The 51,074-nt window shown below is 37.1% G+C and overlaps 1 protein-coding gene across 2 annotated transcripts; it reads left to right on the top strand.

The window, feature by feature from the left end:
* Positions 1-10,582: 10,582 nt before the first annotated feature.
* LOC107582070 (ephrin-A4-like) lies at positions 10,583-48,057 on the top strand. 2 transcript variants are annotated; one of them, XM_016267794.1, is made up of 2 exons: positions 10,583-11,166; positions 47,275-48,057. In XM_016267794.1, exons 1-2 carry the CDS (start codon positions 11,048-11,050, stop codon positions 47,576-47,578), a joined length of 423 nt encoding a protein of 140 aa, XP_016123280.1. In that variant the 5' UTR covers positions 10,583-11,047; the 3' UTR covers positions 47,579-48,057. The 2 variants fall into 2 exon arrangements, 1 of the variants encoding a protein (XP_016123280.1); XR_001608899.1 differs by lacking the exon at positions 47,275-48,057 and adding an exon at positions 11,235-11,403 and having other exon boundaries at positions 11,086-11,166.
* Positions 48,058-51,074: the final 3,017 nt, after the last annotated feature.

Raw genomic sequence — 51,074 nt, 5'->3', positions numbered from 1 at the left:
TACTTCTCTCCACTCTCTCTCTCTCTCTCTCTCTCTCTCTCTCTCTCTCTCTCTCTCTCTCTCTACCAGGATCTTTAGGTTGATTTATTGCTTCTTGTTGGAAAGGCTGGCGTTTAAATAACTCAAGTCCTCCACACCAGAACGAGAGAAAAAACTAAAAAAAAAAAAACTTCTGTAAGCACAAAATAAACACATGGAAAAAAAAAGCTCGGTTTCCACTTTTTCCTATTTTTCTGTGTTCCTCTTTATATACAGCATATAGTCTTTTTTCATGTTTTTTCTTGTGAGGGTCATTCTATGAAACACAAGCCTTTTCCAGTTTGACAAAACAAAAACCACGCAGGAGAAAGAAACAATTAACATTACCATAGACAAGAACAGACCAAGAACAACTGAAACAGAGGGCTTAAATGCACTAGACTAGACTAATCAGTAACCATAGTAACAAAACGAAAGAAACAAAGACCCAAACACAGGAATCAAGGAAACTAGAACTAAACAAAAACAGACATGTGACAGCAGTCAACACTGATATTTTCTAATTTGAAATTCCATGTATTGTGCTCAAGTTGTTTCTTAGGTAATTTAATGCTGACTCATGTTATCACCAGTATAATGACGATAACAGGCCCTTTATTAAAAAATAAATAAAACACTGTAAACTAAAATAAAATCATAATATATATAAATAATTGTGTGTCCGTGTGTGTATATTAAAATCAGATATATAAATATTTATATAATTTGAAAGAATAAAGACAAACTGATAGCTTTTATTTGTGTTTTGTTTTTAACTCATAATGACAGAGAAAGAAAGCGGAGCACATAAAACAAAAAGTTACTAGACGTTTTGTTAATGTTTGAAAATGTCAATATTGTCATATTGTAAAAGTTGGCATCAAATCATAATTGTTAAATTCATTATATGCACATATGTATGAGGGACACAAATGGCAAATGTTTTGTAGACTGACCTGTATATTTCAGACATTCTGATGCTTTTTAAGTTGAAATCACAGCCAAATACCAAACGTGTGGTTTAACAGCAGTGTACCTGCAAACCTGTGGGTGCATGTGACCTTGCATGTTTGTGTTTAATTATTCCCCTAAATCCTCAGTCGCTATCAAAAAGCATGAAATCCTATGAAAGGAGAACCATCCTAATAAAGGGCTAATGGATAAGAAGAGGAAATAATGAAAGGCCAGAGTGGGAGAAAAGCGAGAGTGATTTCCAACACTAAAGGAAGACTTTATATAGAGGCCGATTATTCACACTGATCATTATAGAGAGAGATATCACTTTCACTCATTTACTGAAAAGAGCGAGAGAGTGGGGGAGAGGAGAAGAGGGTAATCATTAGAATGATATCACTTTCCCTCTGTCTCTAATGAGCGACAGAGCGAAAGAGAGAGAGATTGAGAAAGCAGACAGACAAATAGAAAGAAAAAACAGTGAATGGATGGACGAACAAATGGGCAGACAGAGTACGTACTAAAACTACTGCTGATCTGTTCGAGTTGATGGATGTATATATTACCTACATCATGACATGTAAACAAATAGGCTGAGTTGTATTATTATGCATCAGTCCATTATAGCAATCAACCGCCTTTAGGATAGCATAATAATATTCTCTCTGCCCACACACCTCTGAGTGTCAACCAAAATGCAAATGTCTTTTACATACACACACACACAGGTTTGTTTTTATGGTTTATGGGGACTCTCCATAGGCGTAATGGTTTTTATACTGTACAAACCATATTTTCTATTGCCCTACACCAACCCTATCCCTAAACCTACCCCTCACAGGAAACTTTCTGCATTTTTAGATTTTCAAAAAACTCATTCTGAATTATTTATAAGCCTTTTGAATTACGGGGACACTGAAAATGTCCTCATAAATCACCTTCTCATTGTAATACCTATGTCATACCCATGTTATTATACAAATTTGTGTCCTCATAAACCACATAAACATGCACACACACACACACACACACACACAAATACAGACACAATCAAACACTGTGATTACACATATAAGCCCGAATCAATCCGGCTGCCTTGCATATTTACATATGCGTGAGCAATTAACAAAGCTTGAGGAGACAAACTTAATTACAATACATAAATTGGGATTAACAGAAACACAGTATTAGAGTTTTAATTAAACATATTTATTTATTTCACAAACACAGGCACAAGTAGAGGAGACTGGGGCAAAGGGAGCGAAACGAAGGAGGAAGAAATCTGCACCATCATCTCGAGCATATCCCGTCCTCCGGCTCTGCATGTGCCCTTGGGGAACAATTAACTTTTACTTCCCATCAGCACGAGCCGCCCATGCTCCCTAAACCCACTTTAATACATCCAGCCACACCTACAAAAGATGTCTATCGCACTTTAACCATCCAAAATTATGCCTTCTTTAAACAAGTGCCTCCGTCAAATCTCACAAGACTGAAAATTCTAGTCGTTATGCAGTCTAATATATGTCCACCCTTAAAACTCTGGCCCTGATAAAGCCCTAAAGCCCCCGTGGGCCACTAGTTTTCAGGGAAGACAGAGCAAGATGAAAGAAGAGTCTAAATTAATTGCCTGAACACTACACTGGACTATGTGCTGACAATGCTTCCCAGCACTGCGTGAACAGGATAGGGGTGAGAAAGACATTGAGTACTTACTCTGTAGGAATCAGAGACTCCTGGGTAATAAACATTATGCAAGGTCTTCATATATACACACAATCGGGATGCTAACACACTTTACAAAGGGTTGGGGTTCTTAACTGGTGGGTGGCGAATGCACAAATCTGTTCTGGGAATTGAAGACAGCAAGAAAAATTATGCTAAATGCAGTACTAAAAAAAATAAAGTATATAATAGTCTAGGATTGACTTCTAGCCTAGTAAAACACACACTCATAGTTTTGTTGTTGACGTCAAAGGCAGTGTGTCCAACCAAATCATGATTATTTGGTAACATGGCCTGGTTTGTTTACATGTGTTTGGGCGGGTTCTCACACAACACGTTTTTGCGTTCCACTGCGACATTGTTTCTATGTAAACGCGCACTAGACTGACGTCTTTTCCCGCTTCTGTGTGGACCAGACCTCAGGCTGGCAAATTAAATGTCTACTATATATCTTGTGACGTGCCATTTTAATAATAATTTTCATACTCTGTGATAAACAACTGGGCAATGATTGAATGTCCAATGTAAAATCTGCCTTCTGTAGCAAAACCAGTTAAACCTATTGCTTTAGATGCTGTGCTGCACTCGTGTGAATCTCAAACATTCTCTCTCAGGTTGTGTACTGTATTCTCAAGCTGCCATGATGGTGTACTTTTATTGTCTAAGCGCTGTCATATTTGAACAGCTTTGGCAGAAGTCAATCCCTGCCTGAAAAGTAAATGCCCAAAGAGGGAACGAGAGAGAGACGAGATCGAATAGGAGCAGATCACCAAAGCAGCAAAGAGGAGCGATGAGAAGGAATTTAGCAAGGGAAAAAAAGGCAAGAAATATCCTCTGAATACGCTGGGTACCACTAGGAGGTTGCCAATAACAAGTGTGTGGGAAAGACAAGTGTGTGTAACCAGGAAACTCAAACAGAGAAGAGAGAAAGGAAGAGTTGAGCAAGGACAAAATAAGATGTGCAGGTAACATGATATCTGGGATTGATTCCCATGGAAAACACATACTGATAATATGGACACCTGGAATGCACTGCAACTTTACATCAAGATTTTTCTTTCTTTCTTTTTCTTTTATATATTTATTTATTTATTTGTTTGTTTGTTTATTAGATTGTAGGTGAAAATGTGTACAATTTATTTTCTATAGACTTAGGGATAGTTCACCCAAAAACGAAAATTCTGTCATCATTTACTCACCCTCAAGTTGTTCCAAGCCTGTATGAGTTTCTTTCTTCTGTTGAACATAAAATTTATTTTACTTCACTTGATGGTCCCCATTTACTTCCATAGTTTTATTATTATTATTATTATTATTATTATTATTTTCCATACTATGGAAGTCAATGGCTACCAGCAACTGTTTGGTTATCTACATTATTCAAAATATCTTATTTTGTGTTCAACAGAAGATAGAAGTTGTTTAGAACAACTTGAGGTTGAGAAAACAATGACAATTTTCACTTTTCGGTGAGAAACAAATGTTGCAATTATTAAATTTTTTAAAACCCCTTTAACAATTATAAGTCTTGTCCCTATGTAAATTATACATTTACATTTAAATAAACAGAATATGTTTTGATTTAGTAATTGAAAAACATTGTCATGTAAAATAAATAAAGATTCTGAACTATTTCTAGGTCACTAACCAAATAAGTGACATCAAATTATGTAAATGCTTTTTTTTATCCCAAGAATATTTGTAATAAATATATTTTGCTTTATTTTTCCCCACCATTTTTAAACCACCTATTATTATTATTTTTTTTCAGTTTCTTTAAATAATGTGACAAAAATAATTAATAAATAAATAAATGGCACATAGTCTCTCCATAAATGAGTTCATAAAAGTGCATGTATAACAATTATATAGCAATATTCAGGTTCAAGTAGTTGTAGATTAAATATAACATATCACACAGCAGGAAGGCACTGTCACAGCTTGAAGTTTCATGTAAACTAGATGCATAAATATAATGCAGATATCACAATTGGTCTGTACCAATTCTGAAATTGCACATAATCAGAATAACATATGAACAGAAATATGTTTGTTTTTTCCATTTATTTCACCTTTATCAAAAAATGCATTCATCATTTATGTCATACACAGACAGCTGTTCAACATTACTCGCAATCATGTTTCCATATAATTGACATTCTTGTGTGCAAGTGTGTGTGATGTGTGTAGTTGGGGATAGAGACAGCAGGCAAGAGACTGAGGAAGAAATAAGAGGACAGGTGGATGAAGGCATCAGTCAGTACATTTGGAGACACACTGAGTTTCAAACAGGATAGAGGGAGCAGCAGAAAATTGGAGGGAAAAATGGAGCGATTGAGGGCAGAGGGGGGAGGAAAGAAAAAGGCAAAAAACATTTTGTAAACAGGTCTCTATAGTAACCAGTGCATAATTTGCTTGGTGGGAGCGAAAGAGGAAAAGAGAAGCATTTACCGACTCGGCTTGAGCCCACAACTGTAATTACCCCTCAGAGAGAGAAAGAGAGAGAGAGCTTGAGAAAGAGAAACTGTGTGAAAAACATAAAGGCTACAGCTCAACCTGAATGCCTGCGAGTGACGTGTTTGCGTGTTTTGTGTTGGCAGGGCAGGTTTTTGGCTAGTTTTTCTCTCTCCCTTTCATTTACATGAATAAAAGCTCACGCGCTCTCACCTACACACATAAACACAGCAAAAAGACAAAACAAACCTGAATGGATGCATTCAGTCACATTGTCTTTAGCTGTGAAATGCCAACAATATGCACCATGTTAGGCCAAATATAAAGCCGAGCATAAATCCATCAATCCCAGGCCTCATTTGCTATCGCACTTTTTTCATTGAATTTGAAATGCAACAGGGGCAGTTTAGAGTGTGAAAAGCGATTAGGAGCCAGTCTCTCTCTCTCTCTCTCTCTCTCTCACTCCCTTCGAGTTTGCATGTGGGCAGCCTAATTAATTGAGCAGTGCCTCTGTGAGTCCGTGTGTGTGTTACACACTGGTTGAGAGGAAAGTTAATTATAGAGGGGAGAGTGGTGTGTACAGTCTGGTTGATTACAGTATGGCGGATGGGAAAATGTGTGTTTGTGTATGTGTGTGAGACTGTCTGTCTGCGCTTGTACAGATAACTGGATTAACTCTCCCCTGACAGCTGGAGTACAACAGGGACGGAGAGAGAGAAACAACAGAGAAATGAGGGAGGCGAGGAGGACATAAGTAACACTGATAGGGTTGAGGGATTTATGGGGAGAGAGAAAGACCAACTGCTGTCTACTAACCTCATGCTTTACTTAGACTATATAAAAATAGTTGTTTATTAGACTTCAAAAAGGAAGAGAAAAGTTTGCACGGCTTTTAAGTCAATTCTGCTTAATTCAAGCAAATGTTAGATGATTTCAAAAGTGTCAACTTAAAAAGAGTTCTTTGCAAACTGGTCCTTTTAATTTACACTACTGTTCGATTGTTTGTGGTTAGTTATATCTTTTTTTCTTTTATTCAGAAAGAATGCATTAAATTAATCAACAGGGCAAGTAAAGACTTGCATTGTTATAAAAATCTATTTCAAATAAATGTTAAACTTTTTGTTCATGAAAGAATCCTGAAAATGTTACAGTAAGCAGCACAACTGCTTTCAACTAATGATAATGATGAAATATGTTTCTTGAGCACCAAATGAGCATATTAGAATGATTTCTGACAGATCATGTGACACTGAAAACAGGCAAATCATCAGCTTTGTCATTAGAAGGATTAATTACACTTTACAATACATTAAAATAAATAACAAATATTACAGTTTTGAATGTATTTTGATCAAATAAATGCAGCCTTGGTGAGCATAAGAGACTTCTTTCAAAAACATGAAACAAATTACACTCCATCCAAACTTTTGAACTGTAGTGTACATAGTTTTGAATTGTCCAAAATGATGTACTTAATTCTGCATTGTCTTTAAGAAAATTGCATGTTACGGAGAGCCGAGTGCTTAAGTTGAAAACTTTTTACCCTTTACAGACCCAGGTTGTTTTCTGTAACATATCTAATAACTATCATTTTGAACATCACTCAAAAATGTAAGTTCTGTCATTTACTCACTCTCATGTGACAGAGTTTTTGGATGACAGAGTTTTTTTCATGTTTGGATGAACTGTTCCTTTTAGCTACTATGACTGCATCATTTAATGCTTAACAGATCATTGAGAATGTTAGAAATGAGTTAGAAATGTACTGTAATGAACATTGATTGAACTAACAGGTCTGTATGTTAACGTTTTTTGCACATAGCATTGGTGCTACAGAAGTTGAAAGTTTTGTACTGTAGCACAGGCCACACAATTGTAGCACAAATATTAAAAGCATGTTACATCTCTAAAAACAACTACAAGTAGTGTAGTTCATCACTTAAACAGGCATGTGACTGGCAAAGGACATTAATGTTGCATGCAGGACACACAAAATCCAACCGCCTTAATGTTTTCAGACAAACATTCTCTTTATTTGCCCAAAGTGGCAGGAACATAACACCTCTTGCTTAATTTTGTTTATATAGCCCAATATCACAATCCACAATCCATTTACACTTCAACAACATTGCACTCCAAATTAGCAGGACAGATCTGTGGGTCTGTGAGGAGACATTACTTTAAATAACTCTTTTACCAATGGAATTGGGTGTATGGACTCAATACAGCCGAGACATGATTTTTGAATCATACAATAGAGTACATCTACCAAGTAAATTAGTGGTGCACCACTGATTAACCTCACACTCAAACAAGCACACAACAAACTCTCGCTTCACACAAACAAGTGACCTTGCCTCGAACACATGCAAAACTGTATTGCACGTGAGCTACAGTGATACATTTATTCCTTGCACAGACTGTAGCATGTGCAACATGCATGTCGCACTGTACAGCACTGAGTATTTCTTGAACATAGTTTTTTTATTATTATTAAAATTTAAGGCACTGCATAAAAAAAGTTCTCAAAAATGTTATTGCTTGGCTACAGTAAGACTACACAATTTAATGAAGCCACTTTAGAGAACCAAGAAATCTGCAATGTATCTTTAAATAAATACATTTACATGTATGCAAATGTATGTAAATGCAGATATTTTTAGCTACACAAGCTTCACAAGATTTTGTGCGTTTATTGTGAAATGTTTAAGACTGCAATTCATAGTGCAAAAATTGTGTGTTGTATTCTCAACATTGCCTTCATGGGCGCTACAGCAGGTTTTAGCATCATCAGTGTCTACGGTCAGTTTTCTCTTTGAGTTTGCTACAGCTAACGGGTCTCATTCACATATCATAAAAACAGTTCATTATTTTATATTTGTACGCACAAGAGAACTTCTCACGAAAAATATTCACAACACGTGTGTATGCACGTGATTTTGTTCCTAATGAACATTAATTCTAATGTTAATGATTTTAGTGTATTCTAAAAGAGTGGCCTCATGCCCAAGGTTAATAATTTGCACAAAACACACCCAAACCATCTCCATATAAGGGCTTTTCGCACAACTTCTCCTTTACAGCCTTTGTCACAGCAGCGAACATGACGCAAAAAAATTAATAAAAATGATTTAGTGTTTTTCAGTGCAGGCCTATCTGAATGCAACTCACTTTCTTTTCAGAATAGTAGACAAACATAAATATCTGCAATCATAAATATAATCTTTTTTAACCAGGAATCATTTTACAGTGTATACCTTTGACTGTCTGTCAACCTGTGCTCTTGTTCAGCTTACTAAAACTACATAAAACAGGAGCAGGGTGAGGTTGGGACGCAAGTTTTGGGACAACACCTGATTGCAGGAGCAGGAAACACACTTCAGAGCGGCTCCTGGAGGAGCACAAGGTGACTGTTCCCCGTTTAGCCCCGATTCTTAATTACCGCAGCACTGTTGAGACTCCCAAAGCCCAGACCCGGCCCATATGGACCACTGGCACCCAGAACTTCATTTATATAAATCAGAGCTCTGCTGCGCTGCACATATGACCTCCACAAGGGCTCTCAGCTGCGCTCCACTGCCACAAAAACCTGGATATATCCAGTTAATTCCGAGACAGGACAAAACTGCGGTCAGGAAATGACACAGAGTCAGATACGAAAGCCCAGGCGTGAATACCTCTCTCCTGTGGATGTGCTGCCCATTATCATGCTGCTTTATTAATTAGATAATAACCAAAGAGGCCAATTCAAGCCTCGGTGGGTGAGACCTTTTGTGTAATTATCCCACGTTCGTGAGAGCGAGGGAACGAGGAACTTCTGCTTCATTGTACGGGGACTGCAAATCCTCCAGAGGGACAAATCACACAGGGGAAGACTCCACCACACAATCATGTGATATTAATGAGAAGAGGACAGGGGAATTAATAGGTTGTGCCATAGCGAGGGGAAGACTTGGAAGAATTAGCAACCGAATATACCCACCGCCGTGCTTCCCAACGCCATTGGCGAACACTCTCCACCTGCTGCTAAGAGTGATGGGCCTGCTGCACTGCTGGTCTTACCTGCCTCACATTACTCACATCTTGAACCGGTAATTTAGCACGCACAGATAATAACAAGGGACCACCGACTGCTGCTGCACACAGTGGCCACAGTGATTACTGCCTGAACACACACACTCTCCCGGGATATCTGTTGTCAGCAAGGTGAATTAATTCTGCATCTCCCTTACCTATCAACACATTCACACGTACACATACAAACACAAAACATGTAGACTCCCACAGAGACGAGCAGGACCTGAGCCAAAGTCTCCAGAAGCTGTCGAGCACTTAAAACAACTTCAAGGATACTTCTTCATGCACTACTAAAGTATGGAATAATGTCACTTCATCCTGGCTTCTTGGAATTCTGAAAGAGTGAGCAAAAGGAATCGATAAAAAAAATAAACACGTACAAAGTATGTGAAAACAACACATTGAGAAGGACAAAAGTAATTTAGGACTAATGCTGATACACGCGTAATACATTCCCAATGGTGAAGGAAAACAGCTCTTTTCATGAATAACCAGTTTCTGAGGAGGTGTTTTTGGTTTCGGGTGTGTATTAACTGTGGAGATTTCTCTGCCAAACAAATGTCCTTTATGTTCAGTGGGTTTTAAATGGATCCGATTAAATGTTGTTACAGAGCTAGTTATTCTGGTTAACCAAACAGCCAATCATTTGGTGACAATAGCTTAACAAAAACATCATCATAAAAGAACATTATATAATTATGTATTATTAAAGTAATATAATATGTACACATACATATATACATAGCCTAAACATACACTACCGATCATAAGTTTGGAGTCAGTAATGTTTTTAAAAAGTGTCTCATGCTCACCAAGGCTGCATGTATTTAATCAAAAATACAGTAAAAACATTAATATTGTGAAATATTATTACAATTTAACTATATAACAGTTTTTTAACAATTAATTTAATGCTGAAAACAGTGATGCTACTAAATATTGTTTTGTGGATTTTGTGGAATATTTTTTGAGGATGCTTTTATGAATAGAAAGTTCAAAAGAACAGTATTTATTTGAAATATAAACATTTTGTCACATTATAAATGTCTTTACGGTCTTTTTTTTTTTTTTTTTAGCAATTGAATGTGTCCTTGGGGAATAAAACTTAATTTCTTGAAAATTTCTTGTTCTAAAAAAAAAATAATAATAATAATAAATCCTTATTACTTGAAAGAATTTTGTCCCACACTCAGTGAAAGTGGAGCTGTCAGGGCTCTGCTCAGCACACCTTCAAAAACTATGGAATGTTGGTCCCACCCCCCGTATCATTGATTGGTTTAAAGTTTTATGGACACGCCCCCGTGTCCTCCGCCCTGCCCAGAAACGCACTCCGGTCACTCCTAATCACTGTCAACTATCAACGGCCGTGATTGAGAGCGTCCTGCGAATACAAACAATTGTTATCCTTTCATGAAAAGTCTGGAGTTGTTGTCAAACTTGGACCTTGTAAACCAGCACTGGATTTACATTTGAAGAAAAGGAAGTTATATTTATGTCAGCGTAAAGTGGAAAACTTAGCAGATCTTCGCAAGGAAATACTAAACGTCACAAGGAATCGCAAGAATATCTCTATGAACTTGTCTCAAACGTCAACATGTGCTTTGTATCTTTATAAACTTAAGCATGCAACCTCCTGTTGCATTTAGTAAGCAGAACATGCGTCTTTTGCTTAGTGAAAGCATTCAATGTTACTAAAATCCGGGATTTGTGTTTCCCCTCGCCTAGTAAAGTTCTGCAGCTGGTTTTGACTCGGAACTGAGTCTCATCTCAGTTTAAACTCGTTTCATCAGCGACCCACAAGAGCTGGTCGACATCAGTCATGAATGTGCCAAGGTGTTCTGGAGTTTGCGCTATGATGAGACTTCTGGCGCTGTTTATACACGTTATGTCAACGACAGCAAAGAGACACGTTGTATATTGGAACTCTACAAATACACGGTAAGATCACAATTACTTTTAATTCATACTCATCGTGTTGACTGTTTCCAATTAACCTTATTACGCAGGACTGCGGCTGCGTTCCCTGTGCGTAATTCAGTGCGCGGCGCTCTTCGGGAGCTTAGGCCAGTGAATGTGAAGTGACTAAGCCCAAAAACGCTCCCAGATTTGTGTTGCTTCATGTCTGCAGCCTGAAACACACCTGCACCTATTAAAGGGTTTAAGTGTGGTGTCCTCCCATGCCTCACTGTTTCCACCAGTCAAACTTTGATCTATTTATCCATAAAGGTACGCTCAGTCATTTTTGATAAAGTTTTATGCCTAAAGAAAAAAATGACTAGTGTTTTTATAAGTATTATGTAAATGATGTGTACTCACATGAGATGAAGATTAAGAAAAACAGCTGTTTTATGCCATTTTGAAATAATTACTATATTTATAACTAATAATAACAACAGTACGTTTAATTTATATAGATTTTCATGGACGCTTTTCTATTCCATGAGGCCATAGGAGAGGAATGTCATATTTGTTAATGACAGGGAACTGTGATGCAGCTGATGTTGTAGGTCAGATGTAGCAAGTCTAGTTTGTATTAATACTTCATGCATACTTAACATACTTTTAGTTTTAATATTGACCTTAAGGTTAGGGTTGTTGTTATTGTTAACTAAAATTAATAAAAATTGTTTTCATCAATTGAAATAAAGCTCAAATAAAATACAAATATTAGATTAAAAAAAGATAAGCTTAAAAAATGTAAATGTTGCATTGACAACTACCTGAAATAAAACTGAAAAAAGGTGAAAAATTAAAATAAGTTTATTGAAATTACTAAAGCGAAAATGAATATAAAAGCTAAATAAAAATGACAAAAGCACATAATATTTCTAAAATTTAAACTAAAATGAAAACTGAAAATATAAAAATATAAGCTAGTTCAAAATATTAATAAATTCTAAAATAGTATATAAATAATACTTAACACTGCTGATTTCAGAGGCTGCTAATTGGATCCAGAATCTAAGAATGTCCATTATATGGACGTTTGCAGAATGAGACTGAGGAAAACAAACAAAGAGGATCAAAACAAAAGATAAACAAACAGCTTCGGTGTGAAGCGGCTGCAGTTAGTAATTATCTTGTGTATCTGTGTTCCAAATTCATTAATTGGGATCAGGGGTCAGAGCTTTTGTATCTGTTAAATAAATGGGGGAATCAACTGTATGCTGTAAAATCCAATGGCCTTCCGCTCCTTACAGTCTGGTGAACAATTCCTCTAGGTTTGATCAATTAGTGCTGAATGTAGCACTACTTAAATGAATCAATGTTAATGATGTGTGCATATCAGCTCTCTTCCTGTAGTGCCACAGATCTGTCCTCTGTCTTGCTCTGTAATGGTTTAATTGGTGTCATTTGTCAAACTGGTGGCACGCTCACCTGCCACTCCAGGTGTTATCTCAGTCTGGATTGGCTGTTCAGTTTAGGACAGCCTGGAGGGCCAGCTGTGCTCCGCCCCTCTCGGAATGTCTCGGACATGGGAAGCCAGCAACAGGCCTCATGTAGTGACACGCAAATCATTAAAATGCTTGAAACTAGTTCTTTTGTCACAGCTCATTAATTTCTCATCAGAGAAACATGGCTTTTTAAGGTTTTACAGATTTGTTATTTGGCTTTCAGTTTATTATTCATATGACAGAGATGAGAGATTAATTTTCTCTTATCTTGTGGGCTCACTGACTTTTTGCATGCTAACACATACACAAATCAACACTTGAATTCAGCATAGTCATGTTTAGTCTTGTTATGCAGTGATGTGGTTTATTAACATATTTAGACAAAGGCATCTGCAGACTAAACTTCAACTCCTTTGCTTCACGCTTCTCCAGTGCTGCAAACAATGAACACATTGCACAGACATTGATTTGCTGTTTACACCAAATAGTGCAATATAACCAGATTAATGAGGCTCGGTTTTTGGAGACATGAGTGCTGCAAGGTAGTCATGTTTAGCTTGCAGTGTTTCATCACATCAATACTTTGGACAGAGTTGGAGAAAGACTTTTAGGTTTATGTCTAGCTGTGTGTGTGTGTGTGTGTGGTGTGTATATTTATTTTTCCTTCTCCTTAATCTCCACTCCAGCCTTTCAGTTGTAACTGAGCTGTGAACTGCTGTGAGAAACGTGTTGCTTTTCGTTTATCAGCTGACGTTTTAGATGGCCTGCCAGGTAGATTAAGCTTATAACGTGTGCTTCGCTCTTATCTGTCACGCTCTCTCAGCTCACCCCTTTATTTCCTCATGTTTTCTTACCAACTTAACCAAAAAGTTTGAAACAGTCTGGATTGGCTGTTCAGTTTAGGACAGCCTGGAGGGCCAGCTGTGCTCCGCCCCTCTCGGAATGTCTCGGACATGGGAAGCCAGCAACAGGCCTCATGTAGTGACACGCAAATCATTAAAATGCTTGAAACTAGTTCTTTTGTCACAGCTCATTAATTTCTCATCAGAGAAACATGGCTTTTTAAGGTTTTACAGATTTGTTATTTGGCTTTCAGTTTATTATTCATATGACAGAGATGAGAGATTAATTTTCTCTTATCTTGTGGGCTCACTGACTTTTTGCATGCTAACACATACACAAATCAACACTTGAATTCAGCATAGTCATGTTTAGTCTTGTTATGCAGTGATGTGGTTTATTAACATATTTAGACAAAGGCATCTGCAGACTAAACTTCAACTCCTTTGCTTCACGCTTCTCCAGTGCTGCAAACAATGAACACATTGCACAGACATTGATTTGCTGTTTACACCAAATAGTGCAATATAACCAGATTAATGAGGCTCGGTTTTTGGAGACATGAGTGCTGCAAGGTAGTCATGTTTAGCTTGCAGTGTTTCATCACATCAATACTTTGGACAGAGTTGGAGAAAGACTTTTAGGTTTATGTCTAGCTGTGTGTGTGTGTGTGTGTGGTGTGTATATTTATTTTTCCTTCTCCTTAATCTCCACTCCAGCCTTTCAGTTGTAACTGAGCTGTGAACTGCTGTGAGAAACGTGTTGCTTTTCGTTTATCAGCTGACGTTTTAGATGGCCTGCCAGGTAGATTAAGCTTATAACGTGTGCTTCGCTCTTATCTGTCACGCTCTCTCAGCTCACCCCTTTATTTCCTCATGTTTTCTTACCAACTTAACCAAAAAGTTTGAAACCTGATGCAATGGATGAGTGTGAACATACAGTGGAGCTTTCTGACTTAACGCACACACACAAACAGTCAGAGCTTCTTTCTTTTTTCTTCACATAAAAATGAAACTTCACACACTTTTATCGTTCCAAACCTGTATGACTTTTCTTTTGTGGAACACAAAAAGAGATTCTGAAGACAATGTTAAAAATTACTAAAACTGAATGGAAATATAAAAAAAGAACAAATAAGAATAACAAAAGTAAAAAGTAAATACTATAATAATATATACATAATACTGAACTTCTTACACTCTACTAGGCCATTAATGGTTTTGACCGAATTGAGTCAGTGAGTTGAGCTCAAGGACCATGAACAAATCATTCACACTGGGTTTGTGAACTGGATCAGATAATTCATTGAAAAGATCCAGCTTAAAAAGAATTACTTGTTCATAAATTGGACATTATTGTGCCAAGGAGAACTAAGACTGATGAGATTTTCACAAAATAAATAATTTTTAATCAATGTTTGCCGTATGGATTATGGCTTCAGAAGATTTAAAATATAGAGCCTGGACCACTTTTATGATGCTTTTTCTGCCTTTTTGAAGCTTGAAACCTTCATTTTACACCCATTCTAACTGCATGGAAAAGCGTGACCAGTGCATTCTCCAGAATATCTCCAGGACAGAAAGTCATACAGGTTTGGAACGACATGAGGGTGAGTATATGACGACAAGAGCTTCATTTTTGGTGAACTAGGCCTAGTCTTTATAGGCACAAGCTCGAAAGGCAACGGTTTTAAGTACGTCAGTGATATTAAACCTCTACATTTTCCAAATTCAACATTTTATATCTGTCTGTGTTCATCTCTCATGTGTGTGTGTGAGTCACTTACTCGGCAAGTTTGAACACATTTCTAATACTCTTGAAATTCCAAGTGCCTCTTTCTCAACAACTCCCTTTTACCTTTCACGGCTACGTGTTTCCGAACAGGATGCAAAAAAGTCTTTTTTTTTAATTGCTCAATTTTAAATAAACCAGCAATTAATACCCAAGGAACTTTGAATAATTTCTCTCGCATTTGTGCGTAATAGTGGATTGTGTGTTCACATGAGTGTTAATTCATGCATGCAAGCACATCAACCCCCCATACACACACTCCAAATACAATGTAGTATGTTTTCTCGTAGTTTCAACAGCGAGAGGCGGGATCAGACATCTCAGGCAGCACAGGGGCGGACGCACCCAAGCGCATGCAAATTTAAATTAAGGCTTGAAGATCAACTATAATTTTGCTCAATCAGGGCTGCCGTGATTGGACCCCTAAGCACGTCTCGTGCTTGGTGAGGACTTCCACAATTTTCGGATAATCTCCCTACTACTTCTATAAATCATTAGCTACGAGAACCCGTGAACTGTAATCAACAAACCTACTCAGAAATAATCACACTCAGGCTCGCATTCAAAAGGAAGTAAGAAAGTGAACTCCCTGCTGCTTTCGCTCTCTCGCTGGTTATTATGTGGTTGACTATAGCTTAATGCATCATAGTGGATTGTATAATTATCCATATGAATGGATCTATATTTACTTCATGCTTGTTTTTGTCTGTCCTGCCCAGCGTCTGCCCGTAACATTCAGCAATCTGCTGCACATTGTCATGAACGGCCATTTCCCGATAATGTAGATGACCTAAGAAATAGTTAGGTCGCATAAATCAAAACAAAATGTTTCGAAAACAGGAAATATTCCTCAACTTTGGACTCGACAACCTCAACTATGTCCTTATCACATTTTTCCTGCTGTGTAACTATGAAATATGTTCAGAGAAACTTACCCTAGTAAAGCTAGATATAGTCTCTGCTTTTAATTCCCATATAACATTTTCCTTGGCTTACATATGTGATTGAAAACTTACTTTTGAAATTGCTCAATTTGTAACTGTGCATCTTTCTGGATATGTTCCTCTTTCCTCAGTGGTTTCCTATCAGTCTGTAAAGGCCACCTGGCCCAGTGGGCATGTAGAGATTTTGGAGGTTCATAGAGGGACTTTACAGTCAGACTATGGCTTGTTCCCGATTCGCTGAGGTCCAATCGGCTTCTTTGAAAAAGTCCCAGTCAATATAAGTTTATGGACTAAGCATGAAACGGATATAATCTTATAAAACGGGTCTTGAGCGGTGGAATTTGGCCAGACCTGGTAGGGATAACCTTTCAATCTACCTTGAAGAAAATCATATTCTGTCGCCTGTTTAATATTATAATTTAGTGATTATATGAGTTTCAGATTTCTCTGTGTGATTGCACAGGGCCGGCTTCCCAGCCGTCCCACTGCATATGGCGAAGAGAGAGTTTCCATATTTTCTCCCTTCCCTGGATATTTGGCTAATACCCACCATACAGATGTTATCAGCAAGTACACTCCATTATCTCACACCTCCACATTGGCCAATAGCGCTTCTCTCAGCATGACCACATCAATATCACTCACCAGTTCGCTGTCCTTTGCATGGCTGGTTTTGTGCACACATGCATGTGCATACATGCGCCGTTGCGTTATTAGAGGCCGGGTATGTTGCCAGTCTGTATGCCAGCCGGTGGCCTGAATGTGTCTTTTGGAAGATAAAATGAAGTTTCAAGTGTAAATTCATTTTCTTGGTGTCTAAAGAAGTTGACTGTTATTTATTAAAGAAGTTTTGGGGCAACAAGCAACTTACAAGCAAATTGTGTACCAGTGCCAAGACAAAACAAGCCATTGTCTCCAAAAATTAAACCTTTTGGAGCTACTGTAATGAACTTTTGTAGTTGCCAAATTAGAGAACTGCTTGATATAGCATTGTTGATGATTGTTCAGAAACTTTGAGGGCTGTTTACTTAAGCCTCTAGCAATAGTCACTGTTCAGAGATATTGTAATATAAAGACTAGACTAGTTAAGTTAACTAGAGTGTTTTTAGAGTTGCATTTAGTGTTCTTTTCCCAAATTCGTTCTGGCAATTTACCGGTATGAGAAGTTGTAGCATTACCAGTAAATTACCGGTAATGTGCTCTGTGTGAATGCAGAACAAGATTACCGGTATGGGCACGTACGTGACCAGAATGCACTGACGTAAAACATCTACCTTCTTGGGCCTTATCATAACATTCTGATGCAGATGACGCATTTACTCTGCGCTGTTTACGGAAGTCAAAGAAATGTCTAAAGTGAAAGGGGCTAATGTCACTCCAGTGATCCTTATTGTATTTGGCTCATAAAAATAAATAAATATATATTTTCTTTGTAAAAACATGATTGACTAGATTGTTCCAACATGTTGATCTGACAGTTTTATACCCGAAAACGTTTTGCTTCCACTTTACAGTTGGACCTTACTGTGTTAAAACATATATATATATATATATATATATATATAATATTTCTTGCAGTTCAGTTAAATTCAGTGATGGCTCTGAGTGAGTCTGATTCAAATTGCTTACTGTTTGAGAATTTTTTTTGATTCAACAACATACTGGGTCATAAGAGTCATTTCACAAATCACTGGAGCTCACAAGATGATATGAGTCATTAAGTTTCTAAATTGTCATTTTTGTTGCATTTGTGACCATTCACCACCTGGAGTCCTGAAAAAAGCAATTTCCTTGCTTTTATAGGCCTAAAGATAAAATATATTTTATTATGTACAGTAAGCAGCTGATTTACCTCACTAATGCTATTGAAGCATAAAAACACAGCATGTGGTAACTGGACTGCATGTATATTTTTACAAGGACAGGTTTTTGTACTCATATTGTTGGGGAGTTTTTCACACCGGTTAGTGTTTGATGAGGAATGCAGGGGTGGGTATGGCCGTGGTTGAGGATTCATAACTGAAAACAGTGTTTTCTTCTTTTTCACTGAACTTAACCTCAGGGTGCCCTCTTGAAAATACCTCCAACTCAGTACCTGCGCCAACACTTCAACGGGCAAACTGAATTACTTCGTGATATGGGGGTTTCACTGTGTTTGTGCAATCGTATTAGCCTGGCTGGGAGATATTGCGTTTCTAGCATTGCCTGTTGTGAGGAATCAAATGCGGACCGGAAATCTTATTGTTTTGGCTTTCAATATTACACATGCAAAATTGTTTAAAGGAAAAGCTGCTTTTTCAGGAAACACACACACATAAATTCAAACATGCGAACACATGCATAGCTCTCTTTCCTTTGTGGGATGTATAGGATGTTCTGTCTCTTTGAGACTTTGATCTTGTGTGGTGTCCTCCTTTTGCTGCTAATGGACATGTATTATCTGAGAGACAGGGAGAGAAGTGCCTTGGCCTGATCTACTGTTTAAGCTAGACCCTATATAGATCTGTGCCTGCTTGTGATGTCTGCGAAACTCAGACACCATTTCTCTTTTTCCTCTTCTCCCATCCCATGAGCATCAGTTACTCTTTCCCATTTTCTAATGTGTTGTTCTAGTTGTGTCTGCACAAGCATATTTAAATTATACACAACTATTCAAAAGTTTGAGGTCAGTAATATAATTTTAAAGAAATTAATACTTTTATTCTGTAAGAATGCATTAAATGATCATTAGTGACAGTAAAGATTTTTACATTGTTACAGTGATTTCTATTTCAAATAGGCTAAATGCTGTTCTTGAAAAATATATATGTATGTATCACAGTTTCCACAAAAATATCAATTTTTTTAGCATTGAATCAATCTTTTTAATGGTTCATGAGCACCAAATCAACATGAAAATTATTTAACTGAAGACACTGAATTCTGGAGTAATGGCTGCTAAAAATTCAGTCTATATTCTATAGTCTTCTTTGTATTTTATAGTCTATATTATTTGTACTCTATATTCTTGTGAAATTATGTACATTTATGTTAGGTTTGTTCTGCTCTAATACAAGTGAATGAATATAACAAACCTTTTAAAAGGAGAATTTATTGCAATTTTCCTTCCGTTGATTAATTTCCATTTGTATAATAAATCAAATTTAGGAATTATTGTCTGAAAGAAGAATTGTTTATTTGTTATTTTCATTGTGAAAACTAAAAGGCCAATAATCATTCCCAAGTTCACCAATTTCTGTGACGTAGCCTATTAATATAGAAAAAGTTAATCATATACCAACCAATAGTCCAGCATTTAGAGTTATCTTTTTACTTAGTTACTCATTACCAAAAAGCAAATCATACCACTATTTCATTAGCTGTTGTTGTTCTGTCACAGTATGTGTTCTAGCACAGTGTAGGCTGTAGAGGACTGTATATTGCCGGTATTAATTTGTGAATAAACCAAGTGGACCTCTAGCTGTCATGTTAATTTAGGTGTTGTTTGGCTTCGCATGCATATAAACTATGAAGAGGTGTTTGTGTGTCTGTGAACACATTACCATTTGTGGTTGACTGAAAGGGTAGGAGTGTGTGTGTATAATGGGAGTGTGTTGATTTGTGGTTCAGACTCTTATCTTCCTTTCAAACCATTTCTTAATTCTTATCAACAGTGTTGATTGTCTCCATGCTTTATCTTGCAACTTGAAAAGTAGCCATTTGCTTATCTGGTTCCTGCATCACCCCTTTAAAGTCAATATGAAATCAAGTGTGTTGATTTGTGGTTCAGACTCTTATCTTCCTTTCAAACCACTTCTTAATTCTTATCAACAGTGTTGATTGTCTCCATGCTTTATCTTGCAACTTGAAAAGTAGCCATTTGCTTATCTGGTTCCTGCATCACCCCTTTAAAGTCAATATGAAATCAAAATAAATTGACCCTACTTTCTTAATCAATGCATGTTCTTGGCCTTGTGAATGATTCATCGGTGCATGTTGTCTTCATAATCACAATCATAAAAACGTATTCTTCTCTGAAATTAGGCTAATTTGCTTCTTGATGATGTAACTAAGGCCTTTTGGGCAATTGTATAATATTAGCCAACAGCGTTTTGGGTGTTCTTTTTAGCAACCTATAATTTAGGTGTGTGCTTCCTAAAAGCATACTTTGCCAGCTAGGGTTCAAGTTCTGTTGTTACCAACATAGTTCAATGATTTGATGTTTCCCGAATCCATAGTTCCAACGAACACTTGCAAACAGCATCGCAAAGTTGTGTTGTTGGAGCTACAGCTCTCAACTTTGTGGTTAGAAAAGGATAGTTACTTATTAATATGACTAATTGACTTCCTGCACTTGAGCAAAATAAGCAAGCTTAACAATATAGTACAATCTATGTCTTTCATTCCATTCATTCAAAATTTCATTCTACATTTTCTACACCATTTTTGAAGAGTGAGCATAGAGGTCTTCTTGGGTCCTATAATCTGTACCCGACCCGGATCGACCCAAATCACTTAATAAAATTAGACCCGAGTCCGACCCAACTCGACAGCATTTGTTTTTTAACCCGACTGGACCGAACATAAACGGCATTGGCGTGTTCACAGCCTGCAGCCTGCAGCTTATTTATTATTACTTTATATTAATGCCTGGCTGATGGATACAAGTTATTTCAGAATTTGGCTTTCAATTGTAACCAGTGGATTGGAAAAATAAACGTGATAGCTTGATAAAAATTAAATCGATAGCCTAATAAATCATGGATTTGCTAGGGTTGTCTGCAACACTACCTCATCTCTGGCAAAGGACATCTGCACACATAAAAGAAAATCCCTGCATGAACATGCAGCGCAATGAAGTGAGTGGCTTTTCCTGATATCTATGAGATGGATTTCTGTGTGCGAGGTTACAAACGTTTGTTCCTTTTCTACGTGCGTTTCTCAAAAATGCACTTAACACGAATGTGCAAGTACACATCTGGGATAGTTTAAAAGAATTCGGGTCTTATCGGGTTCATTTGGAAAAAGCCCATTTTAAATGACCCGAGACCCAAGGCCACTAATACTGAACCTGACCTGTGTCTGAGGCACTCGTCGAAGTTTCGGACCTGAACCTGCTTGGGCCTTGGGTCAGACTTTGGGATGTAAGAGAACACGTAAAATAATGGAAAACAAAAATCCTCAGATGCCATGTTCAATATTTACAGCAGTAATCTGACATTAATTTGATCTCAAATTGATTAATTAGCAGAGGTTATCACTCTACCATTTGACGTCATTATTACATAACACTTATTACCAGTGTGGTTCAAATGACGGATGTGCAACATAGTTCTTACGTTTTCGGGGAACACTGACTAGCTAGTTAGTTTCTCCAACAATGCATTGTATGATGCTAATGAGTTACGTCGTTGATCCAATCAATTCCTGGTGGATAAAGTCTCAACCTAATTTTAATCTTGTTACTAAGAAATCACAAAAGAAAAACGGGTTGCAAACATAATTTCACGCCAACTCAAAACATTCATGGGCACACTGTTGATTCATATTTTATTCTGCAATTCATCATTTCTCATTTTCTAGTCCACACACTAACACAGCAGAGCATCCTGATAGTCCACTCTTCCCTGCATCATTTCTGTCTTCCTTCCCTCTCTCTGCTGAGAAGGAAAATACATTTTGCCCATTCTGAATGAGCAGAAAAAAAGGCAAGCACATTATGCAGGGATGGCAGGAAGAGAATCAACAGTTTTTGGCGCCTGAATCGGTAGGGGAGCCCCTCTGGGGAAGAAGGGGTGAGGTGAGAGGAGGAGAGGGAGAGAGAGAGATGGGGAGGAAGAGATGTCAGCAGGTATTACTATCACTGTCACTGTGCAGTCGTGGAGAGAAACACCCTCGTCATGCTTACTTACCCTAAAGGGAGAACATTTGGGGAATAGTGTGTACCATAGAATTACCATATTGTGAGTTTTGTCTTTTTTGTTTTGTATAATTTATGTGTACATTTCTAATAATTATTTCCTCCCCCATTTTTTCCAGTAAGTGTACATGTGATTGGGATTGGTTTGTTGTTGATTCATTATTGTAGTGTTTGGTAGATGCAGTATATAATAATTAAAATCAAATCAATCAATGAAAAATTCTGACATGATTGACATATTCCAAGTTATTAGTGAAATTAATCTCCTATATTAATATTTGCTGATAAAATCCCTTAAAGCATTAAATAGACAAAAAGTGGCTTTATTTAGAAGTCATTATTTTATTTTATATTATAAAAATAATTGTATATAAGTGCTGTCAAACTATTAATCGCGATTAATCGCATCCAAAATAAAAGTTTTTGTTTACGTAATATATGTGTGTGTACTGTGTATATTTATTATGTGTGTATATATAAATACACACATTCATGTATATATTTAAGAGAAATGTGTTGTTTATATACTAAATATGTTTATATATAATATAATTATTTGAATATAAATATATACATGTAAATACAGGTAAATATTTTCAAAATATATACTGTATATGTGTGTGTGTGTGTGTGTGTGTGTATATATATGTGAAGAACCTTTTGAAGCACCTTTATTTTTAAGAGTGTATAGGCATGAACATTTGTGTATTCGAATGCATGTTATTGTTTGAATGTACATATTTTGTGGGTATTATTATTATTATTATTTTTTGACTTGTAGGTTCTTTGTGGTGAAAAAAGGTTCTTCAGATTACAAAAAGGTAAGAAAGAGATGGTTCTTTAAAGAACCTTTGACTGAATGGTTCTTTGTGGAACCAAAAATGGTTCTTCTATGGCATCGCTGTGAAGAACCTTTTGAAGCACCTTTATTTTTAAGAGTGTATAGGCATGAACATTTGTGTATTCGAATGCATGTTATTGTTTGAATGTACATATTTTGTGGGTGGGTGACTTGTAATTTGTTATTGTAAATTGGGTGTGCGTGGGGTGTCTATTATGAGTGCTGTTGGAGTTTAGCAGATACCTGTAGAAGGGTCTAGAGCAGAATGCATGGAATGCTGGGTATTGTGCTGGTTTCTTGCTCACTGTGGTGAGGCCATGTGTGCACGGGATACAGCTTGTGTGCACGTGCAGGTCTGGGTGTGTACTTCTGATAGACGTGTTTTGATAACCGTTTCAGTTCTTCAAACCGGCAGCTCACGATTCACCGGTTATTAAACAGATTTGTCCTCTCTGTGTGGAAGCAGAACGCAATCAAAACAACCAGTGCTGATGATGACTGGGTCCTATTCATCAAGCAGGTCTTGTGGTTAGTGTCTGGAACACACTGAACAGATTTCCTGCAGAGCTCTCTGTACCGTTTCTCATATGGTGCGTAGCTTTGTCATCATTATTGCACAGACTGTCTGTGGGATCAAATGCATTTTTTTTTGTTCTGAAATTAAATTTATAGACATCAGTCTGAGACTAGTCTAAGAAGATATATTATACTACTAGTAGGGGTTTGGGGGATTACCCCATGATTTACTCACCCTCGAGCCATCCTAGGTGTATGTGACTTTCTTCTTTCAGACGAATACAATCAGAGTTATAATAAAAATGTCCTGGCTCTTCCAAGCTTCATAATGGTAGTGAATGGTGGTTGAGATTTTGAAGGCCAAAAAAGTGCATGCATCCATCCATCATAAAAAGTACTCCACACGGCTCTGGGGGGTTAAAAAGAGATTTCTGAAGTGAAGCGATGCATCTGTGTATAAGAAAAATATCCATATTTAAAACTTTATAAGCCATAATCTCTAGCTTCTACAAAAGCTAACATAAACAGCAGTAGCATTTACAAATAACAGTGTATCTACAAAGTATGAGAAAGCTATGGGGAAAAAAGCCATTCTGAAACGTCCTGGAAGAGCCGTGCTTCTGCTCGATCCTCTTCACTAATATTCTCTGGGTCTGATTCGGGCTCAAATTGATAAGGCAATATTGCTTACAATACACCGGAGCACATGCAACTACCCATAATGGTAAGGGGCGTGACGTTTACGGACAACGTGCACTAGAAGGCTATCTGAACCCATTGCGTATTTCTGAGGGAGGGGCTTCATAGAACCAGGAAGTCAACAGACCGTTTTTAGGGGAATTGGAAACAGCGGTGTAGAATAAAGGTAAAATATGTTAGAATTGCAAAAGCATGTGCACCCCATAAACGCAATCAAGCCTTCGAAAATAACTGATTTACCACCCCATTCATGCTTGTGGGGCGTAGCAATCGTTATATTTACACATTTCTGCATTCATCTCGCCACATTATTATGAGGAGATCATCAATACTCATACCACTTTTTGAATCCTTTCTACGTCTCTGCTTGTGAGCATGAGGGGACAGCTGTACTTGTGGTACTTGTGTTGAAGATGTCCCTCCTGATGGGTTTTGTAATGTTATCTGAAATGACTGTCTCATTGTTCTAGCGGTAGCTGCTTGTCTGTAATCCTGAATTAAGTGGATAATTCTCTCTCAGCATGGGGCATGGGAGAAGCCATGGCTACACAACATGTGTCCTCCTTGAACCCACCCTGGCCGTGCCTCCCCCACAGCTCGGCTGTTGTTCAGTATTATGTGGGCTGCTCAAAAGAGTTTTGTACTTGAAGTGCATCCTCCTGTTTACAGACATCTAATGGTGGCCCTGGTGTTTCACTTCAGCCAGCTGCTTTTGACTGATATTGACTAAGTTAGATATTTTATTTTATTTTATTTTATTTTATTTTATACATTTAAATACATTTAAAATTTTATTTTTTTGTAATTGTAGTATTTATTTATTTATTTTGTATTGATTATAATTTTTACATTTATTTTTATTATAATTTTTTACATGTATTTATTTTCTGTATTTTATCTATGCAACGCATTTAATTTATTGTTTCATATTATACTTTTTAATTTAGTTTTATTTTAGTTTTCTAGTTGTTCTAGCTATTTTTAATTGCTTTTACTATTCTTTAGTATTTATTAAGTTATTCATAATTTAATTTTTATTGTAATTATAACATTACAAGTATACTTTTAATGTTTTAATTAATTTGTTTTATTTTTGTTGTTTTAATGTATTATTTGTATTTCATTTTAGCTTTTATTTTATTTTTATCTTGCTTAATTTATTATTTTTTAGTATTTATTATTTCAATTGAAAGCAAATTATTTTATTAAATTTTATTTATAATTTTTTATTTATTTAAAATGTATTGTAATTTAATTTCAATGTATTTTTGTAATGTAATTATAACATCATTATTAGTAGTATTTATTTTTATCCTATTTTTTACATTTTTAAATGTACTAGTTTTATTTTTATTCTTATTTATATTTAATTTAAGTTTTTTATTGTATTTACATTTTAGTCAATTTATTGTTTATTTTATTATTGTAATTTGAACAAATTGAATTATTTATTGTTCAACTTATTTTACTCCTTTTATCATATATAATCATACTTAAGCTTTGCATTTTTGTTAATTGTTTTCAGTTTCGCTTTTGTGTTACAGAAGACTAATGTGTGGTTTGGGTTCTTGGGTTTTGTGTGGGGCATTTTTGAGCCTTTTGTACTATGTGTGCCTAATGCAGGCCATGGGTGCTGCTTTTTGTATGGAGCGAGTTCTTCTCTTTGTGCGGCTGGGGCCTTTGTGACCTGAGCATGTTCAGAGGTGCTTGGCTCTCCTCTGGCTCTCCGCCTGGCCACAGCGCTACAAAGCTGAAGGCTGCCAAGCACCAGCACTCTTTCATGCCCTTTCAGCTCAGGAAAAACCCATTTGAATTTGAAACGTTTTGACAGAGAAAGATGGAGAGGAGGGGCTGAGGGAGAGATAGAGAAGGTTACCAGGAGAGAATGGGATGAGAGGGAAGAAGGAGTGAGAGAGAAAGAGAGAGGAAGTGTAAAAGAGAAAGGGCAGTTTTGTCCCATGAGATTACAATGCAGTGGCCGTGAAAGTGCTTAAATAAACAGTGTGTGAGAGAGGAAGAGCCAGAGGAGGAGAGACGGACACTGGGAAATGGAGTCAAGCGAGAGGGAGGAAGGGAAGGAAGGAAAGGGAGAGACACAGAAAATTGTTGACAAGGAAAGGAAGTGAGTGCAGAGAGTGGGGGAGGGACGTGGAGGGTGAAGGGAGGGAAGACTGAGCTACAAATTCCACAAATAAGAGAATAAGTGAAAGAGATGAGATGACCATTGGACCCCCTCTTCCACTTCAGGATGATAATGCCTCATGTCTTCTGTGCAGGCCTCTCTGAGTTGATAGATCTGACTCTGTGTGTGTCTTGTTACCTCTCTCATTGTTTCCTAATGAGACTTGATGTTATAATGCAACTTAAAGGGGTCATATGATGCGATTTCAAATTTTCCTTTCTCTTTGGAGTGTTACAAGCTCTTGGTGCATAAAGAAGATCTGTGAAGTTGCAAAGACTAAAGTCTCAAATCCAAAGAGATATTATTTATAAAAGTTAAGAGTTAACCACGCCCTCCTAAAACGGCTCATTCTAACACGCCCCCACGTCACGATGTGGGAAGATTTGCATAACGCCGCCCAAATGTTCTCAAAGAAAGAAGGCGTAACTTTTATTCTCGCTGTAGTATTGTATGTCGTGGAGACACTGTGTTTCATTGTGAAAGCGAAACAAGTTTGTTTGGCCTTCCAAAAGAGGACTACATCTGCTTCGTCATGCCTGGAGCTGATCTGTGCTGGTCGCTGAGGAAATACATCAACTTCGCGCTGTGGATCACCGGATCGGCTTTCACCGTGGACGAAGCCGAGTCCAGCCCGGGGTCGTCACATGTGGTTGCCGCAAGCCCTGGACACTCCTTCGTCGAATCCGCCGGCCGCCGCTCACTCTAGCCTGCCGTGTGTGATGCTGTGTGTTTTGTTGTGAAAGCAAAACTACTTTGTTTCGCCTTCCAAAAGAGGACACAACTAGAAATCAGTGGTTAAGTTGTATTTACAACACTGTTCCTGAACAGTTCAACCCAAATATTCAGATGTGTGCAGCACATTTTGTGGAGAATGAGGATTGTTTCCTGTGTGAGTAGCCTACAATGCCGGTGTCTGTTTCTATAAAGTGGGGCAGTTCCAACTTTGCAAGGACAGTCTGGTGCTTCTGACTCAGCCTGTAAGTAAATTTTTTATATTTAAAGAATTTGCCACTTACGATTCAAACGCGAGTTTTGAGCAGTGTAGAGTAGTGTTTGTTGTTTTTCCGATCACAAATGCAGACATGGTTTTATGTTTATGCAGCGCGATATGCAACGCAACGCGTAAAAAGACAGTATAAGTCATTATAATCAGTAATTATGTCCCCACTGGATGCAACAAATGCCTCGTTTGTAATGGGTTTTATTGTTTTTGTCTTGTCGCGCCGGGACACAAGGCATCACATGTTAAGGGGAGTAACATTTCCTTCACACGCTTGAGGTATTCAGCCAATCACAACGCACTAGATAGCTGGCTAATCAGTGTACACCTCACTTTTCAGACCGATGAGCTTTGTAAAAATCGATGTGTTTCAGAAAGGTGGGGCATAGAGGAGCAACAATAATGTAATTTGTAATGTTCTTTTTAGCAACGTCATATGACCCCTTTAAAAGCTTCTCCTTCGGATCTGATTTTTGTCCTAACCAGACTGCAACAAACAACAGGACATTTTGTCATTAGTTTTGTTTACACTGTGAAATCAGGTGATCAAATGTTCCCCATTGTCCAAACATTGTCCATTTTTTTTAACAACCCGGTATGTGAAACTCCTAATGTGTTAAAACCTACCAGTTTCTCTGTAGTTTATTCCATTAGATCCATGCAGTGATAATTTAATGTTGCACATTATTATTGTTTTAAGTGGCATTGTTGTTGCTCAAAGCTAATTCTGAAATAAGTTTGCTTTTAAGTGGTAATTGGTAACTTTGGATCTGAATCAGTTGGGAAAACGTAACACACCTTTGTAGAAACACAGAATACATTGATTTAAAATGTAGAGTAAAATTAATCAACTGCATTACAGATCAATTGTTTAAAAAAAGAGAGACAGAGAGAGAGAGAAACACAAAGTCTTATTGATCTGTGGCGCATTCATTTTGATTCTTTACACGTGTAATGATGTCCAGTGACTTGTTTGCATTATTTATGCATAATTTTATTTATTTGTAAGGCTTTTTTATGACTAAATTTGGTAATGGGAGAGTAAAATTATTTTTTAAACGTACACCGTTCAAACTAGGCTGCTTATGTTGAAGTGTTTGGGATGTGGCTTTTAATGATGAGACCTTTTTTGTAATCAGGCTCTCAAAAAGTATATAACAATTTGGATATAGATTTATCGGCCAACATATCGGTTATCGGCTTTCAAAAATAAAGAATAATCGGTTATCGGTATCGGCCAAAATTTTCATATCGGTGCATCCCTAGTCAAATAATTTCAACTGATCCACAAGTTGCCAAAAGTTACAGTCTTTACACTACAACTCAATAGTGAGCATTGATTGTTAAACATAATTTTAGTAGGACAAAGTACGATATACCATTATCTCGTTTTAATTCACCCACTAACAACCACTGAGACTTCCACATTCATCTAGGACAGGAAAGACATTCAGTACCCAGAGACAGATGTGAATGTTAATGTATGCACACACAGCAAGAAAGACTCCATTTTGACCATTTCTGAAGAAAATATGAGTGCTGCTTGCTTGTGAAAAAAATCACAGCCACAATACTAATGTATTTGCCAGGCTTTTGTTAAGGTGTTATGATAGGTTACTAGGGTGTTGATTAGATGATTGCTAAGTGGTTAATTACTGGCAAGTGAAAAGAGCCCATTTCCAAGTTTCTTAATATCCTGGTCCTGGCTCGGGCGTGGTACGCATGCAGTGTGAGCGCTAACCTCGCCGGAGCACGGAACAGATACTATTTTGTGTGCACTACTGTCATCATTACGACCGCAAACATATTTTATTACCACTACTACACTACACTTTTCAATTAATAAAGTATATTTAGGTTTATAATGGCTCTGGTTCTTACCTTATTGATGAACAGGAAATGTAGTTTGCGAGTAAAGCTGCAAATTATTTCATTTACGTCAGCTGCCTCCGTAATAATTTTCTGATACATACAAGTGAAAATCAATGCACGTCATAAATTATAAATTAATTATTATTAATTATTCTGCAGAATATTAGCGAAAGTGGTTTTCTCCATTATCTCATACATGATGTAAACGTGCTCAGGCCCGGAATGTTTAGTGCAAGTGTGAGTGCAGGCCAGCGGGGGAGTGGGGAGGGGGGATAATCGCGCTCGGGCTCGGTTCAAGGCAACCGTGCCTAGTGTGAGTACACTCTTAAAGAAAAAGATGTAGTGATTTAAAAAGGAGGGAGAGAGCAAGAGATGGCAAAGCTTTCTTATCAATGTTGAAAACAGTTGTGCTGCTTAATATTATGGTGAAAACCTTGATACTTTTTTCCAGGATTCTTAGAAAGTTCAAAAGAACAGTATTTATTTGAAATATAAATATTTTGTAACATTATAAATGTTATTGTCACTTTTGATCAATTTATAGCACTCCTGCTGAATTTCTTTAAAAAAATAAATAAAAATAAATACAATTTGTACTGACCCCAAACTTTTGCATGTGGTGTATATACTGTAAATAAAATATAAGTATACTAATATGTAAATCAAAGTTAGGAACTAGGAAGTCATTGCTTTACAGGTGGACGACTATAGAGGAAATGAACCAGGAAAAGAAAAGAGCCAGAACATGCAGTGATTAAAACAAGGAGGGAGAGAGCAAGAGAGGAGGGACGTGTGCGGGAAAGAGAGGCTGAAAGAGGCAAGAGTTCCTAGCCTATCAAAACTGTGACCCACTTTCGCAATGATGGATGCCCAAAGCCAGCTCAGAGTTATCGTTATTGCTTATTTGCTTTGCAAGCGCCCTGTTCAGTGCAGAGCGGGGTTGAACACTGGAGCATGTAACTCTGGTGGCTGCTCGCCCTAACCCACTTACCGACGACAGCTGGGCCTGCAGACCAGAGAGGGGCTCGCGCACAGCAGACCACTACAGCTGTCGCTACGCCAATCCTACAGGCAGACACCTGTCTCTGAATGCACTTTCCATTGTGTGTGCTTTCCTTTTTTAATTTTTCCTGGCCTTTTAAAGACCCTCCCAGGAAAGTCACAGTCGGCTGTACGGTAGCTAAAGGAGGAAGATGTATTTAAAGCGAAGGCAAAAAGGTCTTTAAAACAGCCAGAACCATCATTAGTCTGAGGTTTGGAAGTGGTGATGGAGGAAAGGGTGGGTCGGAGAGGGGCTGGCATAGTTCCCGGCTCCAGATTGGCCGACTCCCAGACCACTGCACCTCTGGCTTTACATACCCCCTGGACACCCACATGCACAGATTCGCATATGTTCATGTGCCCGTTATAGCGAATATACAACACCTAACACGTAGGGCAATGCAAAAAACATGGATGGAATTGTGGAATCATAAAGTCATAAAAATAGAATTAACAGTATTACGCATACTGTATCATGGCATTTGGCAACTTGGATGAATAAATCAGAAGTCAAGTGTCAAATTGCGACATGTACTAGTGTCCGTGACTATTAAAGAGGAAAAAAGCTCCTGCTTAAATATGAAGTCTGTATGTTCTGACGCTTGTGGTGTTTTCAGCATCTGCTGTCCCACTATATGAGGACATTTCACAACTGAGCTGCTCTAGATCACTTCACCTGCCACCTCATATATACACAAACCGCCAAAATAAAAGTTTGGTTTAACTTCAAGAAATTATGACATGTTATAATGTACAGTAGAATGTACATCTCAAAGTAATAACAGTTATACAGGTTAAAACAATATTTTTAAGGAATACCTCTGAATATCACACGTTTCACCATGTTTAAATTTTAACAGTAAACCTCTGTTGTGCAGTATTTTGAAAGAAGTTATGGTGGAATACAACAGGCCATAGCTTGACAGTAACTTTGACAGCCTTAAAATGCCTTGTAAAACTTTTTTTTTTTTAAACTGTTCTCAAACTTCTGTGGACTTTTTTTTACTTTTTACTTTTTCATTTTTTTTAGTCCATACAATTAAAGTTAATAGGGTCCAGTGTAGTTTTGTTTTGGACCCCACTGACTTTCATTGTATGAACAAAAACAGTTCTTCAAAATATAACCCTATGTGTTCCAAAGAAGAAAGAAAGTTATGCAGGTTTGAAGTGACATGAGAGGTCAGTAAATGATGACAGGAGTATGGATTGTCATTTTTAGGTGAACAATCCCTTTGCACACTTTCCAAAATTGCACTCTCTAATTGTGGCTCTTTTGCACTCCGTTGGTGTTTTATTAGTTTATAATGAACAAAATGAATCCCTTTCCTCATTCTTTTTTTTTTTTTTTTTTGCTCTTGGGGTTTCTTTCACAGCCTGAAGTAGGTACTAAGTTTCTTTCATGGTGTTAAATGGGTGAACAATTCTATAAAAAAGGGTTATTCACTGAAAAGCTTTTATTTTATGTAGGTATTAGCTTTATCTGTATTCAGCAAGAAAAGCAGCCAGTGTCCACTTCAGTAGTAGAGCATCAGCACAGAGGTTCGCATAGAGGCTGAGAAGGCCATTTGCTAATCTTCCTTTTTCAGATCCTGACTTATGCACGCACATACACACACACCGCATGCTAAAGTCATCCCCTCCTGTTCTTTGTAGTGCTGTGGGTCCTGCTGACTCTTGGTGAAAGGGGCGCTGTGCTAACAGGCAGAAAATAGACCCGGCTCTCTGTTTGAGCTCTGGCCTCAAGAGCCCCGGGCCGCACCGTTGCCCAGTGATAAACGCATTTGAAAACGGTGGGCACACAAAGTCTTCCGGTGCCTGGCTAAATGCTAAACACCCCCCTCATTCATACACATACACACGGTGCATTCCTTTTTAGACGACTTTACAAACCTATCTCCTGCAGCTTTGCTGAGGAGCAGCCAAGCTCCGCGCCCCGAGCAAGCCTGAGCTTCTCAGAGCACAGAAACGGCTTTTTACACACATTACACTACTGCATGGTGATTACAGGAGCATGTAGGTCAATCTTTAGCGTCTGTGCGTAATGTATTAGCTTGAATGGTTGAACGAACAAGCCTAATGAACGAATTAATGAACTGAATTAAGGGACAATGGGTCTCGTTTGCGAATCATGCATACATGTGTATTTGAGTGTGAAGCCTGTATACAAACGTTTTCACATAGAAATCACGACTCAAACATTTCAGAACTGAAAACATAAATAAAGAAAACATATTTACAAAAAAATTTAACTCCATATGGCCTTAGAAATGTGAATGTATGAAGATTCTCCTGTGAGGGACTCCCTTCCTAAAATATAAAATATAATTTAATGCAAAAAAAGACTAATTTATACATCTAAGAATATATATAGTGTGATATATAATGAATAAAATAATTGGCTGTGCTAAAGCAGATTATTTAAATATTCTCTAGAAAACTGTGCATGGTGATTACAGGAGCATGTAGGTCAATCTTTAGCGTCTGTGCGTAATGTATTAGCTTGAATGGTTGAACGAACAAGCCTAATGAACGAATTAATGAACTGAATTAAGGGACAATGGGTCTCGTTTGCGAATCATGCATACATGTGTATTTGAGTGTGAAGCCTGTATACAAACGTTTTCACATAGAAATCACGACTCAAACATTTCAGAACTGAAAACATAAATAAAGAAAACATATTTACAAAAAAATTTAACTCCATATGGCCTTAGAAATGTGAATGTATGAAGATTCTCCTGTGAGGGACTCCCTTCCTAAAATATAAAATATAATTTAATGTAAAAAAAGACTAATTTATACATCTAAGAATATATATAGTGTGATATATAATGAATAAAATAATTGGCTGTGCTAAAGCAGATTATTTAAATATTCTCTAGAAAACTATTTTTAAATTTGCTTTCATACAACTATATGCAGATTTGTTTTTAGTTCTTCCTTGGGATGCAACAGAATAAAATAATTGTTATTGATCTCAAAATAATTTATATTGATTTCCAACCCATCTTAAGTTAATACAGTTAACTTAATTAATACAACAATTTTGACAGCCTTAAACATGCATTGTACTTTCTTTCTTTTTTCTGTTCTCAAACTTCTGTGGACTCCCAGCACACTGTAATTATTTATTCATATTTGAATATTTGATTTTAATTTTTATTAATTATTATATATATATTTTTAAATGTCTATTTTATTTTTTATTTGGTTTTATATTAATTTCTTATATTTTATTTATTGTTCTTTAAATCAGACTTTCTAATCTGAAGCTTCTAAATGAGCACTGATCTTTTGACAGACACTAACCCACATTTATAAACACATAGGTACACGTAACACATTAGGACACATAACACATTAATAACCAGAAATATGGCATTTCCAGCATCACTTTTTCACTGACCAAAAGAAATGCCCCTGCGTTAGTTTTTATAAAATGCCACAGACAAACAAATACAGCTTAGCTCAGTCCGTAGCGTTTGTCTTTGTCAAGTTCTCCTCAGCATAACGATAGAAATAAATTTTCTGGGGTGTAGTTACAACTTTCCATGCCACAAAAGCCTTGTCCTGAAGAATGTTAAAATCAATATCATGAATTGCTGCACCTGCAGAACAACCTTGTTCTGTCCCCGCAAAGGTAACTATGGGTTGGTGCTGTTCTTTCAACTGGAACACGGTTCTCTCGCTCATAAACTGTCATGCACTACAAGTGAATAATACATTCCTAGCATGAGCGCACAAGGTTATTTAGCACGTGTGGAAAGCCAGCACCTCACAGGAAACAAACTAAGCCCCTAACCACATGTGGCCCCACACCTGGCACCTTTGGAGAGATAGAAAGAGCCACGCAAATGCTGGCACCAAAAAGGAAGCTTAAGGTCAGGAGTCCTATTTGTTTTTGTGTGTGTGCTCGTTTCCTTGTTTCCTCCTCTACACTTTGGAATAACATCCATTAACAAAGGGTTTGGATTCCGCTCACTTTTAGGAACGAGAGTGAGGGAACGAGACCTGGAGGAGGCTGAGACGACCACTTCAAGAACGTCATAGAGTAGTGCTCAGGAAATGGTCGTAGAAAATGAGATTAAGGGGTAAATAGGGGGGTACCAGATGGCCAAAGTGGAAACCCAAGTAGGTGTTTGTCTGAACAGCCTTAATAGTCAGGTTAGACACAACATGGCTGAATGAACAAACACACACGGTCTGAAATGGTTGAACACATCAGAGCCGCTTGAAGAGCTTAGCGGCTGTTGGGCTAGCGCTGGGGCTAACTTGGGGTTTGGGGATGCGCCACATGCTGGAGCTTAGGTGGGTTTATCGTAGGAGGGGGCATAGGGGAAGGACATATTTGTGGCAGGGTTGGTTTATTTCGTGAGGCAGTCTGAATGTGTTTTTGGATTTGTGACAGTTATGGAGGTTGTGCACGGCTGCCTTCATCTGGCTCACAGTCCCTGAAGTCTTCCTACTTTTCTCTGCATAATACTCCGTATTTAGTGTTTACTAATCCAAAATGAAGAAATGCACCATGAGTAATTTGGTTTATGAGAAAAAATGGTTTACAAATTTGGTTACAGTTAATTTACAGTGCTCAATTTTTGTTTTTGAATCACATTATGAAAAATATTAAATGATTTATTCACTACTGAGAAGTAACTGTGCCTCACACATGCTGGAGCTTAGGTGGGTTTATCGTAGGAGGGGGCATAGGGGAAGGACATATTTGTGGCAGGGTTGGTTTATTTCGTGAGGCAGTCTGAATGTGTTTTTGGATTTGTGACAGTTATGGAGGTTGTGCACGGCTGCCTTCATCTGGCTCACAGTCCCTGAAGTCTTCCTACTTTTCTCTGCATAATACTCCGTATTTAGTGTTTACTAATCCAAAATGAAGAAATGCACCATGAGTAATTTGGTTTATGAGAAAAAATGGTTTACAAATTTGGTTACAGTTAATTTACAGTGCTCAATTTTCGTTTTTGAATCACATTATGAAAAATATTAAATGATTTATTCACTACTGAGAAGTAACTGTGCCTCACAAAAACTTGCCAGTCATATTCTCGTTCTAATTTTAACAATGTGGAAAGCAAGATTTTTTTTTTTTTTAATACTTAATAGTTTTGTTCAGCAAGGATGCATTAAAGTGGTCAAATGTGACAGAAATCTTTTGTAACACTGTAAAATTCTTTTGAACTTTCTATCCATGAAATAATCCTGAAAAAATGTACTGTATCTCAGTTTCCACAAAATGTTAAGCAGCACAACTGTTTTTAACACTGATAATTATAAGAAATGTTTCCTGAGCACCAAATCAGCATTTCTGAAGGATCATGTGACACTAAAGACTGCTGCTGAAAATTCAGTTTTGCCATCACAGAAATTAATTACATTTTAAAATGTATTAATTAGAAAACAGTTATTTTATGTTATAATAATATTTCATATAGTATTGCAGTTTTTACTGTATTTTTGATCAAATAAATGCAACTTTGGTGAGTATAAAACCAAGTTTCAAAAACATTAAATACAGACGCCAAACTTTGGAATGGTAGCATATAATATATGTGAGTGTGTGCACATCTGACCCTGTAACCCTGTTTATATTGAAAAAGAAGTGATTCATCTTAACATTTAAATTGCTAGATTCATGAGGCATCTGTGATTTTGCTGGTCTAGAACCTTGTGGTGCAGTGGTGCTCAACTGGTTTTGCTTCAGGACCAGAATTTTTATTGGACATCATTTGGCAACCCACCACAACACCAAAATTGTTCATTATACAAAATTTAATTTCAATGGTATCATGCTTTCGGCAGCCAATAATTCACTGCACAAAACTCATTGTGGTTGTCATTAGCCATGTATTCATGTAGTCTGGGTCATATTTTATTTGTTGTGTAGTTGCGTTCATGCTTTAGGAAAATAAGGGCATGCCATGCAGCCTGTCCATGTTGGCTTCATCAGAATTTGAGCAGCTTCCACAAAGTGACACTTGAAAAGCTACCAGAGTCTGACTGGAAGCATAGTCTTTGATATCATCCAAAAAGCATTTTCTCCTCCTTCAAAACAGCGTATTTATTTTGGTACTTTCACTATGCATGATTATATCGCAGATTATATTGCTATCATTTGCATTCAGCATCATTTTTCTCCCTGCTCGTGTTCGTGATTGCAGAACAGACCTGCGAGATGAGAACCCCTGGTGTCTGTGTTAACCCTACAGTGTTGTAACGCTCCACAGTGGTGTAATTTTTGAGTTCTTCACTGTTTCGCTGCTTTTGAAGTCCTCTTTCAAACAGGATCTAACAGGGCTGCATCTGCAGCGTGGCTGTCAAACCCCAGAGACTAAAGTGACCTGATGAGAGGGAGAGAGAGAGAGCGAGAGATTGGCGGAGAGAAGGTGAAAGAGGGAACATGCAAGGTTGAGGGTTAGTGGTGAATATGAGGACGACTTTGATACAGGTCATATGCACATCACATGAAATATTCCTGAGTTAAAATGGGGGAGGCAGTCGAAGGAAGATGGTGCGACTGGATGAAAGCCCGCCATCTATATTGATCAGAAAAACGTAGGGCTGGGCAATACAGCTAAAATCTCGAAATTTTACAATTTTTAATCTATTTGGTCTCAAATCTAATGATGTTCTGCTACACTAGTTCTTTTTATGCTATTTTCTGTTGGTTTAGGGGATTTTTTTCTCCAACCTGCCCCCTATCATTTTCGAAAATTGTACAGTAGCATGCGTGGAATATTAATGTCTTTGAAGTGCGTGCAGTCAGTCGCTTTTTAAAACGCTGGAGTTTTTGCAGAACAGACCTGCGAGATGAGAACCCCTGGTGTCTGTGTTAACCCTACAGTGTTGTAACGCTCCACAGTGGTGTAATTTTTGAGTTCTTCACTGTTTCGCTGCTTTTGATTCAAACATTCAAACAGGATCTAACAGGGCTGCATCTGCAGCGTGGCTGTCAAACCCCAGAGACTAAAGTGACCTGATGAGAGGGAGAGAGAGAGAGCGAGAGATTGGCGGAGAGAAGGTGAAAGAGGGAACATGCAAGGTTGAGGGTTAGTGGTGAATATGAGGACGACTTTGATACAGGTCATATGCACATCACATTAAATATTCCTTTAAAATGGGGGAGGCAGTCGAAGGAAGATGGTGCGACTGGATGAAAGCCCGCCATCTATATTGATCAGAAAAACGTAGGGCTGGGCAATACAGCTAAAATCTCGAAATTTTACCATTTTTAATCTATTTGGTCTCAAATCTAATGATGTTCTGCTACACTAGTTCTTTTTATGCTATTTTCTGTTGGTTTAGGGGATTTTTTTCTCCAACCTGCCCCCTATCATTTTCGAAAATTGTACAGTAGCATGCGTGGAATATTAATGTCTTTGAAGTGCGTGCAGTCAGTCGCTTTTTAAAACGCTGGAGTTTTCATTCAGTGCACAAGTGTGTTCTACGCACTTGCAAATCCTTTCATTACAACTGAACTAACAAGGTTTAAACACAGTGTAATGAAGAGATTCATTGCACAGTATAGACAACTTTTATATTGTTTTAATATTGGTACCTTTAAGTAAATATGGTTTTAAATGTTCCTTTTGTGCACTGTAAAACCCAACGAGTTGTAATGAGGAATGAGTTGTATGAGTTGTAATGAGTTTTTAATTGAGGAAACCGATCACCTGTTCATTTAAGTTTAGAAACCAATAGTTCTGAGTACTGTGAACTTATTTCAAGTTCACTAAACGAATATTTCCTAAAAGACGATTTAACTCCACTCAATTATTTTTATGCTACTGAAACTTAACCATATTGGTTTAAACCATTTAATTTAATAAAATTGACTCTTCTCTCGTATGGTTACCTTCTAGCTAACTAGCTGCTTAACAAGCTAAAGCACACGTGTGTTAATACAATGAGACACTATGACTGCATCAACAAATGTCAATACTACTATTAAACAAAGCAGTATAAAGATTGCTCCATCTTAGACTTAACCACAGGCTCTACTCTGCAGCATGATGGTAACCCCCAAAAACTCAAAAAATAATAGAAATGTTTTTAAGTCTCAACATAACAGCAAGCACAAACAGATCTCCCCTTATATTAATCTTGTGCAAAAATGCATAAAAGAGACTGAACTGAAGCAAAGCATGCTGGGAACTATAAATCTGCTGTAACTATTTCAGTTTGAGTTCTGTTTAATATAATTTTTTGCGGCGAGTATAAATCAGACTTTATGTGCCACTGACTAACTTAAACACCTTGGTCATTGCATTCAGCGCTCAACAGACATGTCTGTGATTGGCTACAATGCTCAACACTGTTGAGCATGTTGTAATAAGAAACCTGTGATGCCCGCTCACACACACAAAGCGTTAGCATAAGCTGTAAGATGTGAGTAAAATTGGCTTACTATTTTGAAAGATAAACCTTTTAAAAGCTATCACAATGTACACAAAATTCCCCAATTTTGTATTGCCCAGGCGTAGGAAAACTGTATTTTTTTCCTAAAAATATTTATCTTTTTATGATTTAAATCGCCTCATTTGCTCTTCCTCCTGTTACTGTCTGTGATGGAGGGATGAACCATTGACTGAAAGTGCAGTGGAGCGTTAGATCCCCTTTGGGGAATGAGTACACTCTCTTTTTCTTTTGTTCTCTCTCACCCATTCTCTTTCTCACCCCTCTAGCCCCCTCAATCCCCCTCAGATGCCCTGCCTGTTGCCAAGGTCTCTTTTTTATTTTATTTTTTACCCTTTCTGCTCCTCTCCTCCTTTTCTCCACATCCCTTGTTCCCATGCTGGTGCTCTCCTTGGAAGAGTTCGGCTTGGCCGAGCGTATACCAGCCCACCTTGAGTCTTAACCCTTCAACTAAATCCTTCATCTATCCAATAACACTACAACTTTCTCTCCTTCTTTCAGTTCCTCTGTCTTCACAATATATTGTCTTCTCGAAACCTTCCAAGTCCTTGTCTTCATGTATTTTTTTCCAATCTCTTATCAAAGCTCCTCAGATGGCCCTACCTTTGTCCACCTCAGGGCAGCTCTACATAAATATGCCCTTTCCTTGTTGTTTGACTTCAGAGTTCTTACAAGGTTCCTTCACTGCCGAGTCCATCAGGACCCCCAACTTTCACCTTCACCAGTCCTGAAGCTCGAGAAGCCAATTAGCTCACCTGCTCTGACCCAACCCCTCGCACCTCCCTTTCCTTTCCCAGCATGTTTTCATGTTTTTCTGTGGATAGCCTGGCATTGTTGATCAATTATCAGGTCCATTTAGCAATTATTTTGCAGCGTACAGTAAGACTGAAGCGAGATTGCATAGCTCACTTGGTATGCGTGCCTTGTTGAAGCTGCTCTGTATTTCTCCGCCGTGGTTGTGAAATTGTTCGTGTTTTAATTATTCTCTTTTATAAAGGGATCAAAGGTGCTGCTGGCAGGGTCGGCCCCTATTTTCATTCATGTTCGCGCTCAGGCGTATACTCCCACACAGCTTTTTTTTTAGTTTTACTATGAATATGTTCTATTATTAAAACCGTGAAGTGCCTGCTGTAATGTTATAATGACTCCAGTTTGGCTTCAGCACTGCAGGATTTAATCAGACACAATATATGTTGTAGACATTATATGGATCTTGTAGGATAATCTACTGTGACTGTATTTAATAATTTAAGATCTCATGCCTTTTCAGTATTTGTAGCGGGTCTGTGAAAAAAGTAAAATAATTATACGCTAATTAAAGGGATTCAAATTCATTTATTCAGATTCTTTAATTTATATTACTGTATTTCAGTATATTTTATAATTGTTATTTGTGATTTAGTTTGTATTTTTAGATCTTAATATTTAATTATATTTATAAATAGATTATTTATATATACCTTCAATTTATATCAATTATAATTTTTTTTAATTTTTTTTTATTAAATTATTTAAAAAAAATCAGTCCACATGCAACTATTTTCTAATCGAGTTTGTTAGAATGTCTGAGGTAAACTTTGCACTGGATGCATTTCTGTATTTTGTCTTTCCCATATTTCCATATTTTTTTTAAATGTTGGATTATTTTAATTGTAATTGATCACACAAAATGAACGCATTCAATTGACAGCCCCTAGTGCATGAATCTCTTAATTATCTATTCTTCTTCTTCAGTAAACGGAGTTATTCTTCATTATTATTCATGCATCCATTGAAGTGTGTCAAGCCCAAGTCCACGGCAGATCTCAGTTTGTGGGAAGCAGCCACATTATCAGTGTGCTGAATATGACCATGATTACCATATAGGTCCTCCCACTCATTCTATGTTACTCAGGGCATTTTCATTTTTCAGACTACCTGACAGAGCCTGATACTTTAACCTCTCTCTGCTGATTGCTTTATGTCTCCTGTCCCTATTACCCTCTGTAAAGTAATATGTAAATGTACGAGTCCATTTGCCAGCTTTTAGTAATGCGTGTAAGAAAAGTCGTTCTACATGCTTAATTTTAGTTGTCAGTTCATTACAGCTTTTATTCACTTGTGTACATGTATTTGCGAGTATGTGGGTGTGTTAATTGAGATGTGTTATGCAGCTGAAGGGTGTTGAACATAGCACAAAATTGATCATAAAGCCTGGTCTGAGTTACGTTTGACTGACTCCTTATCGATTCGGCCTGTCATGGAGATTGATCACCAATACTCAGTCACAGCTATTGATCAGCTCACTGGTTGTGTCATCGCTGGAGTCGCTGTGTGGAGGAGGAGAGGGAGCCGTAAACACATTTCCTTCACTTGTTTATTGCGCTTTCATCTCTGCCGCACTGTAAAGAGAGTGTGCTAAGATTGGAAGCTCAGCTACACATAGTTATTGGTATCTGTGAATTATAGCAGTTTGAATATTATAACTAGGGTATAATGTTGTCGGACACTGTCAAAGTTCAGCTGCAGTATTCACATTTACACAATGCTATAATTACACGATTTAGTCTTGCTAACCTTTTTCTCCAGAAGGTTTAACCATTTAAGGGTTGGATTCTGCATGCAGACTGTGGTTTTACAGCAGCTTCATCATAATAACTTGTGTACATTGACTTAGTAATTGCGGTGCATTACCCCTCGATTTGAAAATGGTCATTTTGAAGTTGGTTTGAATTGATGTGGTCATTTGTGTGGTTACACTCTGTGGTTCAAACTTACCGAACACAGAAACATTTTATTATCTAAATATTTAATTCATTTTACATTTCTGCATTTTATAATTTCTTATTTTACACTACTGTTCAAATGTTTGGGGACGGAAAGTTTGATCGATAACAAAAGTATTTGATCGAAAGATTCAGTAAAAACACTGATATTGTGAATTATTATTATTACAATTTAAAACAACTGTATTCTATTTTAAGAAATTTGTCTGTGATGGCAAAGCTGGATTTTCAGCAGCCATTTCTACACTCTAAAAAATGCTGGGTTGTTTCAACCCAATGTTGGGTCAAATATGGACTAACTCAACTGTTGGGTTAAATTTTGGTTACATTTTTAAATGAGCTTTTTAACCCAACAGTTGGGTTAATCCATATTTGACCCAACATTGGGTTGAAACAACCCAGCATTTTTTAGAGTGTATAGAGTCTTTAGTGACACACAATCCTTCAGAAATAAATCTAATGTGCTGATTTAGTGCTCAAGAAACATTTCTTATTATCGATGTCAGAAACAGATGTGCTGCTTAATATTTTTGTGAAAAACTTGATTTTTGGGGGGGGGGGGATTCTTAGATGAAAGTTCAAAGAGAAGTGGAAATCTTTAGAAACCTTATACATTTCTTTACTGTCACTTTTTGATGAATTTGTAGCCTTGCTGAATAAAAGTTATTAAAAAAACTTATTTAAAAAAAAAAACATTAACTTTATTTATCTTACCAACCCCAAACTTTTGAATGTTAGAGTTTGTTAAAAGGCCTTTGAAATATTTTATCTTAAAGTGTTTTTTTCCCCATCTTAATCAATGAAAGAGTTTATTTTGTTGTGATGATAAATTCTTAAAGGGTTAGTTCACCCAAAAAAGAAAATTGGCTTGTGCTTTACTCACCCTCGAAGCATCCTAGGTGTATATGACTTTCTTCTTTCAGACGAGTCCAGTCGGAGTTATATTAACAATTGTCCTGGCTATTCCAAGCTCTATCATTGCAGTCAGCGGGTGTTGTAGTTGAACGGTCCACAAGTCGTCAAATAAAGCGCGCGCATTCATAATAAAACATGCCTCTCACGGCCCCGGGGGGTGAATAAAGTTCTTCTGTAGTGAATCCACGCGTATTTGTAAGAAAAATATCCATATTTCAAACGTAATAAACACTTTTCTCTCACTTCCGTTATCTGTCATACGCGGAAGTCGTTCCGGCGGAAGGCGTATGACGTATGCGCAGCGTGCGCGCCTCTGAGATATGCTAGTCTCACAAGTTTGTTTACAGGAGCAAAGGAAGCAAAGTTTCCTTACTTTAGCAAAGGAAAACCAGTCTCCTCTTGGCTTATTTTTCTTTGCAAATCTTCGGTTTGCACTTCTAATTCGTGACCGGCGTTTTGTTTTGTTGTCTCTCCGCGTTCGTCACTAATCACGCAACGCCGGCGTGCTACGACATCCGCCGGCACGGCTTCCGCTTATGTCAGTTGGCGGAAGTGATATAAAAGTGTTTATTACGTTTGAAATATGGATATTTTTCTTACAAATACACGTGGATTCACTACAGAAGAACTTTATTCCCCCCCCGGAGCCATGTGAAGCACGTTTTATTATGAATGCGCGCGCTTTATTTGACGACTTGTGGACTCTTCAACTGCATCACCCGCTGACTGCAATGATAGAGCTTGGAATAGCCAGGACAATTTTTAATATAACTCCGATTGGAGTCGTCTGAAAGAAGAAAGTCATATACACCTAGGATGCTTCGAGGGTGAGTAAAACACAAGCCAATTTTCTTTTTTGGGTGAACTAACCCTTTAAGGCTTAAAGGTTGACGCGTAATGAATCATTCACAAAGTATACTGTTACACATGAAAGCTAGTGTAAACGTATGTCAATTCATATTTACAACTGGGAAACATTTTGATACCCAAGTTTGCAAGTTGGGGGGCCGTAAACTTGAAACATTGCTGAGGAGAAAAACATAGTTGTAATATATATTTTTTTCATAATTGTTATTTTTCCCACAACATCTACATTTTTATTCTCTTGCCGTTTCAGTCATGTACACTTATGTATATAAATAGCCATTTGATGCTTATTGTATGTATTACACACAGCCTAAACAGCATTTATTTGACCAAAATTTCAGAATTGTCAGCAAGCTGAATTTCTAGTGCGGCGAATGTTTAAATGGTTATTAATGGATGGGGTGCTACATTCTTATTCAAAACCTTTTGAATGTTGACTAAATATTTTCAGTACATTTTCACTTTAATAAGATTTCTCCACGAAATAGGCAAGAATAAAATCATGAATGGGCCATTCTCCATGATTCAATAACAACAAAGCACTTGTAAACTCATAATTACAACTTCAGAAGTGGTAAGTAGGACATTTCCGATAGTGCATGAAAGCAGCATAAACAACAGAAAGAACTGAACACAAAACACAGATAACCTGTGACAGTAAGAAACTGAAGAAACTTTCTAGACTTTCAGATCACAAATGTGAAGATATCTAACATTTCTAACAGTTCTAACAATTGCAATCTCACTATGGTTTTCATATCTCACAACTGCAACTTTTTATCTTGGAGTTGTGACTTTTTTCCCCCTCATAACTGACTTTATTTTAATCCTTATCTCACAATTACCTATTTTATTTTTCACTCTGTGAGGCTTAACGCTTCCATATAGGCCCATTCACACTAAGAAAGATAACAAAAACTATATTGGCATCCACACCAACAGGCCATATCGCTTTGTTTATTCTAAGCAAGTGCTGCAGTTATGTCATCTATCACTTTAAATTGTCTTTAAACTTGAGGGTGAGTAAATGATGACAGAATTTTCATTTTTGGGTGAACTATCCCTTTAAAAGCTGGGTGGAATCTGATTGGCTGTCAGTGTTTTTATCATTCATCTGCTGGAAAAAAAAAAATTCTGAAAATGATTCCAACCAAACGTCATTATCATTATAGTTGTGGTATGGATTTCAGTATTCTAATAGAATTAGAACAATTATTAAAACTTCTATAGTTATAGTTACTGTCTTTGGTATGAATGACTCTTTATTCCTTAACCAATAAATATTCAGTACCGATCTCTAATGAAATTAAACATGATCCTCAGATTAGTTTCTAAATGGATTATCTTGAGAAAACCAAGAGAAAAGGTCAAACAAACTCCATTTATTCTGGTCCAGTGTTCATTTATTCAACTGTGACACCATAAATGCTCACGACATGAGATGATTGTCCCTGATTGATGACAATTACATTTGCTTGACAGCTAATTAGCAACTTATGGATGTCTCATCACTGGCCAAGCTTGCAGTATTTGTAAATATGACATTTGCTGTCAGATCTTGGATGGACTATGACATGATAGTTTGATGAAGAGATGATCTTTACCTTTATCTCGAATCACTGTTGGTTCATTATGAAAGCTTATGGAAAGATGACCTCAGCCAGACCACATCTTGTATTTTCTGGTTTCTGTAATGAGTTTACACCGGGAAAAAATTAGGTATTTTTTTAACTAGGTCATAGACGGTGGGTCAGATACCTAGTTTACTCTCTAACTTTCTCTGTTTCTCCCTCTGCACTCCATCTGTTTGGCTCCCTTGCTCTTTCTCTCTCTGGTCTGGAGCCTTTCATTAGCCTTTTCCCGTCGTCTCTCTGTCCACCCACTTAACTCTGGATAACCCCCTCCTCATTCTTCTGCCCGTCTGCGCTCCCTTCCTCCCTTCTTTCCTTCGTAGACTTCTTCTGCTTCCTTCGCTCTGCCGCTTCTTCACAAAAGACTCCCAGTGACAGACCTGGACCGGCCACCTCGCTCTCACATCCTGTCTTTTCTTCTTCTCCTCCGTGGCCTCCTCTCATCCCTCGCTCGCGTTCCTTCTCTGGCACACGTGCACGTTCGCAGTCAAGAAAGACCAATTAAAATCCATCTTGTCTTCTTGCTGTCTCCCACCAAACTCTCTCTAGGGCCACTAATTAAAACAGAACCCTTTCTTTACCTCCCTCCGTGTGTCTGTCTCTCCGCTCTCTAACCCTTCTCTCTCTCAGTCCTCACCTCTCTTCCTGTCTCGCTTCATCTCCGCTGCTTCTTTGCTCTGTTTCTCACCTGTTTTCGCACAGTCTGTAGTTGATCTGCACTTCTTAAGTACCTGTGAACTTAGCTGCAAACTTTTTCTTATTTCCATTCTTTTTTTTTTCTTCCCATCTGTCTTTCTGTCTTTTTGGCTGTCTCCTTTCTTTCTTTCTTTCTTTCTTTCTTTCTTTCTTTCTTTCTTTCTTTCTCTGTCATTATTTTCTTCTGTCATTTGTACTGTCTTTTTCTGTCTTTCTGTCCATCCTTTTTGTTCCTACTTTTTTCTGTCGTTCTTTTTCTTTTTTCTTTCTTTCTTGCTTTCTCTGTCATTATTTTCTTCTGTCATTTGTACTGTCTTTTTCTGTCTTTCTGTCCATCCTTTTTGTTCCTACTTTTTTCTGTCGTTCTTTTTCTTTTTTCTTTCTTTCTTGATATTTTTCTCTCTCTCCCTATTTTTCTTTCATTCTTTTCTTGTCATTATTTCTACCTGTCTTTTTTCCATATTTCTCTCTCATTATTTTTGTTCATCCTTTCATATTTTATTTTGTTTATTCATTCTTTATTGTTCATTGTCATTCTTTGTTTTTCTTGTTTTATCTTTCTTTTTTGTTCCCCCTTTCTTCATTTCTGTCATTATTTTCTTCTGTCATTCATACTTTCTTTCCATCTGTCATCTTGCTCTTTCTCACTTTCTTTCCTTTTCTTTATTTTTCTGTCTTTCTGTCCGTCTTTTTTGTTCCTACTTTTTTCTGTCGTTCTTTTTCTTTTTTCTTTCTTTCTTGATATTTTTCTCTCTCTCCCTATTTTTCTTTCATTCTTTTCTTGTCATTATTTCTACCTGTCTTTTTTCCATATTTCTCTCTCATTATTTTTGTTCATCCTTTCATATTTTCTTTTGTTTATTCATTCTTTATTGTTCATCGTCATTCTTTCTGTCTGTTATTTTTTTGTTGTTCTTTCTGACTTCTTTCTCCATCCCGGTCTACTTTCCTTTTCTCTCTCTCTCTCTCTCTGTCTTTCATTTTTTAAAACTTTTTATGTTTTCTTTTATTAATTTGTAATATGAATAAAATTAATTTTGTCTCAAATTGTCTCTGTCTTTCTCGCTCTTCTCGCTTTCATTTCATTGATGGTGTCTTGTACACACTTCCTTTTAAAGTCAACAGGGTGTAAACTAATGGGAGCATGAATTTATTTACCAAGCCACTAAGGACCATTCTATGCTAATTCTTCCCCTATTAGTGCAACTTGACTTTTGACTTTGTGTGTGTGACAAGTAAAGAATGAAACTCTCACTAATTAGCATGAAGCTGTTATTGAAGCCATGGTCCATATCTGCTGCTGTGTGAATCTTTTGACCTTACTGAAATCCTCAGGGTTTCTCTTTCCTTTCAGCGTTATTGTGCGCTATTACTCCAGTAACATGAAAACTTGCTTAATTTAGCTTGCCCATCTTTACAATTACAAGATTTCGCTGCATCCCTCCATCTGTATCATCTGGTACGAACTAATTTTCTGACGCGTTAAAGCATTTGTTTCCCAGCAGTGACTGATCACTAAATAGTCCACGAAGCGGCCAAGCGAGTGTTGATGTGAGTGTGATTCAGTGCAGATCATGCTGACGCATCTGTTCTGTGGACTTGGAAAAATGCCATTTTTAATGATTGTGGCCATGAATTTCTCTCATGATAGAAATACACCCTCTAATATACCACTCTTTCTCTCTCTCTCTCTCTCTCTCTCTCTCTCTCTGCCTCTCTTGCTCTCAGGTTAACAGGAGATGATTACTCTGTCCAGGTCAATCTGAGTGATTATCTGGATATACTGTGTCCACACTATCCTGCCGACCACCCGTCGAGCGGTCCTGTGGATACTCTGGCTCTCTACCTGGTGGCTGAGGGCCAGTTCAGGGGCTGCGTGGAGACTAAAGAGGCCATTAAGAGATGGGAGTGTAACCAGCCGTACGCTCCCTACGGCCCTGTCAGATTCTCTGAAAAGATCCAGCGCTTCACACCCTTCTCCCTGGGCTTTGAATTCCTGCCTGGACACCATTACTACTATAGCTGTAAGTGAGCTACAGTGTTGGAGAACATACACAAAAACGTCAATCAGGGTGACAGCTTAACCTTGAACAGATGCATTTGTACTAAATACAACTTGAATTACGATACAGCCTAATTTGTGTAGTGTAGTATGTAATGTTATTAAAACATATTCAGGTACAGCAACTTTAATTTTTACTACCCTGGTGAGCAGGAGCCAGTCTCTGCTTTTGTGTTTATCTGCATGTGTATCTTATAAGTTTTTTTTCTATATTTAAATGAATATTCATGAGAGTATAAGTGAAAAGTATCCTTTTTTTGCTTTTGGCTCCGCCCTTGTCCTCTCTGCTCTAAAAAGGAAGGAAAGATGGTCTGTGGCCATAAAATTACATGACAGTTTTCCTGTTTTTACAGCTTTGGTTTCAGGCCAAAGCTTTTCAATTCCCTTCTCTTATTTCGTCTCCCTTTCTGGGTTAGAAAAGCACACACAGTTTTTCTTATTACTATTTATTTTGAAAAAAAAAAAAAAAAAGCCTGAAGCTATAATATACGTATGTATATATTTGTGTATTTTTTTTTACTAAATTTATATGCTGTTGAGATGAGATTTGCAAGTGCTGCTACACTGTTGTAATACGGTTTGTAGTTAATTAAAAAAAATAGTAAGTAGTAGTAAAACATAGTTCTTATGACAGTTAATTGAATATAAATTAAACGTATTGGGTCAGAATTATGATGTTGTATATCGGTATCGGCCAAAATTTTCATATCGGTGCATCCCTAGTTTTAAGTTTGACAAGGTCAAAATCACTCTGTAGGGATACAGACATTCAGTTTGTTAAAACCTTGCTGCTTTAAATTCTAGATCAATTATTTATTGTTATTTATCCATTTTTACTCTTGCTTTTTAAAACTTTGGATGTTTACCATATTCAATGTGTCCGATCTGAAAGAGTGGAATAGCATGATGGAGCCAGGAAATAGACAGATAATCAATATGCAATATAATATCAGTAAAACCAAAGTGTGGAGTGGCTGACGGAGGGTCTGCAGACACGGGGGTCTTATAGGATGAAGGATGGCGGTCGAAAAAGAGAGAGTAGAAAAAAGAGTGGGACAACAAAGGCCAGAAAGAGGGTGGGAAAAAGAGGAAGAGACCGAAAGGGGGGGAAAGTATCTTTACATAAATTACAGCAGTGCTAACCAGGACAATAGAGCATTGTTCAAGCATGAGAGTGTATACACAGTACAGAGCCATTGTGTCAAACTTCACGAACCCTACCCTACCCTGCTTGTGTGTGTGTGTGTGTGTGTGTGTCTATTGTTCACTTCAAAGAAAGCGTAGCAATGTGTCTGTCTTTATAATTGTTTAAGCTCAATCCTGTAGCTGAAAACAAGGGATCAGTGTGTCCGATCTAAATTCAAGTAGTAGTTTGTCTGTGTGTGTTAGAACGAGTAAGAGCATTCGAGGATGAAATGGAAGAGATAACTACTAAAGAGTTCAAGACAAACTGGACTTTAATACAAGAAGTGCCTGTAAGTGACTCTCCCATTGGATTGTTTCCTTTTAGATTAACAACATGGATCAAGTTTTCAGCTTCAGTGTAACTGTAATGAAATCAACAGAGACATTGGTCAATGACATGATGCCATTTTCTTATTATTAAAATATACACAAAAAATGTACATAAGATTCATTCATTGACTGAATACACTTCTATAATTAGCATGTTTGTTTCTTTGTCTTAATCTTTGTATTCAGATTAATGTCATTTGTTTAAAATAAATAATTTTTCTTATAAATAATAATAACAATTTTGTATAAAAAATTATTACTAATAAATATTAAACCACAAAACTGCTTATTAATATTTTAAAAACATTGCCTGCCAGATTAAAGTCGTGGAGCAACCAACGTGCTGAAAAAATACACAAAAAATGTACATGAAATGTATACATTGACTGAATACATTTCTATAATGAGTGTGTTTTACTTTGTACTAAAATTAATGTTTTTTTATTTATTATAAGTAATAAAAATAATAATTATTATTATTATTAAAAATATTAAATTATTAAAATTAATACAAATAAATGTTAAACTGCAAAACTGCTTATTGATATTTTAAAAACTTTGCCTGCCAAATTAAAGGCATGGTGCAACCAACATGCAAAAAAATAATTTTTTATGTTGGTTTAATACCAAGTAATTCAAGTTGTGAGATGTCATGTGGTGCATCCCCAGAAATTTAATATTTTATGAATTTTTCATTCACGATACTACTTTTAAAAATATTTAGAAATAATACTGTGTAAGGAAAATATATATTTGACTTTTTCCTTGATGATTAAACCACATGGTTTGTTTGAGAGCAATTCAATTGTAAGTTTTCTTGAAAAGGGTATTGAAAAGAATTTCACACCATATGAAACAAACATGAACACAAAAAGTGCACTGTCTATAAACATGGCACATGTGTTTTAAACTAGATTTCTAAAAGATGTTTTTTCTTGTGTTTATCATGGGCACTGTATGTCGTTGACCCCCATACCAAAAACAAAGACAAATTTATGTCCGATAATATAATTTCTTAAGAAAAAAATGAATTCAATAAAAAAAATCGAGGCAGTTTTACTAGTGGTCTCAGGCTTTTGCTTTGAAATCCAGAGTCACTCAAATGCCTTGAACACAAACCCAAAAGATATGGCCGAATGCATATGGGGTTCAGAAAACCAAAACACACATAACGACACACACACACAGACCCCCGCTGGAGTCAGCCGTTCTCATTATCGTCAACGTGGAATTACTGTGCATACTAAATGATTGTATCTGCGGTTGTTAGACGTTTGGTTAAAAGCCTCTCTACTAGATGAAAATGGCCGCTGCTGTGGTATGTGTTACTGAAATGGCTGTTATAGATTTATGGTTATGATTAAACATGGAGCCAGAGACACTCTTTACAACGGCAGACCCATTCAATCCTGAATTTAAGCGTGTCTACCTCCAGACCTGCTGCTCAGATTCTGGGAAGAGATTCATTTTAGTTTTACAGCATGGCCTGATGCTAATGATGTATGCATATGCGTAAACACACGGCATTTTAGGGCACATGCTTTGTTGCAGGGTGTGTGTGTGTGTGTGTGTGTGTGTGTGTGTGTGTGTACACGTTCATATACATGAATTCTATCTGTATCTACAACTGTAACGTCAGACTTACCCTTGATGTTAATGTAGCATGGTTAAAAATCCAGCAGCAGGCTCTAGCAGAACGAGTCCTCATTTTAAAGGTGCAGTGAAGATATTTTTTCTTCTTTTAATGTAGAAATTAATTAATTGGTATTTTGCAAAATACATTAAAATGGTGTGCACTCATTAAATAAAAACTAATCAGTAGCCTATTAAAAGCTTTTTTTTATTTGACATGGAGATGGTTGTCTTATGGGGTCTTACATGTTGAATTTATTTATATATATATATATATATATATATATATATATATATATATATATATATATATATATAT

This window comes from Sinocyclocheilus grahami, unplaced genomic scaffold, assembly GCF_001515645.1.
Source record: "Sinocyclocheilus grahami isolate Dianchi unplaced genomic scaffold, SAMN03320097.WGS_v1.1 scaffold40.1, whole genome shotgun sequence".
In the NCBI taxonomy this organism is placed as follows: domain Eukaryota; kingdom Metazoa; phylum Chordata; class Actinopteri; order Cypriniformes; family Cyprinidae; genus Sinocyclocheilus; species Sinocyclocheilus grahami.
This window is presented reverse-complemented; position numbering and strand designations above follow the sequence as displayed.

Bases quoted from the DNA above. Each gene is read 5' to 3' on its own strand.
- LOC107582070 (XM_016267794.1), top strand. From the start codon at position 11,048: ATGAATGTGCCAAGGTGTTCTGGAGTTTGCGCTATGATGAGACTTCTG. The intron at 11,167-47,274 runs GTAAGATCACAA...TCTTGCTCTCAG, and splicing joins TGGAACTCTACAAATACACG to GTTAACAGGAGATGATTACT.